Consider the following 72,089-nt stretch of genomic DNA (forward strand, 5'->3'; position numbering starts at 1 on the left):
TTTTGGCAGCACTCAAGCTGTGTCCTTAAGGATTTGGCCTGACCATCTGTTATACCAGCATTTAGCCATGCCTCTCTCACCACCTGCTGGCATTCTTCCTTTGTTTCCCATGCCATCTCATATCTAAAGCACCATCTCCTTTTCATCCTTCCCTGAGTGGTGTTGTGTAGACTAATTGACAAGGGAGAGTGATCAGAACTAATTGCAGGAAGTGCATTACAAACCCCATGACCATAAAGCTCATTCCATTCTTTATTTCCAAAGGCTCTATCAATTTTTTCTTTGGTAAAATCATTCCCACATCTGTTATTCGACCAAGTAAACCTTTGCCCATGAGAGTGTAAATCATTTAGACCACAAGCTTCCACAGCAATTCGAAAGTCCTCAATCTGTTTATAAGGTCTGGTTGCTCCACCAATCTTTTCATTCTGATGAAGGATCTCATTAAAGTCCCCAGCACATAGCCATGCTAAGGAGTTGGTGGGTTTGAGCATCTTCAGCAGATGCCAACTACTGCCTCTCTTTCTTGTATCAGGGTGTCCATAGAACCCCGTGAATTGCCATGTAGGTCCATCCTTTATCTCCTGGATCAGAGTACTAATATGCCATTTAGTATAATTAATGATGTTAACCCTCCACTCATCTTTCCAGAGTAGAGCAATCCCTCCACTAAATCCCATACAGTCCACAATAAAACACCCATCCATTTGCAGCAGCCTCCTAATTGCCTCCATTTTATTTCTTCTGCATTTAGTTTCCACTAGGAAAACCAAATTGGGAAACTTTTCCTTAGTCAGGTTCCTAAGGACCTTAACTGTCCGAGGGTTCCCAAGCCCTCGGCAGTTCCACACTAATATGCTCATTGATCATGGCAGGGCTGAAAGTCAGCCTCTGCCTTAGTCATGGGAGAATCTCTTGTATTGGGGCATCTCCTTGTCTTTTTTGAGCTAGGCTCCTGAAAGGTTAGGACTCTTTTGCACCCCCTCGCATACAGGTTCCTTGCATTGCATGCAGAACCATCAGTTGGGCTTTTATTACAATTGCCTTTTGTGTTGATCTCACTCTCCCGGGCTTTCCTTTTCCATTTCCTCATAGTTCTCATACCCTCAACCTTTGCCATTGGCATGATAGTGTCTTCACCAGGCGCTTGATCCAGCGCCATCTTTTTGTCATCATTTTGATTAAACAGGTATACACCATTAGTGGGAGCATCCATGCTGCCTATATTATTAATTTCCTTTGTACCCCTTTCCTCCCCTACTTCCTTCATATACTCATGGAGGCAATATGTCCCCGACATTAAGTTAACTGCAGAGGCCTCCCCCACGTGAGAAACCTGTGTCTCCTGAGGGCCACCATGTTCTAAGAAATTAGCCTCCTTCTGACCAAAGGTAGCCTTTATTGGGTCAGACAGTTGACTTACACCCTGGTTTCCAGCCAAAATCCCGATGCATGGATCCTCAGCAGTACCTTCTCCTCCTTTTCCTTCTGTAAGTGACTGATTGGTGCCTGTCTGAGGCCCTTCTTCCTTCTTTCTTGCTGACACCTTCTCCTTTTCACCTGCCACCTTTTCCACTATGTTGAAACTTATACGTTCTCGCATTTGGATGTAATTGGTACTAGTATATAATCTTTTGAATTAAGCTTTTGTTGTCATTTTGTCAAGGTCTGAAATGTTATTAGTTGACTCTGATTTCAGGCAAGGATACTCCTGTCCAATTTTCCAAAATGAGAATGATGTTTGCACAAGAAATATTCTTTTTTTCTTTTTCTCAAAGAGTTTTTATAGATGTAGGGGATAGTACGGGGGATGGGGTTTCATGCTCATTTACATCGTGATTCCTTGGTTTTTTGTGGAGTTTTGAGTCTGCTGCTTATCCCTCAGTTTGAGGGTTCAAACATTTTAGTTCAAACAGGACACTATGTTGGAACTTATACGATCTCACATTTGGATGTAATTGGTACTTGCTACAAGTATATAATCTTTTGAATGAAGTTTTTGTTGTCATTTTGTCAAGGTCTGAAATGTTATTAGTTGACTCTGATTTCAGGCAAGGATACTCCTGGAACCTGGATATGTTGCTGCCTACAACGGCCCAGCTCTTTACGAACAAAACCCTGTAAATCCAGAAAATACCTTTCGTCCACCTGAAGGTTTTACAGAAACACACAATTCATGCCAAGAGGCATATGAAATACAAGAGCAGGGAACTATAAGTAAAGAAGAATATTTTAGACAGTTAGATGAGGTCAAGGCTAAAAAGGCCGTAGATGAAACTGATAAGGAAACAAATTTTTATGATGGGAATGCATCTTGTCTTGCAACATGCTCGACGAGCGACATAGAGGATGATCCTTTCGAGAGTTCATATTCCTATGAGGCTGGAGAGGGTGGAGATAATAGACAAGGTTGTCTCACATCCTGTGTTGGAACTCGTTGGTTCAGAGCCCCCGAACTACTCTACGGATCCATAGACTATGGTTTAGAGATTGATCTATGGTCATTGGGTTGCATATTTGCCGAACTTTTTACTCTGGAGCCCCTTTTTCCGGGAACTGCTGATATTGATCAGCTCAGCAGAATTTTTAATGTCTTGGGAAACTTAACTGAGGAAGTATGGCCAGCTTGTTCTAAACTTCCTGACTATAACATGATTTCATTCAATAAGGTCGAGAATCCGATTGGTTTGGGAGCATGCATGCCCAACCTCTCTTCTGACGAAATCTCTCTGGTCAAAAGACTTGTCTGCTATGACCCATCTAGTAGAGCCACAGCAATGGAACTGCTCCGTGACAAGTTTTTCAGTGAAGAGCCTCTTCCGGTTCCCGTATCTGAGTTATGGGTTCCTTCGACCAGAAGTGGGCAAGATGAGGACACTCCTGGAGGATGGTATGAGTACGATGAAATGGGTTCAGATTCTGATTTTGAGGACTTTGGCCCTGTTAATGTTACCAGCACTAGTACTGGTTTTTCCATACAATTCCCTTGAGATCAAAGGGCAGTGAGGATTCTCTTGATTTATTCAATTATTTGGTGGTAATTTGTATAATTACATATTGGAAGATCATAATTTTGTTTTGACTATTGAAAGGTAACTTTGAAGTATATTGGACTGCTGAAAATATTGGGTAACTTTGAAGTATATTGGACTGCTGAAAATATTGCCTGTTTATGCAATACAGATTTTTTCTGCTCTTGCCTGTGAAATGTACATCGAGGATTGCAATGATATTTCTTTGTTCAAAATCTTGTGCAGCAGGTATTGAATGAAGGCACTTCGAATGCTTATATGCTCTGCTAGAATAAACAGGGAGGCACATGTGGCTTTCCCTACTAGAAAAAGGTCAGTTCTCTATCTCTGAATCTCCCAAAAAGGGTAATATACTTCGTACGCTTTTCTTTTTTATTTTATTTTTATAATTCTATTTTTTAAATAGAAGGCGATTATAAAAAATAAAAAAAATAGATTTCAAATAAAAACTTATTACATTAGACCTTTCGGTTGTATTAGCTGATTGTGCCTGTCGCCACTTGTCATCCTTCCTTTTTTCTTCCTGGCAAGCAATTAATATTATCAACATTTAGGTTTCGTTTGGTTAGGTTATACAGATGAGATAAGATGAAAGTTAAATATTGAATAAAATAATATTAAAATATTATTTTTATTTTAAAATTTAAAAAAATTAAATTATTTATTATATTTTATGTGAAAATTTAAAAAAATTATAGTGGTTAGATGTATCAAATCCTCTTATGAAAATTGTAAAAGATAACAAACTCACTTCGAGGGTTAGGTGCTCCAGAAAGAAAACCAGAGAAAAAGAAGGAAAGAACTTTCGTAATATTTCGTATCATTCCTCAAAGAGGTTACGCAGATCTCTTAAATGTCAGAATTTTTCAACGGAATGCTGACACACTAAACAACAAGAAATAAAAGGCAACGTGGAGATAAGATAACAGTTGACAAGATAATTGGGCCTAGCTCAAGAGCTATCACTAAAATTAACTCAACTAAGCACGCATAAGCCCACAAACTTTTCAACCAGCCCACGACAGTAAGTCCATGATGCCTCTAAAGCCTATTAGTATTCTTTTAATCTTTCACTTCACTAAACTTCTAAGTTCACGAACTAAGTTCTAAAGTATACTAAGCTCCCCTTCTATGTATGCCTAGTTTCTTGCACTGGAAATCCCTAGATCCGATTGTGACAATTCCTCTCCCCTTAAAAGACCTTGCCCACAAGATGAGCGTAATAATCTTTCATCTGTGAGTATAATTCCCAAGTTGCTTCGTCCTCCACTTGGCCTTGCCAACGAACAAGCACCTCTACACGGGCCTGGTTCTTCACCTTCTTCAGACGCTTATAAAGGATCTTTTTTGGTTTGGGCTTCAACTGTAAGGTTGTGACCTTGTTCCCAAGTTTCTTTTTGAGCTATGATACATGAAATGTTGCATGAATTTTTTATGTGGATGGCAAATCCAAGCGATATGTCACCGTACCAATACGATACAGAACCTGAAATGGGCCAAACAAACATAGTGAGAGCTTTAGATCCCAACGTTTGGACACTAAGATCTGGCGGTAGAGTTGAAGCCGCATGTATACTCAATCTCCCACCCTAAACTCCTGCTCCTTCCTTCTTAAGTCAGCATACTTTTTCATGTGTTCATGTGCTCTTGTTAAGTTATGTTTGAGTAATTGAAGTATCTGCTCCCTAGATTTGAGATCCTTGTCCACTAATTCTGTGTTAGTTGTCCCTGTTACATAACTGAGAACACGTGGGGGTGGGTACCCATATACGGCTTCAAAAGGGGTAAGTTTGGTGTACACATGGGGTGTAGAATTGTACTACCATTCTGCTAAGGGCACCCAATTAGACCAATCCTTAGGCCTATTCCTTGAGAAACATCCGAGGTAGTTTTTTAGGTCTTATTTACAACTTCAGACTGTCCATCAATCTGAGGGTGGTAGGCTGTAGATAAATGCATTTGTCCCCTCTTAGAGTATAGCCTATTGGTAACTTTTCCCTTTTGCACTGATCTATTAAGCCCTTAAATAATTAATCATTCTCGCAGGCTCCCATCAACTTATCTATCCAGTCAACAGTAGGGAAGGTAATTATGGCTAGTGAACATTCTTCCTTATCTCACTTTCTAGATAATGCATCTACTACTTTGTTAGTGGCCCTTTTTGTATTCCACCATAAAATCGTAACCAAGGAGTTTGATTATCCACCTCTACTGAGCAGGGGTATCCATCTTTTGATCTAACAGATATTTCAAGCTCTATTGATCAGTCTTGACTACAAATTTTTGTACCAGCAATTAGGGCCTCCACTTGAGTACAATTGAGGTAAGAGCATAGAGCTCATTCTCATAGGTAGACATTAAGAGAGCTCTCCCCTTCAGTGCCTAACTGAAAAATGAGATTGGCCTCCTTTTTGGCATGAGCACTGCCCCAACAGCTCCTCTCGAGGCATTACACTCAATAGTGAAAGGTAGTGTGAAGTCTTGTAAAGCTAGGACTGGTGGCTGCGTAATAGTTTGCTTCAGCCTTTCAAAGGCTTTCTTCCCCTCTTCTGTCCACTGAAAATTACTCTATTTCAACATCCCTGTTGGTGGGGCAGTAACACCCCGTACCCTTGAATGAACCTCTTGTAATACCCTGTGAGGCCCAAGAACCCCTCAACTCCTTTATGTTGTGTGGTAGGAGCTAGTTCCTCGTGGCCTATAGCTTGTCTGGGTCAGCCTTAACCCCTTGGTGAGACATCAGGTGGCCCAAGTAGGAGATCTCAGCACACCCAAACTTACATTTGGTGAGCTTGGCATAAAGCTGGTGCTGCTGTAGAGTTATGAGAGTGGTCCTTAAATGCTCCAAATGTTCCTGTTCAGACTTGTACACCAATATATCATAAAACAAAATAAGAACAAATTTTCTTAAATAGGGCTTAAACACCTCATTCATGAGATTTTGAAATGTAGATGGGGCATTGGTTTGCCCAAAGGGCATGAAAAGAAAGTTGTAGTGGCCCTCATGAGTCCTAAAGGTTGTTTTAGGCACATCCTGAGGTTTCACTCGAATTTGGTGATACGTTGACCTTATGTCCAGTTTAGAAAACGCAACTGCCCCATGTAATTCATCTAGGAGCTCCTCAACCACAGGGATGGGAAATCTGTCTTTTACTGTCACATTGTTCTACCCCTGTAGTCCACACAAAGTCTCCATGTTCTGTCAGATTTTCTCACCAATAGGATAGGGGAGGAGAAAGGACGTTGGCTAGGCTGGATTACCCCACTATTTAGCAACTCCTTCACAATTATTTTTATCTCATCTTTTTGGAAATAGGGATATTGATAGGGCCTAAGGGAAATGAGTTTGGTTCCTGAAAATAAGGTTATGTCATGGTCATGGAATCTTAGGGGAGGTAACCGTTTAGGTTCTAAGAATACTTCCTGAAAGTTCCTTAATGGTTGCTGAATTTCCTGGGAGGGCTCACATTCAATTATGTTTTGTTTAGTATTCTCTTCTTCTAACAATTGTAAAACTACCCCCGTGGATTCCATTTTATTAAACATGTTTAGGGACCCTACCTCGATTAATTGTGTTGCAACCAAACCTTTGAGTTGTACTGGTTTACCCAAGCAGTCAAACTCAATACTTAATTCTTCAAAATTCCACAGAATGGGACCTAACTCCCTCAGCCACTGTATGCCTAACACCATATCACAACCTGCTAGTACCAGGACAAACACATCAATATAAAAGCAAGTATCATGGACAGTTACTTTAATGCCCTTGCACTAGCCCTCACTAGGGACTAAATCTCCATTAGTTACTCTGACCCTCACTCCTTCAGTGTTATTAATAGGGATATATGTATTATTACCCACCCTTGGATCCAAAAAATTGTGGGTGGATCCTGAGTCTATAAGGATGGTTATTTATCTTTGCCCACACCTTCCCTTGACTTTCATGGTTTTTGGGTTAAGAGACCATGTAATTGCATGGAGGGATATTTCTAGCTTCTCTAACAAATTACTCCCCTCTACAACTTCCTTCCCTTCCCTACTCTCCACTGGTTCCAGAGAGTTTTCTTTTTCCAGCTCCCTCTCCCCTAAGACTTCCTCAAGTAAGTAAAGCTTAGGACTTTGACATTTATGTCCTGGCCCCTGCTTAGAGTCACAATAGTAACATAACCATTTTTCTCTCGTCTTTCATCTGTTGTTGGTTGATCTTTTGGATGGATAGGGTCGACTTTGGTGGGGTAGGGTTTTTTAAGATTCCTGGTTCTTGAGAAAAAAAAATGGTGCTGTTTTGGGGTATTTTTTGTGCAGGTTCAGGATTTCTTCTTGGATCTTGGATAAATTGTAGGTTGCTACCAGTGTAAGGGGTTAAACATCCTCACATGTAGCCTTATGTCATCCTTCAACCCACTTAGGAAACAACTGAGCTTGTAAGGCTCAGACAATCCCCTTAGCCTATCTGATAGGGTCTCAAATTTGGTTTTGTATTCCTCTACAGTCTCACTTTGTCTAAGTCTAGTTAAAGACTCCATGGGGTCATCATAGGCATTTGGTCCAAACTTAACCCAAAGTGCCCTGACCAGTGAATCCCAACCTGTTAATTGCCTTAATTCCTCCAAATCTTGAAACCAAACAAGAGCCTTACCTTCCATATAAAAGGAGGCTAATCTAACCTTGTGTTGTGGCAGTGTCTTATGAAAGTTAAAGAAATGATGTACCTTATATAGCCATCCCATGGGGTCATCTCCTTGAAAAATAGGAAACTCCAAACTCACTGTCCTTGTCTGGACCTTTCCCCCATGTGTACTGTCCTTCTTCTCTCTATTCTCTCCTCCATATGAGGACTCTTTAAGACTGTAATTTTGATTTCTTCTCTGCATTTCTGTTGTTAAAGCTGCTAATTGTAAAGAAACAACTTCTACTTGCCTTTTCAGGGCCAACATCTATGTCTTCAAGGTTTGATTCTAGGCATCAGAAGTCTTCTTGGGTGCTTCAATTTCCTTTTTTAAGGCCTTCTTGGAGCTGTCAACCTTGTCCCATCTACCATAACAATGCAGCTATCTATTACTCCTTTTCACAAAATCGGTTCTCTAATACCAAAGTTGTAATAGATCCCCTTGTGAAAATTGTAAAAGATAATAAACTCATTTCGAGGGTGAGGTCCTCCAGGAAGAAAACCAAAGAAAAAGAAGGAAATAATTTTTGTAATATTCCAGATCATTCCTCAAAGAGGTTATGCATGTTTCGTAAATGTCAGAATTTCCCAACGGAATGCTGACACGCTAAAGGCCAAAATTCATTACACAACAAGAAATAAAAAGGCAATGCGGAAATAAGATAACAACTGAAAAGATAACTAGGCTTGGCCCAACAAACTATCACTAAAATTAACTCAACTCAGCACGCATAAACCCACAAACTCTTCAACGAGCCCACGATAGCGAGTCCATGATGCCTCTGCAGTCCATAAGTCTTCTTTTAATCTTTCACTACACTAAACTTCTAAGTTCACGAACTAAGTCCTGAAGTACACTGAGCTCCCCTTCTATGCCTGGTTCCTTGCACTGAAAATCCCTAGATCTGATCATGACATTAAATGAGATGAGATGATATAGTTTGTATAACCAAACGAAGCCTTAAGATAAGAGGTAGAGGGGAGGGGTGGAGATCTAACAACTGAGTCAAATTAAGTTCCACAAAGTTGCAAAAAGAAAATAACATTTTGGAAATGGACCAATAGATTCGACCTAAATGAACTTTCGGTACAAAGCCTAAAGAAGAGCCGTCCAGATTAGCGGTTTTTTTGTATTGCTGGGTTGCTTCAGAAAAAGGAGTATAATATAGTTGCTGTTGTAAATGAGAAAGGTTCAGAAAGGGGAGTACAATGACTTTAGTCTTGGAGGAAAGCGATAAGATAAGGAGACAGCGAGGATCAAACCTCTAGGGCATAAGAATCAGTACGGACGCCTGTGTTGCATATGATGATTGGTTAGTAGCTCCAATGGTCGCATCTTGGAGAATAGTAGTCGCTAAGTTAAACGATGCGATGCATATTGTTGTTGAAGAGCTGGAAGCATGGGGCACATGTGATTCATGCACGACAATGGCAGTGCATGAGACTCACACATCGGTCCATTTTCTAACCCGCCTATTCTACCTTAAAGATCAATGGGTTTGAGTTCTGTTGGCAACACGAGTGCAGCCAATAGGTGATCTCGGAGCAACAGGTCAAACTTCCTCTTCGCTAATCTCTGAAAAACAAATTAAAAAAAAGAGCAAGAAAGTAAAATTTGACCAAACAAAGATGTCTAGCAAAGGAAAAAGACTATAGGGGTGTAATCGGTCCCATTTTTTTTTTTAATAACCGAACCGGTATATACTGATTTTAAAATTTTAAGAACTGATATTAGACCCATTTACTACCGAAACCAAAATTTATTTTTCTAGTTTCGATCTAGTTTTTTCGATTTTACGTATTATCTATGTTGTAATAGTATGATGTTGTAATTATACATCCTAATATACTATTGAATTTAACTATAATCTATATAAACTTACTCTTTATATGAGTATATATGATGAAGGGTGGCTATTTATATGTTAGAATTTTATGTTCTATTAATTAGCAATTTAACATACAATATATATATATAATATAATATAAAAAATTATAAATATATATATATATATATATATCAATTCAGTTTAAATCGATTTTCAAAATATTTTTATAAAAACCAGTACCACACCTATCCTTGAGAACGAATATGCACCGAACCGCTTAAAAACCAGACAAACTTGTAGATCCGGTCCAACTGATTTTTCAAATTTTTTTAATTTTTTTTACACCCCTAGAGAAGAGGGGGGGCACCTCTTAGAGATGGTCGTATGGCTGGGTGGATCGGTGAGGGAAAAAAATCCCTCAACACTACTGTAATTGTGTTCCTTCGCTTGTCATCCTTTTTATCCAGTCGTACAATATGGCCCCATCAACACCATCTTTCAGTGTGCAAAGGCCCATTGAGTTTTTTTTTATAAAAAAAATCATTTCTTCAGCAAAGGATCAATGCGCCTAAATTTTAATACAAATATTGGCAATACATGGACGATTTGCAAGGAATTGGCATTCCTAAATTCGCAAATCATTACCAAAATCTGACCTGCAACAGTATACATCGGCCAAACATGCATCTACAGCTCTCTAACTATACACTCCTTCATTACGTATTGCTGCAACTTCGGATGAAACTTGAAGCTGCAACTTCACTTAAATTATAAAAAGATTCGGGTGGTGAACGATTCAGCATAAAAAGTCCCACTTCTAGTCTTGTGGAAGAAGGGCTATCTCAATTTCTTGAAGCGATTTCCCTTTGGTCTCCATCACATTTCTTTTCACAAACATCACAGCCATTAAACAAAAGGTACCAAACATTGAGTACAAGAGCTGTGGCCCAAGTTTCTCCAGCAAACGCAAGAACAGCAACCCCACAAAGAAATTGATCACCTGACGAAACACCAGCATTTGGCCAGAAATTTATTCTAGCAGCACATAATTCACGAAATAATTATGCATACACCAGCATTTTTTGAATCTAGAAACTCCTCCCAGGTGTGGATCCAGAAGCTGGCAAGAGCAGATATAAGCTAATTAGAAACAAAGGAAGGACAAGATAGTTACCCAATGAACTGACATACAGACTGCCATAGCTTTCGCCCTAATTCGGCTGGGGAAAATTTCAGGTAGAAGGAGACCCGGAACTGGACCAGCTCCAAGCGCAAATGTAAAGACAAACCTGCACAAAGAAATTCATTAATATCCCTCCAACATTGCGACTCTAATAAGAACAATCAGGGATGGGTAGTCATTGTTTCCGAAGTCACATTTCCAGCTGGGATCGCTAAGTTGGAAATCCAAATATTACAAAGGTTCCCTAACACGGCTGCTAGGATGTTATTTGGAAAAAAAAATATCAGCAATGCATCATCTGATTATTGACTAGAGAAATTCAACAAAACAAAATGACAATCATTTATCATGATACGGCTGTTTCATGAAGCACATTTTGCATTTGAATACATTTTTATAAAAAGTGCATCCGTAACAAGATCATCTTCAAAATGTATGTACTAAAAGATTACTCACAGCAGCATGCCACCAACAGATAGATACAATTCTCCAGAGCCTGGTACATAAGAACTTGCTGCAACAGCTTGAAGGGCCATAGATATCGCCTGGGCAGGTATGATAAAAAAAAGTTTCATATCAGGATCTTAGATCATTAACTCCGGATATTGTTTTTTTTATTTTTTTGATAAGTAAGAAATTTATTGATTAAATGAAACTAGGCAATGCTCATATACACAGGTAGAATACAAAAGAGACTCCTAATCACATTCTAGAAAGCTGAAAAGAAAATAAGAACTCATGTACGTTGCCACCCTTTAGTACAATAGCAGCCAGCCATTGAACTAAAGAAAACACAAAAAAATTCCATAATTCCCCCACATTTCTCTCCTTCTCGTTGAAGCATCTCTCATTCCGTTCCATCCATAACACAAAGGAACCATCTTCCATGTCGCTGCGAGTTGAGGGCAATGATGATGCCTATTCCAACATGCTAAAAGTTCCGTCACACTCTTAGGCATGACCCAGGACAGCCCGGCTCGACTGAAAATACCTGCCCATATCTCCCTCGCCACCTCACAATGCAGGAAAAGGTGCCGATTGATTCGCCATTACTTTTACACATAAAACACCATTCCATCATGATCATACCACGTTTCCTCAAATTGTCAGCCGTTAAAATCTTTCCCAAAGCAACAGTCCAAGTAAAAAAAGAGACTTTCGGGGGTACGGGAGCTCTCCAAATACCTTTCCAAGGGAATCGAATGGGCTGATGAGCTGCCAACACTTTATAGAAGGACTTAACAGAATTTTTTGCGCCCTGAATGTTTCCCAACATTCTATCCCTCTCATTTCCTCCTAACTTCTTGGAATATAAAAGGCTATATAAACTTGCTATTTCATCCACTTCCCAGTCTTGTGCATTTTTGAATAAGATCAAATTCCACAGAACACTCCCATTGTCACAGCACAATACATCTGAGATAGCGGCCTGCTGATTTTCAGCCAATCTGAAAAGAGTAAATAGAGCACTCTCGCCACACCATACATCAAACCAAAAACTGATTCTAGTCCCCACTCCCACCTCAAAACTAGTGTGTTTTACGAACTCCTCCCACTCCTTTCTGATAAATTTCCAAAGGCTTACACCAAAGGAACCCCTACCCTCCATAGAACACCAACCCCCCCAATCACAACAATAGTAGCGGACAATAACCAATCTCCACAATGAATCCTCCTCTAGTTGAAATCTCCATAACCACTTCCCCAAGAGGGTTTGTTAAAAAATTACAGGCTACTCACCCCCAAACCTCCAAACTCCTTCGGGCAACACACCTTCTGCCAACTCACAAGATGAAATTTATGTTCTTCCCCCATGCCACCCCACAAGAAAGCCCTAAACAATTTTTCCATCTGATTGGCCACTCCCACCAGTAAAGGGAACAAGGATAGAAAATAAGTAGGAAGATTGGAGAGGGTACTTTTGATGAGGGTAAGTCTCCCCCCTTTTGATAAGTAGAGCCGTTTCCAACCTGCCAATCTTTTTTCTACCTTCTCTACAACTCCGTCCCACATGTATTTTGCCTTGAAAGAGGCCCCCAAAGGAAGGCCCAGGTATTTCATCGGAAGAGAGGCCACTTTGCACCCCAACAAACTTGCTAGATGATTAATATTGTCCACCACCCCCACCGGGACCAATTCTGACTTTCTCAAATTCACCTTGAGGCCCGAGACTGCTTCAAAACACAAAACACTTAAAACTTGCAACTGTCCACTATCAGCATCACAGAGGATTTAAGTGTCATCTGCATACAATAAATGGGAAATGGAAAAAGCACCAAAGGTAGAGTTACCCACCCAAAAACCAGCAATAAAACCTCCCCTTACCACCGCCTCCACTATACGACTCAAAGCCTCCATCACTACAACAAGAGAAAAGGAGATAACGGGTCCCCTTGTCTCAAGCCGCTCGAACTCAAGAAGAAACCGCTGAGTTGCCCGTTAACTAAAACAGAAAACCGAGCGGATGATACACAATATTTCACCCAACCGCACCACCTATCTCCAAAACCACACCTCCTCAACATATATATAAAAAAATCCCAGCACACATGGTCATAGGCCTTTTCCATATCCAACTTGCAAATTACTTCTGGAATATCTGCCCTCAACCGGCTATCCAGACACTCATTCGCTATCAAAACTAAGTCTAAAATTTGCCGGCCACGTACAAAGGCATTTTGGGACTTGGCAATGATTTTATCCATCACCACGCTCATACAATTAGCTAACACCTTTGAAATAATTTTATAAATCCCGCCTACTAGACTGATGGGGTGGAAATCTTTCAAGTCAATAGCATCTACTAGCTTCGGAATGAGAGCAATAAAAGTAGCATTAAGGGACTTTTCAAACTTTTGGCAAGAATGAAATTCATGGAAGACCCTCATCACGTCCTCTTTTACTATGTCCCAACTTTCTTGAAAGAAAGCCATAGAGAAACCATCCAGACCCAAAGCTTTATCTTTGTACATCCCTCTTACTACCTGCAGCACTTCTGACTCCTCAAACGGTCTCTCTAACAAACTAACTGCACTACCATCCAACTGTTCAAAATGTAATCCATCCAAATTAGGGCACCATACCTCCATCTCTTTAAGAAGCTCTTCATAGTAATTCTCTATATGTGCCTAAATATCTGCTGAAGATTAATGCACTGTGGTACCAAAATGAATCGCCTCAATCACATTATTACGCCTATGAGAATTTGCCATTTTATGAAAGAACTTAGTACATTTGTTGCCCTCCTTCAACCACGTCATTCTAAATTTTTGTCGCCAAGAGATTTCTTCTAATAACAAAACCCTTTCTATTTCGGACAACACCTCAATTTTTCTCAACAAAGATTCCTTGCTTACCTCCCCCTCTTCTAAAGAGCTCAGCTCACTCCACAGAATACTCTTTTGTTCATTGGTATGTCTAAAAATCTCAATATTCCACTTTTTCAAATCCAACTTGTGGACTTTAAGTTTAGAAGCCACAATAAAGCTGGAAGTGCCATGAAAAGGATATGAGGCCCACCAATTACTCACCTTCTCCCCAAAACCGACCATTTGGAGCCATATATTTTCAAATTTGAAGTACCTCCTCCGTGGAAGCCATCACAATCTAGCATAATGGGGAAATGGTCAGAACATACCCTTGGTAAACGCCTCTAAATTAGATCCGAAAACTAAGACTCCCATGAAGAAGAGACCAGAAATCTGTCCAATCGTGACCCCCCACTAGACGAAGATCAATCAAATTAAGGTCGAAAATCAGCTCCGAGAAGTCTTCCATAGCCCGTGTCAAAGAAGAAATCCTTGCCCTCTCACAAGGAAAGCGTACCACATTAAAATCCCCACACACAACCCAAGGTAATTCCCAAATATGATGCACTCCCTCTAGCTCCTCCTACAACAATCGTCTATCTCTATCCATATTAGGTCCATATACCCCCACAAGAGCCCACCTCCAACCATCCACAACATTCTTAAAAGAGACGGCCATTGAATGGTTCCCAATGCAATCCTCTACTAGTTCCACTACTCTCTTATCCCACATTAACAAAACCCCTCTGGATGCACCCAAAGAGGCTAAGAAACTCCATCCCACAAACGAGCAACCCCATTGATCCCGAATAATATTCCTATCGACATGGCTCAACTTAGTCTCTTGGATACAAACAATATCAGCTTTCCAACTACAAAGAAGAGAACGGATGCGAAGACGCTTATTTGCATCGTTAATCCCCCTGACATTCCACGATATGATTTTAGGCTTCATAAGTAAAACTACTCCCCCTCCCCTTCTGTCTTTCCCTACCCACTCCCCTCCTTATTATCGTAATTGATAGTGCATATTAGTCTTCTCAACTCTCTATCTTGTTTAGCATCCGACTTTTCTATCGTTGAGCATCCAAATTCAATGGCCACCAGAAGAGCCCTGAACTGCTCTTCATATCCCGCACAAGAGATCCCCAGGAATCCCTGAAGCTCCTCCACCTTTTTCATCAACCAATCCGCAGGGATAGGGACTGGATTAGAGTGAACTGTGCAGAGCGGGGTAGGACCACCCAACTCCTTCGGATCACCCACATCTTTGCTAACCACCATCTGTAAACCCCCTGAAAATTCAGCTAGCACCTCTGTTATGGACCCCACCTCCTCTGTTGGCCCACTGACCACAATCAACTCCTTAGGAACAGGCCCCACTTCCCCTATCACCGTAAGCTCAGAAAAAACCCCACCCTGGTGCCCAACCGAAGGCAACTCAGTAGCGCTACACTCACCTGCAACACCAAAACAAAGTTGTATCCCCCTCAGCGGCATCTCCCCCATCATTGGGATAGGTAAACTAGTCTCCCCACCCAAAACCGCCGGGATAGGTAAGCCAGACTCCCCTTCGAAATCCCCCTTTTCTGCCGGAATTTCTCCTCCCTCGGAGTTCTCACACTCCCTCCATGAAACTAACGGCACGGACCCACCAGGGTGATCGCAGGGAGCCCTTTCTATGTTGGAGCTGGGTCCGGCCGATCACCTATAGGCGAGGTGATGAGGGGACAAACCCCCTGTATCGGTATATCGGGCGAAACCCGATATATTTCCTTCCATACCCGTGCTGGGCCTGGGCCCTTATCCAACCCAACTTCAGTAGGCAGATCATTGAGAGGCCCCATAAGTTGGCCCAAGCCCGAGCCGGAGACCACGTCCCCAACAACCTTACCTTTAATGCACAAAACACCCACTTGACGCTCCATCTTAGCCAACGCCTGCAAAAGCACTTCCTCAGTCAGCCCGACTGTTAGCCTGCCATTCTCCTTCACCTTTGAGCCCTCATTAAAGAGAAAGGCCCTCTTGTACCTACCAAGCCTGCCCTCTCTGATGTGTTTGCTGCTTGAGGCACCTCTAACGTCTCTCGATACGACCGTGCGAAAGGCTTAAGCACCGTCACCGACAGTGGGTACGAGCTTCCACTACCTCTATTTTTCACACCCGGAACAGAGATTGGAGCTAACTGCTCCTTCAAGGTCTCTCCAAAGTTCCTTCATCCGTCCCCCGTCCTCCCTGCCAGTACTACTATCAGACTGCGCATCCTCTCACGCCCAAACTAAGACAAGGAAAAGAACCTGCCGTGAGCGTTATCTCTTCTGCATAACTTTTTGATAAGAAGTCTTCTGCATAACTAGGACCTGACTTCCCCTCCTACGAGTTCTAAGAAACTCAGAGGGACCCCCAGACGCAATGCATTCCTTTACTCTGTCAGACAGCCATGCCAAAGCATCTTGGTCGATGGAGATATATTTTACGATACAATAGCTACTCTGTTATTCCCCACCACCTATCATCTTCCTTCTTAAACTCAAAGGTCTTATAATCAATAATAACGTTACGACACAACTCCATCGCAACCAAACCAAACGTTGAAACAAGTAACACTAATCACTAACTAGGAAACCACGATAACTCAGACACCAGCAGCGCAACGCCATTGACAACGAAGCACCATCGTGTTTTTTCGCATGTGTACAGAGAGAAAACCACAATTCTTGTTTGTATATTTTATCTCCTATAAGTAATGCTCCGGATATTGTTAGAAGTAAAAACCAGGAGAAGAGATTTTAGATGTGCCGGTTGAGCTGTGCGTGACATTAGCAGCAACGTTGGTGAGTTATTAGTTCAATACATAATGCAGGAAAATGAATGCGTACTGCCAGCCTGTTATGGAATATTAAAATAGCCGCTTTTCTTTATGCTGGACAATTATGCTAGTCCATTTTCCATATGAAAGCACAAGTCTTCCTTCACTTTAAACTTGAGAACCAATATTTTTTGAGCTCCTTCTTCTTGGTACCAGAAACATTCACATGCATTCTTGAGTACATATATCCTATCTGAGTTAAATGGTATATCCAGTCATATAAATTTATTTCAATTCTCATTTTCTTTTCTAGCTTTCACATACACATGTTGATTTGATAGGAAAAATACTATACATTACATCCTCATCCTGTTAGCATAATGTGATGAGAATAAGATAAGAGTGTAGTATACAACATAACATGATTTAATATTATAATCATAATATTAATTTGTATGTAAAATGGGGAAAGTGATGCAAATACAATTTACCATTCCAAAAAAGCTCCACAGGAGGAGGACCTTTCTTCCTAGTTTATCCATCAAAGCCATTGCAATAATAGATCCTGAATGATATAAAAGTTTACGCTGTCATGACAGAATGCATCATCGTAGATATGTAAGGGGAGGAGTACCATGAACTGAAGCTATACCTGTTAAATTTGCAATTCCTATGAAGCAATTGGCAAGGGTTGATGGAACTCCCGCACTTTTAAAAACAGTTGAAGAGAAATAAAATACAGCATTTATACCAGATAGCTGTTGTAAAGCAAATAGGGTTGACCCAATAAAAACAACTGCAAAAGGAATGCGTGAATAACAAAGAACTTTTGGAAAGGCCAAAAAGAATATGACAGAAGAACAAGCAACGGAGAAAACAGCCATGGATTCTGCAGAGAAATAGACGTTACAAATCTTAGAAGAAATATACCAGAAAAGTATCATATGTCCCTCTAAAATGGCGACCATAGAGCAATTCTGAGATCTTCACAGTATCAGTGTCATCTCCCCTGTCCGATTTAGATAATTCTGCCAATGCTAGTTGGACATGCAATCCTCCTAGGAGTTTCTCAAATGCAGCTTCGGCTTCCTCGGTTCTTCCTCTCTGAATCACAACAATGAGAAACAGAAGGTGTTCATCTTCGGCATAATTACATAACTGTATAAACTTAATTGGAAGTTTATCCCAAGTTATAGTATAGAGAGATGCTAGGCCAAACTTGAAAGTAACTAAAAAACCCCCCCCCCCCCAAAAAAAAAAAAAAAAGGCCCAAACTGAACGATACAAGAAATTAAAAAAGAGAGAGAAAATACTGCAACTTTGGGAGCTGATACAGAAAACTGACTGCATCTTTGTGCACATTGGTTTTGCAATCATGAACGTGTGTGCATGGTTTATTATTTAGTCTAAATAAAGACAAATACTTGAATGTTTGTTTTGGTACTTCTCTTTATAGGTAATCAAAGATTTTTTTAAAAGTTGAAAGGCATGCATAAGACAAATACCTGAATATTTGTTTTGGTACTTCTCTTTATAGGTAATCAAAGATTTTATTAAAAGTCACAAGGCATCGTCCAGATACCTGAATCTGAATCTTTGTGCCCCTGACTATTTCCATTTATGGTATAAAAAGTGCAAAATATCAACAGGAGTTATAAACTAAATAGGATTTTTTTTTTTCCAAAAAAAGATGGATTAGAGCTTTGTTCTTAAAGCATTTCAGCTCATATATGTCTTTGATATATTTAAATATGAATTAGTAAGGAATTTATTCATACTGAGTAACAGACAGCAATTACAGAAAACAAGAGAAAGGAAACCTTATATAGCCAAGGGGGACTCTCTGCACAAAACACCATGGCAACAAATAGTATTGCAGCTGGAATTGTAGATATCCAGAAGCAGATGCGCCACCTGAGCACATGGATTAAGAAGTATATGACATTGTCAACATGAAATACAGATGCCAAGGGATTAGTAAATCTTACCAGCCCGCAATTTCTTTGACAGGAATTCCAATAAACAGAGCTCCAATAAGTCCAAGACATGTTGCAATTTGAATAAAGCTTCCATAAGTACCCCTCACAAAAGCAGGAGAAACCTACTCACACAGATGGGACAAAAGTGGATAAGAAACAAGAACTTCCTTGCGTCAGCCAAGAAAAAGTAAGCCAGAATCAATTAGAAAAAATTGTAACAAACCTCCGTTACATAGAGAGACGCAACAGGGGGTCCCAAGCCCATTCCAGTACCAACAAGTAACCGGCCCAAGAGCATACCCTCAAGATTTTTTGTCATTGCACTGGAAATGCACGTTATTGTTTTTATTATTTTATAACAAAAGAAGTAGAAAAAATATATGGAACGTCAAAGTCTAAAATCATTAATATTTGTATACACTGAACATGTGAAAAAAAAATAGACCTAGAAGGCTACTATTCACCAACAAAAGCATGCTACAACTTTTTATGATAAATAAGAAAAAAATTCTTCATATGAAAGAGGGTGTAACCCATACACATGAAATATACAAGAGATCCACCTATATTGCAAAAGGGAAACGTGATAGAACTTCATGAAAGTACAACTAGAAGACCCTACAATATTGTGGACTACTATCCAATAAGCGTGCAAGAACTGAGGGAACATAGCATTGCAGATGGCACTATCAATTTGATTAGATTTTCTAAACCCATCTGCAAATCCTCCATATAGAAATGGAAAAAAACACAAATTTTAGCTGTAATTGATGACTATCAAACCCAAAAGCCCCTTTTACCTATAGAAATATACATTTAGACATCCAGAAAACTTCAGGAGGTTGAAATAACTAATATCAACTAGACCAAACCAAATGGACTAGAAAATATAATATATGAAGAGATAAAAATCAAGACTGCAACAAATGGACAAGAAAATATAAATATAACATATATTATAATTTATTTTTTTGTCACATCAGCATACCTGATAGAAGCACCAATAATCATAGGCAAAGCACACAACTGGAAAGCTCTACGTCGCCCAACCCCATCAGCAACCCAACCACTGAGCAGAGATCCAACAAAGGCACCACCAAGACACGTACTCACAACCAGACCTTCACTTAAAATAATTGACAAAACCTCTTAAATAAGAGAGCTAGATGCAGAAATCAAAAAACAGATTAGAGCAAGAAAGGCCAAATATCACCTTCTGCCAAGGTATTCCCACTGAAACCAAGATCTACAGAAATGCTTTCAAGTGGCTCATTAACTACTCTGTATAAAACAGTATAAAAATAAATTCAAAAAGGAAACTACCTTGATTGTGTGCTTCATTCTCTAAAAACAAAGAGAAAAGAAAAAGAAGAAAAGACTGAGTTCAAAGACGGAGCACCAACCCTATATGGTAGCCAAATAAGAAAGAAGATATGGTTGCAACTACTACATGAGGTAAAGAAAGCCTCCATGAAGGGCTTGAAGTTTCTGGAGACATACTGTTCTGTAGAGGAACTACAAGGCAAGCAAGAGTAAAGCCCAATTAGCAATATGCTAGGTCATGTTCACACAAATTAGAAGTGTATAACTAAACTAGATCACTACTCAATGACCTCCTTATGGTTTCCCAAGATATGTAACAGGTCTACTCAGACTTCTATGCCACCTTTTTCATCTGCTCTTTCATCTTACGTTACCAATTGCATATTCACAATTACCGACCAAAAAGGAAACTATAAAGGAAAATTAGCCTCAAACCCCACAGAGCATAATTTGCTACAAGTTTAAGATAATTTGATGACACAAGATAGGGGTGTGGGCAAAACCACCACCGGCTCCAGCACTGACTCCAACCAACGTCCGCTCCGACTCAGACTCTGGTTGAGTCGGAAAAATCGGAGTTCGGAGACGGAGTTAGAGATGTTGTGAAAAAAATGGTCAGAGTCAAAGCCGATGGCAGCTCCGACTTCCAAACTCCAACGAATAAAAAAGAAACAACAATATTAGCGAAACAAATAAACAAACGATTTGATAAAGATAGAGAGATAGATAGCCAGCATTCATTCATTCACCATTTTTGCTAAGGGAGATCGGTGTTGATGAAAGGAAGTTGAATACGGAAACCCTAGCACAACTAGAAAATGGGCAATTTATAGTAACAAGCTCATGTTCTTTGGGATTGATAAGTTGGGCCTTTGGGTTTTTTGTAGAATGAAATCTTCTTCTTCTACTCTGAGTCTCTCCGAAATGCCAAACTCCTCTGTGTGTGTGTGTGTGTGTGTGTAAGGATTTTGCACTTCTTTCGAGATATTTCATATGTTGCAGCACCATTTCAACCCAGCTTCCACCATTGCCTATTGCAGCACCTCGCCACTAGTAAGTCTCTCAGCCTCTCTCTCCCTCTCTTTGTCTCTCTCACTCTGTGGCTCCGACTCCGACTTCAACAACTCCGATCGGAGTCGGAATCCGCTCCAATTCTAAGTCGGAGTCGGAGTCGGAGTCTGAGCACAACTTGGCCTCCAACTTTGGTCAGAGTCGGAGGCCGGAGTTGGGTTCCATCGGAGTTGAAGCCCAGCCCTAACACAAAATCCATTCCAGTGGGAAATAAGCAGTTCTTCACAGCACAAGATCAAGCAATAGTCATGTGTTCAGTATATAACCACACCTCAAAATTAAAGCTGACTGTGCAAAGCATAAAACATAAGTAGAACTGAAATGATTATTCACCAAAAAAGTTACCTGAGTTTTCGTCCATGTCAACTGTATTTGCAGAGTCCCTCGACGGCAAGCGCTTGTACATCGAGTAAGCTTCACGTTGACGTACCCACATGCCAAACTTTGACCAGCCTTTTTCCCGGATTCCCTAATTTAAAGAATTTTACACAAACACTATTATGTTTCAGTTGCATCCACTGTGGACCAGATCAAATAAAACACTACATGTTCTCATACAAATGAAAAAAAGGGTTCCGAGAAGAAATAGAAAAACTGATATGATTTTTCGTTCTCTTGTTGCTGCGATCTACGCTTGGGAAAACACAAAATCACTCAACTATGCATATTATCAAGCATATTGTATATTTTCACACGTGTACAGTCTCATGTATTTTTATGTTTACTTGTATTTTTACATTTAATTATTTTGCTTCTAGTATAAATACCCTGTACCTCATTAACAGAGGGACTTTTTTGGAAAATTGCAATATCAGTTTTTTCCACGGGAAACTTCTAGGGTTTCTCTACTTGTTATGGAATCAGATGTTCTTTGTCTTCTATGGCGCCGCCTCAACAGAATCTTCCCAATGATGCTACCAATACTCATAGTGCTCAGTTGTTTTGTGACATTCAGGCTGCTTTACACATCACTGCCAATCCAGTTTTTTACGAACGGACTAAACATATTCAACTGGATTGCCATTTCATACGTGACAAGATTCAAGCTCGAATAATCAAGACTTTTCACCTTGCTTCCCCACATCAACTTGCTGATGTCCTTACCAAAGCTCTTGGATGTCAGCAGTTTCAACACTTAATCACCAAGATGGGAGTTCATTCCATTTACTCTCCATCTTGGGGTATAAATACTCTGTACAAATACTCTGTACCTCATTAACAGAGGGACTTTTTTGGCAAATTGCAATATCAGTTTTTTCCACAGGAAACTTCTAGGGTTTCTCTACTTGTTACATATTAAGGTAATAGGAAATCAGACAAATTACGTACGCCCAAACCAAATTAAGTTTCCAAATCAACGAGAGTTTCGAGCAAATCCATAGAATCGAACCACATGAAACACATTCCCGACTCCAGAGCCACAAACCAAAGAAGATCGGTACAAAAGACAGCGCTGCAAAATTATGGAAAAAGCTCGTAATGAAAGAAAACGAAGATGAAGACGTACCGATCATGAAATAATCAATAAATAAAAAGATCCGGAACTATGAGCGAGTTCGATGAACAGGCGTGTGGGCCAGGGGAGATTCCGTGAGCGTCTCCGAGACCTCCTGGTCTGCGACCAACTCAAGAAAGGAGCAAAAAAATGAAAAATTCTAGGAGGGTAACGGAGAAGAAAGCAACCGTGTGTGCTCGCTCTGTTTGTGGTGCGGTTGTTTCAGAAAGAGCTTCCTTTCTACTTATTACTTACACATGGAGAAAGGAAACAGCGAGGCCAGCTGCGTACGGAGTGGGAAAATTAATTTGTAATTTTCGTTGGAAAGTATTAAATATTTATTCTGCCGTTGGGGGAATGTCAATGAATGGCACTTACTAATCGGGAAAAATCTTTATATCACCTACTGTTGACTGCAGCCGCAACACACATAGCGTGTGGACTGAATTTATTAAATGCATTGGATCGGGATCACTTACACGCACGCTCGCAGGCTCTCAGCCCTCACACGTAGATGAAATCGTCTCTCCTCTCAGCCCTAATTCTTGTTCGAGAGTCTTCTCATCGCACCTCCTCTATCGTCTTCGATCTCAACGCAATCAAGCCAAGTAACAAACCACCGATCAGAGCCCTCCCCACCACGACGCGAGCCACGAGGAGTCCTTGGTAGGACCTCATGTATTGTGGCCTATGGCCAAACCACTAGCCATGTGGAGACAAGGCTAGACAGCCTCAAAACAACCTCATGGGCATGTCAGCCACATGCCAACAGCCATGCTAGCCATGGGCCAGCCTAGCCCACCCATAGCCTCATGCATGTCATGGGTCAACTTGGCCCATGTCAACTATGTTATTTTTCATTATTTATTTTTATTTAATTATTTATTTTTCAAGGGACTTAATGAGAGTTTCTAAGTTGTAATCATTATAAATAGGACCCTTAGGTTTTGCATTTACATCTTTTGACAAATTTCCTAGTGGGTAGACTATTTTGTTCTTGAAATCATCATTCGGTGCTAAGGCACTTGGGTTCTTTCGGATGCAATACGTGAATCCCCTAAGAAATGATCACACCTTGCAATTCGTGAATATGTGTGGTTCAATCTATCTTGTTCTTGCAACTTAGTACAATTCGTGAATCCAAGTTGTAGTTCTCTTTGTTATTTTCAAGTTCATCAATAAAGATGTTTATTTCATCTATGTGCAATTCGTGAATCATAGTTGGATTGGCTATCTTTTATTCATTTTGTCTTGATTATTTATCACTTGTACATTGTGTTCTTCATTTGTTCTTAGTGTTCATCCATTTCATTGCTCATTTGATCCATTCCATACCACATACTTGACCACCATAGTGTTTGTCATCCTTTCTATAAGTTTGTCAACTTTCTATAAATTGTTCCCTCCAGACACCTTGCCCTAGTCGAAATACACATAGCCTCCACTCCCACATACACCATTCGGCCAACCCTAGTGTTACCCTACTTTCCATATTAGTTCACATTCCCATAATTGCCCTTCATCTATCATAATCATAAAACCCTAGCCACATCATCCACTTACCATATTCGGCCATCCTAAAGTCATCTACCATAAACCCTAGCCGCCCACCTCAAGCCCTATAAGGAAACTCATTCATTTTAGGAGTCTTGACTTCCTCTAATTCAAATTCAAATTCAAATTCAAATTCCAATTCAAATCCCTTAATTTAAGGAATTGCAAATCCTTTTCAATTCCTTAAATCACTATTCCTAAAATTTCTCTAGTCAACTATTGACTTACCATTTCAATTCAAATTCGAATTTCCAATTCCCTCTAAGATTCCTACCACTTAGGAATCTTCCCTCAATCATCTCTATCTACCAATCCTAGCCAAATTCGAATTCCCTTCTTTCCTCAAAGATTCCCTCCATCTTTCAAACTTCCATATCCATTTCCAAATCATCCAAAATCTAGCTAACCTGCCAAAGACCAAGTCCCTTCATGTTAGCCATCCAACATCCAAAACCCTAATCCCACCTTACCATTTTGGCAACCCTAGCCAACCAAACCCTAGCATCACTCTTCCACCTCATTCCTAAACCCTAGCATCATCCTAAACTCGAACCTTAAGCCAACTCTTCCAAATCTCGAAATCCACCCTAGCCACCTCACAAAACCCTAGCTACACTTCATCATTCCTACCCTAATCACCATCCAAGTGGCCCAAACATCAAGGGCAACCCTTAAGCCATTCCCATTGCATAAAACACCCATAATCCTAAGCCAATCTTCCAAGACCACACCAACTCCAATTCTACCATAGTCCATGACAACCCTAGTTGCCTCCAACCCAAACCCTAACCTCATCTCATCCATTCAACCCTAGCCTCCATCATCTTGGTACTTCACTCAAGAACAAGTCTAGCCGCTCACATTGATTTGCCTTAGCCTAAACACTTAGCCTACCCAAATACATCATCATCCAATCACTCAAACACCATCCTTTTGTAGAAGGCCAAGCAAGTTGGCAAGAACACTCGGTCACCATCATCACCAAGACGAGCCCGTGGACCTTAGTGTTAGGGACAAGACCGGGGTCCCTAACAGCCTTCCCCACCACGACGCGAGCCCTCACGAGCAGATCAGTCCCCAAGCACCCTCGATCCCTAAGGCATTTGATGTGAAGCCCTCAGTCCCTCAGTCCACTGACGCGAAACCCTCATATCTGTGAGAGGGTAAATAATCTGTGATTCTAGGATTTGGGCATACATGAGATTTTTTTTATCCTTTTTTTTTCTCTGGTTGGGCATAAATAATCTGTGATTCTAGGGTTTGGGCATATGTATTTGGTATAAACTAATGGTGTGGGGTTGTAGATGTTTCTAATGTTGCCTCTGATGGCATACATTTCTCTTTTTTCTCTGTGTCATGCTAGAGCAATTTCTGCTGTGATTTTGACTTCAGTTCTCACCTCCGAAACCCCTAACTCCTCTGCACTGCGAGCATATTTCTAAGTTACACCATTCAAGCACAACACATCACCACATTGTTTAGTTTCATTTAGTTGTTTATATTGCTCTATTGTTGCTAAGAAACAATAGGAAAGGGTAAATATAGTTTTCTTTTTTACAAGAATAATGGTAACGAAAATATAATTAGGATTGTACTCTTGAAATGAGATTCCGAGTTACTTTTTTTTTCTCTTGAATAAGTCTAAGGTATTCTTTGTTTGCCCTTGTATATTTTCTTTTAGTGAAATTCCTTGTGAGCGTATTCTTTGTTTGCCCCTGTATATTTTCTTTCTTTCTTTTTTCTCTTGAATAAGTCTTAGGTATACGTTCGTTATCAACTTTTTTATGGTACCATTAGGGCTATTAGTTTCTAAAACCATCATTTTTTAGTTATGAAACTTTGTTACTTGGCAAAAGATCCTGCTAATCGACCATCATTTGATGTTCGGTTGGTGCAGGTATGTATTTTCATTGAAATAATCTTTAGATTAGCCAGTCCATCGGAGCACACCCTACACTTGACGTGTCAGTCGGGTTCCCTAACAACGAACCGGTTCTAACCTCGGCCCTCCTCTCGAATTCAAAATCCTCTTTGACGAAACCCCCTTCACTATGAATTTTCTTCTTCTTCTTCATGTTGAAACCCTCAATCCCCCTCACGTTGTAACCTTTCTTCTTCTTCACTATGAAGGCCTCAGTCCCCTCACAAAACCCAGCCCTTCTTCTTCCCCTCTATGAGTTTCGTTGGAGCGAAAACCCTTGATTTCTATAGATGTAGTTCTTCTCGATTTTAAGATGTGGTTCTTCTTCTTCTCTTTGATTCACTCAGTCCCCTCACTATCTCTGTGATTTCCCCCTCCCTTCATTTGCTTTCACTGTGATTTCCCCGATATTTCCCCATCTCAATTCCGCAACCCTTCATCTCAGTCACGTGACGGTGTGAGTCCATACACTACGAAACCACGTCTAGAAATCTGTGAAAAGCTCGCAGCGCAGTTGTACCACCAGGTCCAGAAGAAGCAAGCTGAGATCGCTCCCAAGAAGGTACTTTTATTATTTTGTTTCATCTGGGTTTTCCTCGTATTCCCTTCGATATGCTTATTCTAGAAGTGGGTAATCCTTTACTGAATTTCACTGTGGTTTTGTTGTATCTTGTGTATCTGTCATCAAATCTCAGAGTATCAAATAATTGAGATAGCGGAGAATGTTTGTAATCTGAAGAAAGCTTAATCGGATTGGGTTTTACAGATAGATGTTGTGGAATAAGGAAATAAGTTGGAGGTAAGAAGAATTTAGTATTTGGGTTTGTTTTTGGAGTTGTTTGATGAATTACGTAATTGAAATTTTGTATTTTTAGTTAAGTTTTGTCAATTATTATTGTTGATAGAAGTTACGGGGTTGGTGTTTGGTAGGATTGTAAATGAGTTTACATTTTTTTTATGATAAGTCCGGTTTGTATTGATATATTTCTACTTTTCTAGGCAACCTAAAACGTAATTTTGACTTTCAATGCCTTGAATCGGCTGCTCATTTTATTTTCGTCTATTTTCAGCTGGTGGAACAAACTTCGAAGGACAATGCAATTCAGAGTGTAAAACAATTGAGCGGGCTTGCCAAGATGTGAGATTTTTGCACTTGATTTGCATTATTTTATGTCTTGGTCTGCGTTTTATTATGTAACTCTATATTGGCAACGGAATTCTTTTTCTTTAATGTAAGCAGCTATAATATGAACAAAACTAGCTAACTTTTTATTATTATTATTATTTGATTTACCATTTAAATGGGTAGAGTTTGAATAGTATGACAGAGATCCTATGTTACAATCTAATAGAATTCTTGGCACCAAGTTGTCTTGGATCTCTCTCAGGTGGTATAAAGGTGGACTTGAGTTTGATGTTGTATTTGGGTGAGGTCGCAGGTTAAGATACTGCCAAGTAAAGCTAAAAGGGATGTTTAACATCTTCTAAATTGTGGCATTCATGTGCATTTTGTCACCGTCCAGAAAATTCTATTTGGTTTTTGGCTCTTTCTACATTTTTTTGGATGCCACACTTCACGTTATGATCAAATCACTGTTTGTGGATTTTCCAGGTCATCGAATATTGTGATACTGATGTTGTTGAATATCTATATAGCTCCAAGCCACAACTTGATTCGTTGGTCAACTTTTTATGTAAAGACCTTACTAAAAGCATGCAATATCAAGCCACCTCCAGGAGAACCTTTTGTGCCCAAGTCATCCAAAGAGGCAGAAATGGAAAAGATATTAAAATCTATGGAGGTGATCATTTTGTCATTGCTCTATAACATCTGCCTTCTTTATAAGGTGGATTGAAAATTGATTACGATAGTCATTTACAACTACTTTGGCTTTCTCAAAAGTGTCTTCCGCTATAATATAAGATTCATAACCAAGAGTTATGGTGAGTAAATGTAAAGGCAATGTATTTGAGTACTTGGTTGTAAACATTACTCTCTTGATTGTAAATATTATGTACATGAGAATGAATAAGCAGTTTCAGTTTTGCATTTTATCTTCGTGTGGCAGTTTTGCACAGTGTTACTTTTATCTTTCCTAACAGATAAATATGTCCTATTTTGATTTGTATCCATCAAAATGGTAAGCACATGGTGAATTGCCCTTTGTTAAAAAAAGGTCACTCAAAGGAGTAGCTATTTATCATTCATTTATTACTGGAAATTGTAGGAAATGCCAAATTGATTCCATCACAAAAAAACCATTAAACTAAAGATAGTACTGAATCAAAATGCTAAACTCATTCCATCACAAAAAAATATTACAATCAGCATTACACGAAAGCATTACAAGAAAGCATTGTATCTGTTTAACTACAATGCTTACAAACTTAACCAATCAGCTAAGTCTCCAACACAACATTAACAAAACTAATTGTCCTCTCTTTTGGTGTTTTTCCTATTTTTGATGGAGTTCTCCCTCTTTCTCTACTAGAGATCTCTTTTCCTGGCAACTGGACTTTCATTGTATTCTTCATGAAGGTTCTGGGATGTGCTTGTGGTTCTGAGAATTAAGATATGTTACATTTCTGCCATGAAAAAATGGGCAAAATGAGAAAACAAAAGTTAATGATTATCTTAAGCTTTAACTTCTTAAGCTACAATAATAAGAAGGTGACTTACAAGATTTGATTGTTATATATGTCTTGAAATTCACTAATAAGGGAAGGGACTATACTTTGTACATTATTTCTCTCACATAACCAAAGATATTCATTCATTCCACCACTGCAAAAGGACAACAACAGGTACAAGTAATTAAGTTGCAGGGTGTATATAACGGCAAACGATCACAATGAACGACAACTTGACAACACCCTGTTTTTATGGTCATCAATTTTTTGTATTTTTCTAGCAGAGCACTTGAACTGTAACATGAAAGTAACAAGCTTACCACCACCATAGGCAAGTATTTGGGAGTTAGCACTTGAAACAGACAAAAAAAAAAAAAAAAAAGTCTCAAATAGCACCAGAGTTCAAAATATTTTGATCTACAAAGTAGTGAAAGAATTACAAGCTTGTTATGAAATCAAGTCAAAGAAAAATTCTAAACCTCAAGCCCAAAATGGCTAAGGATGCGTCTGAACTCTACATACTGAAAAAAAAAAAAAAAAAAAAAAAAAGAAGAAGAAGAAGAAAAGAAAAGGAACTCACTAGTAAAGGATGAAAACAGAGAACTTCAAATGACATTTTTCTTTATGAGTAGCAAAAAAAATAACATTTTTCTCGAAGAGAGGAGGGCTTGATATTTCTCAACAAAGCATTGTGAGATTTGAAATAAAACATAATTCTCTGGCACAAAATCAAGGCTAAGTAACATAAGCTAACACAACCCTAGTAATGGTGGGTAACATTGAACAAATGTATTTCAAAACAGTTTTTATAAAGAAAAAATAATGCAAAATATACTACTTTTGAATTTTTTATGATGACATAGTTCATCAGTTTTTGCAAATTTCTTTTAAAAATATAAAGATGATATAATGAGATTTCTCTTCCTTCCTCACCCTTTGAACCCCTTAAACTCCCATCCTATCGGCCATGGGAAAAGGTATATCCTTGAACATTCCTCTTGGTTTGTTTGAGTATTTGAATTTAAGGAGGATATGTTCATTGATAGTGACAAGTGAAGATTGGCCCAAGGCATGTATCTCCAACGGGGTTTGGAATGTGGGCATGGGGCAACCAAAAGCCAGACATAACTACAACCTTTGTCATTCAAAGTAAAAGTGTTCTATAAAATCAATTGAAAGCCTCCCCAAGGAAAATTCTCAGGTTTCTAACAAATTAAAGCTAACAATAACCAATGCAATTTTTGCTTTTTTCAAAGCAAGGGAAGTGCTCTAGATCAGTTTAAGAGTCTTTAACATTTTCTACTTTGAGAAGGTCATTACACCATACAAATTCACCTAACCTAATAACCATCAGAATTTTTTTTAAAAAAAAAAATGAGAAGAAAACAGAGTCTCAAATCCTCGATACCACTTTCCAACACCAAAATGGCAAAATCTGTATAAAACCGCCTGAAACCAGGCCATGAAATGCAAGCTCCAACACCCTGTTTTCAACAACCAAACCACAAATCCCTAATCATAGCCTTCAACCCAAAAGTACTAAAAATTCCACCACCAATTCCACAAATTCTACATGCAGCAACCACAAAATCCAACACTTGATAATCCCAACATTTCTTAGAAAGCTAAAAATGAGACAGAGGTAGCTATGAGATAAAGGTAGGAGTTACCTCTTGTTGCTAAGCAAATGGGCGGTGAAACAGAGGTTGGAGTTGTGGGTACTGGGCAGTGACGAGCATAGGGAGGCCGACGAGTCGTGAGTGCTGGGCGACGAGAGGGACGACGATGAGTCAAGGGTGCGTCACACGGTGGCACTGGTGGAGGGAGGGCGACGTTGGTGTTGGGCGACGAGTGGTTCTTGTGAAATGAGGGTACTAGTGACGAAAGGTACGGGAGGGGGGCGCGGGAGTGGGATGGGTGGAGATGGCTAAAGGCAGGCTGGTAAGTCATCAGTGCTGGGCGACAATAGAGACGACGGGGTGCTCGGTAACGGAAGGGAGGCAAGGGGTCGCGGGAGTGGGATGGGTTCAAAACCTGAAATGGGGATGTTGTTTTCAAATCCATTCCAGCGAGAAAGGAAAAAAAAAGTACAAACAGTGCAGCCACGTAGGGTGTGCAAAGTGTGCACCCCTACAGCGTCTAACCCGTAGTACTACTTTATTAATCGTATGATTAAAAGTTGATAGGATAAAGGTTGGTACTTATTTATCTGTTGATCGTATAGATAATAAGAAAATATGATCGACATATAAGATAAAAGGAGATAAGAATTGAACATTAAATAAAATATTATTAGAATATAATTATTATTATTATTTTTGTTTTAAAATTTGAAAAAATTGAATTATTTATTATATTTTATGTAAAAATTTAAAAAAAAAAATTGTAATAATTAGATAAGATGAGATGAAATGAAATGATTAACTTGAACTGCTCGTGATTCATGCTTTTATTTTTTCTAAGCACGCACTTCGTTAAATCTAAAGGATGAAAATACATGAGAGGGTGGTGGAATTCCTCTACAAACATCTTGTTCACAAACAAGAGAAAATAAAATAAAAAAACTTGTTGCAAGCGTCTGGTGCAAGCAGCGTGCAAATGGGGCTGCATGGCAAAAACAAAACGAATCGTTTTGTTTTGAAAATCATTTCTTCTCTCAACGAAGCTCTTCTCTCGTTTTATTTTCGTCTCCTCAGTTTCCCTCAATTCCCTCCCTCTATGTTTTCCTTCTGCACGAAACTCCCTTCCTCGACTCTTCGAGGTGAAGCGGCCGCCTCGACTCGGCGTCCCTCCCCCTCTAGGCCCTCCCTCAGCACGTCTATCCTCGGTTCGTCTCCCGCAGAACTGATTCCACCACGACCTCTCGTCTACCACAGAAGCCATCTCTCCCTTTGGTCAGTCTCCCTCAGCTTTTTCTTCTTCTTCCCACGAAGCCTCCTTTTTGGTCAGTTTCCCTATCTCGAACCTAACCTGCTCCAATCCCATTCATCTCGAAACCCTAACCCCCCAATCTCGTTCGTCCCGAAACCCTTACCCTAGCCCGCCCCAATCCTGGTCATCCCAAAGACCGTAACCCTAGCTTTCCCCAATCCCCTTCATCCCGAAACCCTAATCCTAGCCCTCCCCAATCCCGTTCATCCAAAAACCCTAACCCTAGCCCACACCTTCCTGTTCATCTTGAAACCTAACCCTTCTTGTAATATTGTTAGGTCAGAGGTAATATTGAAATTGAATTTATTTATTGTTATCGAATTTGTCATGGGGTAGATTCTGGATTTACTCTGTGAAGTTTTTCTCTAGTTTATTGTATTTGAACAAGTATGAGATTCTGATATTCCTATGGTAATTGTTAGGTTAGAGGTAATATTGAGACTGAATTTATTTACTGTTGTCGAATTTTTCATGGGGCAGATTCTGGATTTACCAAATGAATATGTTCTCTAGTTTATTGTTTTTGAATAAGTATGAGATTCATTTGTTCCTATGGTAATTGCTAGGTCAGTGGTAATATTGAAATTGCATTTATTTATTGTTGTCGAATTTGTCTTGGGGCAGATTCTGGATTTATCATGTGAAGTTGTTCTCTAGTTTATTGTAATTGAATAAGTATAAGACTATTGTAATGAAGTTGTTTTTTGTTTAAAGTGACTATTGTATTTCATGGGGCAGACTATTGTTTTTTGTTCATTAGACTAAGGTAACAACTATGTAGTTACCTTTTTGTTCTCTAGTTTATTCTGTGAAATTGTTCTTTAATTTTTTTTCATTATATTATCTAGATTTTTGTCCTCACCCCAGCTTCTGTTTGTTTGTTTGTTTGTTTGTTTGTTTATTGTCTGTCTATTGTAATGTTGACAGTTATTCTGGATTTTCAACTCTCTCCTTCTGTTATTTTACTTATTCTAATGAACAAAAATTCTAGTAGCTTAGATTACAGAAGCTGGGTTTTTTTTCTTTTTCTTCTAATGCTATGGTAGTCTAGGTATAAGCACAACAGGCAAGTTGGGACTGTGCAAATTGTGCAATGCAGTTTGGTTTCCCATTTTTGTACAATTTACTCAGAACTATGGTAATCAGTGACTCCATTAGTTTCAGTGACCCTTAGGTTATGATGTTCAGTGACCATTTGTGTAAAGTTTAATTCAGAACTGAACTTTCCCATGCAGTGAAGTGACATTGGTGGTGGCTCAATAGTCCTTAGGTTATAATGTTTTCAGAAATATGTGTCTTTTGATATGTGTGCCTTTCCACTATGCTTATGATTCATGTTAGAATGTTGTCATCAACTCTATCTTCTTCATACTTTGGTAAATGTACTTGTCAACCATTGTGCTTCTGCCATCTTCAAGCTACATTCAAATATTCAAATACTCCCAGAAATCCAAGACGACCATTTTTTGGGTGTCTAAATTACAACACAAAGGTAACTACATCACTTGTAATATAACATATTTAATAAATTGATTAATATTAAAAACATCTAACATTTTTTTATATTATATATGTTTGCAAATATCAGGGATTACCATACTGCAAGTATTTCAAGTGGGCAGATGGTGATCAATACATAGAGCTGGAATTACAAGAAAGAAAAAATGAACTATTAAGGAAGGAGAAAGAGGTCGATGAGAGACTTCGCAATATTGAGAAGAGGGAGATTGAGTTGCGTAAGAGGTGGATGAGATTGAAAAGAGAGAAATGGTGCAAGATGGTCGAGATGAGGAGTTTTTGAATAAGGAGTTTATGCTTCTTGAGAAAGAAGCTAAAATAACACGTTCATGCACGCTTTTCCAGTTATCTTGGACTTTTGTAGATGTTGTTTGTTGTTGCTTAGTGACTTGGTAGTGGTTGTTTGTTGTTGCTTAGTTTAAATGTGTAATTAAGTGTTATAAGTCAATTTTGGTTGTTTAGTCCAAGTGCGATATAATAGCTATGTACATTTCTTTTGTGGCATTTTGCCTCTTATGCTTGGGGCTGACGAACAAATACTTGTTGTAAAATAGCAGTTCGGGTCGAATCAATGGAGGCAGTAGTTTGTTATTGTTATTTTTTATCATTATGAAAGAAAGCTTTGGAACTCTTTTGAGAGGGTCAATTAGGTTTATTATTGTTATTTTTTTTATCATTATGAAAGAGTTAGACACAGAAAAGGAGCCCTTCCTTAGTTGGTTTTTAATTAATTAAAGAAAGCTTTGCACGTTGCTTCATTGCATTCCAAGAAATGCCTTTGCACATTATGGTGAATGAATGACAATTGGTTTCTACAAGTCCTGGCTAAAAAGGACACTATGTTTTCATTTGGTTTCACCAGGATGCTATGTTTACAATTTTAGTTCCAACAGTACACTATGTTGGAACTTACACCTTCTCGCATTTGGATACTCCTGGAACATTCACTAATTCTACATTTACACCAGCTCTTTACACATACTGTAATAACATTCACTAATTCTATATTTACACAAAAATGCCCATTCGCTCATATCAATTAATCCAGTTGTGATCTATCCAAACCATGCTTCTCAGGTTGTGATCCATCGAAACCATGTTGCACCGGTTGTGATCCATCCAACCCAAACTGCATATGTAAATATTTGTACGCGGAATGTTGAAAGTGAAACTGTCAGAAGTGAAAAGTGCAAAACTAAAATTATTAAGTGAAAAATTTGAAATTATTACACTTTCTTGAGTTCTAATCACTATTTCTCGGGGCTGGGTTCCACTATTGTAAAAAATCGAGCTGTCTCGAACAGGCTGTTGATGATTAACAAAATGGTGTATATTAATATTTTTACGGTTACTTCTTCCATAGGCAACCAACAATTGAAATATAACAAAATATTTCACAATTAATATACCTGCAGTTGTCCAGGACTAGTGATATCTACTTCTAATGGGCCAAATAAATTTCTGCACGTGTCTGAGAGTGGTGTATCTCCTTCATCTTGCTAATATATACCACAACAACACACAATATCATTTCATAAAATTACATTATAAATCTAATATACATAACCATGTATATATCTAATACCATTCATGTTAAAACATGCACCTGTTTATGTTTCCCTCTGGCTGGTGCTTTCTTCTGCTTGGCTTTAACCTTCAGCATGTCTTTTTCCATCCTGGATGCTCTCCTCAGAGATGAGGGTCTTCTTTTCCCTCGCACAATATTTGGACTTAGTACGAGTTTTGAACTACCAACAACATTTGTGTCTAGTGTCATAAAACCAGCATTCAAACCTGTCAGGGGGCGTAGAACTGTTAAATAGGACATGCTATCAAGAACTACTTAAAATAAATCAACTTTAAAATTCATCTCATACGAACCTGTTTGGGTCATAGACGGGGGTGTTGGTTCTCACGGTACAAGTCAATCATTGAATATAACCTTTTTTTTACATCTTCAAACTGCTCATTGGAACCTGCTGTATAAGTTATCATCTAATAACATATATTCAGTAAACTTGAATATCTATTACCATCTGGCCTCTGATCCCCTGTATCATAGCTATTGTGGATTAACGTGTATCTCATTTTGATGTCCATCTTCCATTGATCTAAACTGTACCGGTCTTGCAATGACTTTATACCGTTAGCTTTGAAAATGGCTAAAATATGCCTACACAGTATCCCCTCATCTCTAATAACCCACATGAACACTTTGCATCGCAGTCTTCCACATTGAAGTTCACTGAATATGTAACAAGATTAGTGAACTCTTCAACACGAACTTCATCTTCCACCTGATATGTTTTCATTACACCATCCTCACTGAGTAGAGATGGATCCATATCGAGTACACCCATTACTTGCTACTGGACTTCCCTAAATTTAGCGTTCGTATACAACTCTTGAAATCTCTTCTCAATTGAAGATTTAGATATACAGGGAATGGTGACGCTAAATGTGTGGAAGTCTGTATTGTTTTCATTCTCAATTTTCTTCCTTAGCGTACTGTCAAACTGGTCGACAAACTCCTTCAAGTCTGTTCTCGCATGAACATAACCATAAAAAAAAGCATTCATAGTTTCACTACGCTGGGTTGTACTCATTTCAGCCCAGAAGTGCTCTTTTAAGAATACCGTTAGCCAATGCTCACGCTCATCATATAAACTTTTCAACCAGACATTCTCATGTAAGTCATATGTGTTAAGTAACCCATCCCAACATTTCTCAAACTCCTCAATTGTTTGAGTGTCGTACACATATTTCATTAGTTGATTTTTTAGTCCACTTTTGTAGGCAGCATATGACACAAGCTTCTCGAAAACTTTCTTCAACATATGCCACAAACAGAATCTATGCCAACTTTCTGGAAAGACATTAGCAATTGCATTTTTCATTGCTCTGTCTTGATCAGTAATAATAGCTTTTGGAGGTTTACCATCCATACACTACAATCAGGTATGAAATAACCATGTAAAGGTCTATGTATCCTCACTTGAAATCAACCCCACTTCCAAAAGAATGGACTGTCCATGGCGGTTTACACCAACAAATGGTGCAAACGGCATCCCATATCTATTTGTGAGGTATGTGGTGTCGAATGTGACGACGTCACCAAAATACTGGTAGGCTGCCCTACTGCGTGGATCTGCCCAAGAAACATTATTTAGCCTCCCATCATCATCTAATCGATCAATGTAAAAAAACCATTATTCTGGTACTGCATCCTCAAAAAATAATCTCGAAGTGCTCCAGCACCACCTGCACCAAGTCGTAAATGATGTGCCTTGTCGATATAATTGCGACAATCCTTTTCAAAAAATGGGAGGTTCTCGAAGCCACCTGCACCAACGACAAGAGATCTGAAACTCTTATTCATCCGGATCCCAGCCAAGTCATTTGTATCTAGGACTATTTTTAGAGTTTCACTCACTTCTCTGTTACATCGAAAGAAGCGGGATTTCTTTGGACTGAGGCCGTGATTATGTGTATTATGGATTGTTGTCAACCACATTTTCCCCTCAACCTTTAAAGCATTAATCATTACCTTACAATCCGTCTTTCTTGTCGAGCGTGGCTTGGCGACGTTCAAACTCTTAATCCAAGCCTTCCCACTACGGGCACAACCAAGGATGACATATCTAATACTTTGATCATATTCCCTCTCACTCCTTTATGTCATCACCCCAAACCAGCATTTCTTAGCATAATTCTTATAATAGCTATGTAAATCTTTAAAAGAATTAAATTACATTCCCGACTTTAGCTCCTCAATTATATCATCACCATCCGTTTGCACTAACTGTGGTGACCCGGTAGTGCAATCGTCAGTTTCCGTGAATCGGGTCTATCCTCTTTACTTTATTCATAAACAATTGAGTTTATACATGGCACTTTAGTTTTCCTACAATCAGGTATATCCTCTGAACAACCCCTTGTGCTCCTTGTGAAGGGGTCAGTGATGTGAGGAGTTAGAGGTCCCATCCCATATTGAAATGGGTAACCAGCAGAATTGCTTAAAAAAAAAAAAAAACAAGAGCATTTAAACTCTCAAAACCCCCCAACTTGCATAACAAATAAGAATGACATTAAAAACCACCTGAATGTTACTGTGATATTGGCTGCCATCTGGATATGGCAGAAAAGCTGGCAACCATGTAGGCACTGGTCTATAGTAACCGTGCATGTAATTTGAAAAGTTTGCTAGACTCGTTTAAGGGATGTACTAACATAAAAATAATAATGATAATTAGGATGAGAAACAATGAGCAGACCCTTTCCAATAAGTTCTTGAAATATGAAATAACATACTGAGGTTGGGCTGTTTGAGCTAGATGTTGTTAGCGGAGATGAGTGTTCTTCCCTTTTTCCAATATCCTGTACACGTTGTTCAATATCCAATGTCAGTCTTTGGAAAGAATACTAAGTGAACAAACAAGTGGAATGGTCTTCAACATGCATTTATCTAATTGTATCAATTGGCAATGAAAATTGCAATAGAATTTTGGCTAACTCATTTTTAATGGAGAAAATAAAGTTAAAAAAAATTTCATATTTATTTTACTCTGGAAAACAAGCTCAAGCACAATATTGATAAATTATTCTTTAGACATAGTAGCTACAATCGTTCCTCTTTTTTTTTGGTGACCCAAATCCAGTGAGCTTGGCACAGAAAGGGGAGGAGAAGATTGAAATATGTAGATGTGTGGAATTGAATTAAGTATGATCCACAACCAAGACCACATACTACGAAAAAAAAGCACAACATAGTTAGGAATTGAATTAAGAACAGTAGAAAAAAAAAGTACACTGCAATATTGCATCAAGAATAGGTAGAATAAGACCAAAAAGATATTACACAATATACCTTTTTGTCGATACATATCTATCTGCATAATCAGTAGGAAAATGGAGATCCTCTGCGTCACCCTCGATTATTTTGCATTCCTTTAAGGGCTCTTCGATTTTTTTAATTAATCATACCAGACAGTAATAATAGCTTTGCAAAGAGGTATCAAAACTACAACTTTTGACATGCTATGGTCCAAGCAAATGTTTCTTGTATATAGAAAACAAACATGTTGCTCAAACTAGCTATGCCATATTGCTAAAAAACCTAACAAGCAACATCAACATCTCTTTGGCTCTAACAAGATGTAGAAATACGGTCAAGCTAGACCAATATTTACAAATTAACCAGGACTATAGTCCTCAAAGACCAAGTTTCAAGCCCCAATTCCACAGCATTGTAAATTTATATTTAGAGAGACAGTCAAGATTTTGTAAAAATAGGATACCATTAGAACCTCCTTTAAACAAAGATTGAAAATCCCATATCTTAAAAACATAACGCAACAATCCTCAAAGAGTCCCTAAAATACTAATATAAAAATAACTAAAACAGATACAAGCTTCAATTGAGGAACTTTATTGAAGTTTGTATCCATACATGCCCAAAACAAACAGAACCAGGAACGGCATAGGCAGTCTTCCAGTAAAAGAAATCCATTGCAAGTTCATTTATCATAAAAGTTTCAACATTTTTTCTTCTACAACACTATAGTTTTTTATACAGCTCTTTAAATTTCCACAAAAGTTATTCAGTACCATGCAAATTCACCAACATCATCTGATCAAAGCACAACTCCAAAATGAAAATTGTGAGAATGGTAACAGGAACGAAAAATCATAGACTTCAAATGATTGCATCCATAACTTAGAGGTAGCAATTAATTAAAATTGTAATGAGAGCTCAGAAGATAAGTGATTCATGGGAAACAAAAGTGAATGACCATTAATGACAACGGACTTGATCAAGTTCAAAGCACTACAAGTTCGAATATTATGTGTATTTTATTTTATTTTTTTACAAAGAAACATGAATTTCATTCACATGAATCTGCATTTCTATGGCATAAACACATGACAAGGAGCTGGGTTTCCAAACACACACAACACATATGCATTTCTAAGCAATAAACTTAACCAATGTGCAATTTTGTCAACATACTCCCAAGAAATCATGAAAATTGAACGTGTAAAAAAAGGTGTTTTACCATTGTACGCATTCCAGTTGCTATCCACCATGCTAGACCAGTTCACCTCACAGCTCCACTTGAAGAACACGAAACCCCAGAGCTTTCGAGAGAGAGTCGAAGATGCCATGTTGGCATCTTGCTGATTTGAAGCTGAAGACTATTAGAGCTCCGTAACTCCTGCAATCAAACAACACAAAACTGTAAGAGTAAACCCAGGAAGATGAAGACGACGTGCGACAAAGACACCCACGCTGAAGATCACCCACGCCGAAGCTCACCCACACCGAAGACCACGCAAGCTTACGATCTGAAGGAAAAACACTAGCCGAAGATGAAATCGAGGTCGAGCACCAAAGCAAGAATCCAAAAACACCAACCGAAGACGAGATAGGTCGAGCACCAAAGCGGGAATCCAAAACCAAACCAGAGTTTTGTTCTATTTTCCAGTTTTTTTTTTTTTTTAAAATATCAACTGACGTGGCATTATCCCACGTCAGCCGTTTACTCACTGTTTGCATTCAACAACTGTACCTAGAAGAAGTGAAATAAAATATCAATAAATTGTTCCCACCCATTCTCTTTTGAACAATCCATCAAGTAGACTTTGATACCACTGCCAGAGACGGTGACCAATTGGTCAATGACATATTTTGTTGCTTTGAGATATATGATAAAGAGACCTACTTCTCCCACCTCAAGATCTTGGGTTAGGAAAAGTGGAAACATAATTAGATATGTAGCATTAGGAGGTTTGTGCTAGTGGTGGCCAAAATAGTTGATGCACGGCTGTGTCAGCACATGAGATACATGCGCCGCAAGTATCGAGGCAGAGTGGTTCAAATCTGGTATTTTTTTAGGGTGTTGAAACTCCTATCATGACACATGTCATTGAAATATGCTTGGAACAGCAGTGCGTCGACTTCACGCATGGTTCAGACTGCTCGTGTAACTCATGCGCTAGTCTTTTTACTGCATTCTACCAAGTACTTGGAGATTAGCGATTGGGGATAACATGGTGGAGCACGTGTGGCTCTATGGTCATTGAAGAGCAATTTCTTTTTTTTTTTATCATAAAACATACTTATTTACTAATAAAAACAACACATTATAGTTTTCATAGAAGCAATTTAATTTATACAAGAGGGTGGTGGATCTTTGCCACTATGAAAATCTAACAGACATTGTGGAACTTCAATAAGGGGTATGCTTCCAAATGCATTATTGGAGGCTGCCCATTGCGCAATTCCAAGTGCGCATCGATTCTGGGTTCGATGTATTTTGATGCCTCCTAAGATTCAAAGTTGTTCAACATGAGTCTTGTGTCTCGGTTGATTCCTTCTGCTAGGCAGTCTTGGCTTTTTGTTGATTCATTCAATGCTTTTATTTTTCTTTGGGAGTCACCTTCTCCTTGGTTCAGATTGCAGCTAGTTAAGTGAGCTGCTACAATGAAAGATACTTCTTGGTTGTGATACCTGCCTATCGCCATTGATGTACTGCCACTTGATCTAACTGCTACATCAAAAGTTATGGAAGTTTGCTCTAGTTGGGGAGGGGTCCAATTAATATTTTGTTGCCAATCTTTCCATTCCCAAGCACTACAGTGGTCTCTAAAGGACTAGCTAACATTCATTATAAACTGATTTATGGTCATTTTTTTGGAGTTATGGACCACTTGATTTTGGTAGAACTAGAGATTGTCCATTGCCACCATAACAAAAAGTTGGAATTTCTAGGTGTCATTTTTATCCATTTGGAGATGCGCTTCAAGATTTAGGATGCACATGATTTAGGTGCTGATGTCATGGTTGCCAATGGAGGAGAGATCAAGAGTCCAGGGGGATTATCTCCACAAAAATCTAGAATAGGGCAGTCAAGAAAAAGATGAGAGGTAGATTCTTCAGCCAAGTTACATATGGGGCAAACTGATTGGTCTTCTTGGAGTGATTGGTAGTTTTTTAGGAGATCATGGGTAGGAAGAATGTTATTGTAAATTTTCCACAGCAAGAGCTTTAGCTTATCTTGGATTTTTAGTTTCCAGATTTTCTTTTAGACTTGTGGATCGTTTATGCTTAGTTGGTTTACAAGAGCAGTGTAAGCTGATTTGACAGAGAAGTTTCCCAGCAAGTGATGCTTCCATATGGGCCTGCCACTAATTGTGTGGAAGTGAAGTTGGGCTAGGGTGATTTTCTCAATTTCATTGGTTGTGTTCTAAGAGAATAAGGCATTTAAGAGAACAAAGTTCCATCTCCTTGGTTCCTCAAGAGTTAGTTCAACTACTCTCAGTTGAGGGTCTTGGACAATGTTTGGAGATGAAGGAGTTGGGAGTGGTGGAGAAAGGGTAGGGATCTAGAGATCAGTCCAGGCCTTTGTATGGACCCTATTGTTGATTTGAAAACACAGGTTGGATACTAAAAAGTCTCTTTGTTTGAGCAAAGGCTTATAGAAAGTAGAGTCCGAGGATTTCCCCTGAATAGACAGCCAAGAGTTTTGTTTCACATACTTATCCTTGATCAAGGTTTTCCAAAGAGCGGTGTCATTGTTCAAAAGGTTTCGGCCCAGTTTACAAAATAAGGCTTTATTAAAGTCTGAGGAAATTCTAATTCCTAAACCTCCATAGATTTTGGTTTACAGATGAACTTCCAAGAATTTTGGTGTGAAATTATGGGTTTTTTCTGGATTGAACCCCCACCAAAATTTCATTAGAGCTTGATCAATTCTTTTTGTGATTGACCTCGGGATAAGGATGCTTGCCATCCAGTAGGTTGGAATGGAACTGGCCACTGACTTGATTAGGGTTGTTCTACCTGCTTGGGAAAAAAGTTTTAATTTCCAACCCAAGAGTTTTGCCTAGATTTTCTCCAACATCTCCTTATAATGGTCCCTGCCCATCCTTTCAAAGCCTAAGGGGAGGCCCAAGTATTTTATTTTGGAAGAGGAGTTTTTCATATCAAGGATTTCTTTTATGGATCTGGAGTATGAGGCTAGAGAGTTTATGCTAAAATGGATTGAAGATTTATTTTTGTTGATCTTTTGACCCGACCAAGATTGGTACATGTTCAGACATCTAAGGAAAGCATTGGCATTGTGGATGGTAGCTTTGCTAAAAAGAATTAGATCATTCGCAAAAAGCAGATGGGTTATAGAGGGCCCACCTTTACTAACTCTGATGCCCTGCAGGTTGCCCTCATTCTCTTCTTTGATGATAAGCCTAGAGAGAACTTCGCACCCAATTACGAAAAGGAATGGAGAAAGGGGGTCCCCCTGCCTTAGTCCTCTAGAGAGGTTGAAGTGACCTACAGGCTCCCCATTCACTACTACCGAGAAGGAGATCGTGGTTATGCATTCTTCAATCCACTTTATCCAATTAGGGTGAAATCCAAGGGACGTTAAAATGCTTAAAAAAAATCTCCATTCCATAAGATCAAAGGCTTTCTCCATATCAATCTTTACAGCCATAATCCTCTTTTGTCGTCTTTTTTTATGTGGTGGAAGATCTCTTGGGCTACGATAGTATTTTCTTGGATGATTTTCCCTGGAATGAAGGCTGATTGTTGTGGGGAAATGACCTTGTGGAGCACTTTTTTAAGCCTGTTTGGGAGAATTTTTGCAATCACTTTAATGCCTTGCCCAATGATGAAGAAATTCTTAATGAGTTTAAAATAGTCTTCTTTTACAATTTTTCAGTAGAATTTGTAGAAGAAGCATCTAAAGTCATCAGGACCAGGGGCCATGGAGGAAGGAGTTTGTTTTATAGTGGAAGTAATTTCCTCATCGTTAGGGATTTGACAGGAAATTATTATCCTGTATTGAAATCTTGTGAGGGAACAGGTCATCCAACTCGTTTGTCAGATTGGGGTCGAAAGTGTTGTAGATGTTTTGGAAATGATCAATGAACATTTTGTGAATGCTGTGAGTATCATGGACCCAGTGGTTTGATTGGTCCTTAAGGCTGTGTATGAGATTTCTCCTTCTTCTCATGGTGGAGGACATATGGAAGAATTTGGTGTTCAGGTCTGTGGCGGTGAGCCATTAAAGTCGGGGTTTTTGTTTCCAAAGAATTTCCTCCATTTTGAGTTGTTCATTGAGACAGGTAACCAGGCTATCCTCAAGAAGCATGGAATCTTCAGAGGGATTAAGCTTTTGGACAGGTATGAGCTGTTGGTTGAGCTCTCTAATACGGGTTTGGATATAGCCAAAGTGCTGTCCATTCCAGATTTTTAATGCAGATTTGACTACATTAAGCTTCTAAACTAGAACAAATTCGGTGGGCCCTCAATGGCTCCATTCCAAGAATTTTTCACTACTGTCAGACTACTAGGGTCACTTGCCCAAAAATCTTGTAATTTAAAAAATCTATTAGGATTTTTTTACCACTAGTGTCCAACAGCAAGGGGGCATGGTTCGATGATTGGATTGGAAAATGAAAAATCCTAGCATCTAGGAAGAGGTTAGTCCAATGTGAATTTGTAACTCCTCTGTCAAGTCTTTCTCTAATGTGATTTTTGCCATATCTTTTGTTAGACCAAGTGCACTTTGGGCCCGAGAAACCTAAGTCAACCATACCATTTTGATTCATAAAGTGACTTAATCCATTAGGCTAAGAAGAAGAGGCAAAAACTTCCCACCAAATTTTTCAAATTGATTGAGGATAGCATTAAAGTCTCCTAGAGGGAAACTCAAGGCAATTCTATTAAGAAGATCCCAGAAGACAATTTTTTCCCTAGGCTGAGCTAGACAATATACAAAGAGCAACAACCAAGGTACATAAACAGGATCAGAGTACACCATAAAAGCCATTACATTATTGGAAATATATACAAGTTCCATGTCCAAGCCAGGACGCCACATATACAAAAGGCCTCTATATTTTTTTAGGGGTGGTACATGCAGAAATAAAGAAAAATTTAATTTATTCACAACACCAATTGTTTTTTCATCATTCAAAATTGTTTCCTTAAGGAGATGCATAAACCACTACCAATGCTCCCAAGATGGTGGGACTGATTTGTGCCCTCAAACAACACACTGTAGAGGGTCGAGCAATCCCTCTGCAGTTCCAACATAGCAGCTTCATGACTGATTTGTAATGGACCTCTTCAGTGACTTATTCGAGATGTCAATCTCCAAGAATGAGAAGAGAAGAGAAAGAGAATAGAAAGAAGAAGAATCAGATAGGAGGAATGATCAATAAACCTTTCATACCTTTCTCTTTATTCATACGGTATTTATATTCATCATTGTGTTACATGACACCGTTTCACTACCACTTAAGGCCTCTACTTACAACTTAAATGACACCAATTTATTACATTGTTCTCAACGACAGACGTTTAGTTGATTAGTAATTCAACTAATTTAACTGTATTACAAAATGTCGTTTAACACTACAGATCTTCATAACAGCAGCACGGACTCCTCATAACAGCAGCTCCTTAAACACTCCTCCCCTTCAAAGCACCTTGCTCACAAGGTGGGGAAATTTCTCCCTAAGCTTCTAGTATGACTCCCATGTGGCATCCTCTGGTGCAGCCCCTTGCCATTGAACTAGAACTTCCACCAAAGCTCTATTGTTCACCTTCCTACTTCTCCTCTGCAGAACCAGCTGTGGCTCAGGCTGTATTTCTCCCTCTTCATCAACTGGTGGCAAGGTTGACAATGGGGAAATATGTTGGCCTAACTTCTTCTTTAAAGAAGAAACATGAAAAACAGGATGTAAACGAGATTGAGATGGCAGATCCAATTTATAAGCAACCTTTCCAATCCTGTTTAATATCTGAAATGGGCCATAAAACTTAGGTGACAGCTTCATATTTCTTCTAACCGCAAGGGAACTTTGTCTATAAGGTTGAGGCTTTAAGAATACCCAATCTCCCACTGAAAACTCCCTCTCAGTGTGCCTTTTATCAAAAAATAGTTTCATTCTCTCCTGAGCCAGTATCAAGTTATTCTTCAAAACTGCCAAAATTTCTTCTCTGGTTCTGAGTAACTCTTCCACAGCCTGATTTTGAGATATACCAGGAATATACTGCTGTAATTTCACGGGAGGAACACCATACACTGCCTCATATCGTGTCATTTTTGTTGAAGCATGACAGGTGGTATTATACCACCATTCTGCAAGTGGTAGCCACTCAAACCAGCCCTTAGGCTTATCACCTGAGAAGCACCTTAAAAAGTGTTCCAAACACTTGTTTACTGCCTCAGTTTGACCATCAGTTTGTGGATGGTAAGCTAAAGAGTAAGACAAGTTAACTCCCTGCAATTTAAAGAACTCCTTCCAGAATGAACTTGTGAAAGTTGCCCCTCGATCAGAAACAATGCTGCTGGGCATCCCATGCAGCTTGAAAATATTATTTAGAAACAATGCAGCAATCGTTGCTGCTGTAAAAGGATGTTTTAAGGCTAAAATATGTGCATACTTTGATAGCCTATCCACCACCACCATCACTACAGAAAATCCTTTTGATATTGGCAGTCCTTCAACAAAATCCATAGACACATCAGTCCATATTTGTTGAGGAATGGGCAAGGGCTGTAACAAACCAGCGGGCAAAATATTCTCACTCTTGTTTCTTTGACAAACTTCACATTCACGATTAAACTTCTTTACTTCTATCTTCAAACCAGGCCAATAAAAGTTTATTCTTGCCCTATGCAAGGATTTGTGAAATCCTGAATGTTCAGCCAATGGGCTTGCATGAATGTAGTGTAAAACTTTCAGCTTCAATTCTGAACAATTGGGAATGTAAATCCTCTCTTTCTTAAAGAGAATGCCTTGTTTAAGAGTCAAGTTTGAAGGAGATTGACCTTGTTGAAATTCATTCAGCAGCTGCTTAATAACTGGATCTTTGTCATAAGCCTTTCGAATTTCTTCAAGCCATGTTGGATTAGGAACAGAAATTGCATTCAATGACATAAGGTCTTCACACTCATTCTTTCTGGACAAGGCATCTGCTACTTTATTATCCACCCCTTTCTTGTATTCAATGGTAAACTCATAGCCCAAAAGTTTTGCAAGCCATCTTTGTTGAGCCGCTGTGCCCACTTTCTGCTCAAGCAGATACTTCAAACTATGGTGGTCTGTTCTCACCACAAAGGTACCACCAAGAAGGTAAGGTCTCCATTTTTTTACTGCAAGCACCAATGCCAAAAACTCCTTTTCATATGTTGACAACAATAAGTTCTTCCCTTTCAAAGCTTGGCTCAAGAAGGCTAAAGGCCTTTGGTCTTGCATCAACACAGCCCCCACTCCATTTGCACAAGCATCACATTCAATAATAAAACCCTTTGTAAAGTCTGGCAATGCTAAAACTGGTGGGCTAGTAACAGCAGCCTTTAATTCCTCAAATGCTTTTGTAGCTTCTGAGTTCCACACAAAAGCATCTTTCTTCAATAAAGCTGTTAATGGTGCAGCTATAAGCCCATAGCATTTAATGAACTTTCTGTAGTAACCTGTCAAACCAAGAAAGCCCCTCAGACCTTTCACGTTCTTTGGCAGAGGCCAACTGATCATGGCTTCTAACTTCTTTGGATCTGCTTTAACTCCTCCCTTTGAAATCAAATGGCCAAGATACTCAATCTCCTCACTAGCAAAATGACACTTTGACCTCTTGGCATACAACTTCTGCAGCTCCAAGATTTCCAACATAGCAGATAAATGTTGACAATGAAACTCTATATCCTTACTATACACAAGGATATCATCAAAAAAAATAATTACAAATTTCCTTAAAAATGGCCTAAATACATCATTTATGAGGCCTTGGAATGTTGAAGGTGCATTTGTGAGACCAAAGGGCATTACAAGAAATTCATAATGCCCTTCATGTGTTCTAAATGCTGTTTTAGGAATATCATCATCCCTCATTCGTATTTGATGATAGCCTGATCTCAGATCAAGCTTAGAAAAAATTGCTGCTCCAAACAATTCATCAATTAATTCACTACAACAGGTATGGAATACTTATCTTTTATTGTAGCCTCGTTGAGAACCCTGTAATTGATGCACATCCTCCAAGAGCCATCTGCTTTCTTCACTAACAGAACAGGAGATGAAAAAGGAGACTGGCTTGGCCTTATAACACCAGTTAGCAGCAATTCTTTGACTATCTTCTCAAGTTCAGCCTTCTGGTAATAAGGATATCTGTATGGCCTTACACTTACAGGCACAGATCCTTGCTTCAGATTAATTTGGTGATCATGTGATCTTTGAGGAGGCAAGCCACTTGGTTCCTCAAAAACCTTGCTGAACCTACTCAGCAACTGTGTTATCATCTCAGGTTCTTGAACAGAATCTTCTTGAGAATTTATTGAAATCATATGCAAGAACATACTTCGATGTTCCAGTCCAGTTATACTAGAAATGTCAGCATCGTTAATAACAAGGTTACAAGGAAAAGATAAGCCTTGCCAAGATATAGCTCTTCCTTCAACTTAGAATTGCATTCGCAACTTCTGAAAATCCCAAAGAATAGGCCCTAGAGACAATAACCATTGCACCCCTAAAACAACATCACAACTCCCTAACTCCAATGTACAAAAATCTGATACAATTGTTGCGCCTTGAATCTGAATTTCCATTGCACTACACACTCATTCACTACTAACCACATCTTCATTGGCAATTTTAACTTGCACAGGGTTGGCTTTGTGTAAACATAATCCTGAGTTAACAGCCACCATAGTATCCACAAAGTTGTGGGTACTACCACTGTCAATAAGTATTAATACTTCTCTCTTCTTTAACTATCCAATAACCTTCATGGTTTTAGGACTTGGTGTTCCCATCATTGCTTGAATCGAAATGGAAGCAATCTGAGCAGGTCCAGGCAATTGATCCTGCTCCTCTTCAATACTCTGATCAGGTTCCAATTCTGCCAAACCATCCTCCCCTTCTACAAAATCCATACCCTCCATCACATACAACTTAGGTCTAGCACATTTGTGGCCTGGATGCCACTTGTCCTCACAGAAATAACACAGGCCCTTCTTCCTTCGATCTTGCATCTGAGCTTCAAAAATTCTCTGATATGGCATTCTTGAAATGGGTTGGCCTTTAGGAGCACCCAAGATTGAGTTGGAAGGACCAGGCTTATTGGTATTTCCATTCCATAACTGTTGGTGGCCTTCAAAAGAATTACTTTTCCAAGACTTTTTAGTGCTCCACACATACTGTTCTTGGATTTTAGCTAGGCCAAATGCATCATTCAAGTTAGACGGCTTCAACATTCTGACTGGCAACCTTATTTCATCTCTCAACCCACTAAGAAAACATCTTAGTTTGTTTTTCTCAGAGATGTCTTTTATTCTGTTGGAAAGCAATTCAAATTCAGTTTTATAAGTGGTAACATAACTCACTTGCTTCAATCTTGTCAAGGATTCCATAGGATCATCATATGGAGATGACCCAAACCTTACTTGCAAGGCTTGAACAAACTCGTCCCACGAATGGAAAACACCTGCTTCACTCGCATCCTGGAACCAAATTAAAGCTTCATCATCTAAATGAAAAGAAGCTATAAAGATTCTTTGACCTGGGGGAATTTGATGGAAGAGGAAATACTGATTCACTCTATACACCCAAGCCGACGGATTATGCCCAGAAAATCTTGGAATCTCCAACCTAACACCTTTGGGTCACCCTCTATCACCCAACTCCTTATAATGAGTCTCACCAACACCTTCAAGAGTCGTATCATGTCCATTTATATTCCCAACCAAATCACCATTACCTCTTGCATTGTTCACTGACAGTCTTGTAAGCTGCTGCAAGATTTCAGCCATTCTTTGATCTTGAGCTTCCGGATCATTTCTTGCGGTTTCTTGTTGTTGCACTAGAATTGAAATAGTATCTTCAAGTTGTTCCTGTTGTCTATCATGTTGTTGCCTTAATTGAACCAATGCTTCATTTAACTAAGAAAAAGATCGAGTCCCTTCTGCCATGGCTCTGGATACCAACTGTAATGGGCCTCTTCAGTGACTTATTCGAGATGTCAATCTCCAAGAATGAGAAGAGAAGAGAAAGAGAATAGAAAGAAGAAGAATCAGATAGAAGGAATGATCAATAAACCTTTCATACATTTCTCTTTATTTATACGGTATTTATATTCATCATTGTGTTACGTGACACCGTTTCACTACCACTTAAGGCTTCTACTTACAACTTAAACGACACCACTTTATTACATTGTTCTCAACTACAGACGTTTAGTTGATTAATAATTCAACTAATTTAACTGTATTACAAAATGTCGTTTAACACTACAGATCTTCATAACAGCAGCACGGACTTCTCATAACAGCAGCCTTCCTAACAGCAGCTCCTTACATGATTTGGTGGCAGATTTGGCTCTGCCGCCGTAGCCTTATCATTAAACACAGAGGAGATGTGGGTCTTAGGGTTACCGTCAGGAGCCGACTTAGGAGTAACCTTAGTGGCGTCGATTTGATGAAGCTCCTTTCCATGGAGGAATTTTCTTCTGCTGAGCGCTTTCCTACTGGATCTATTTGCCTTGATTAACGATGCTAATGAATCGTTCCCATCCTCGAATCCTTTAGCTTGCAGGTACGCTGATCTCTTCTTTGGTGGGATCTCGACCTCCAGATGGGTTCACTCACACTTCTTTGAATTTGGTAGGGTCTCTGGTGGGCTGCGGGGAGGGGATTTTAGGGTTTCAGGGATGGTAAGGATTGGGAATTCGGTGCTGAGGTTGAGTGGTTGAGTCGGGGGGAAGGGGCAGACGAGTGGGATGGGGGCCTGGGTTCATGGGTTATGTTCTTTCGCAACAAAAGAACATTGATGTGCTCTGTGTGGATTTTGAAAATTTTCCTATAGAGATTCTTGAGATGAACATGACTTGAATGGAGAAGGGAGTGGCGGCTTTAATCTACTCTTTGATAGGTGTGAATGGAGGGGATTTGCATTGAAAGCATTGAATGGGGTTACCAATCGCATAATGGGCCACTGTTCATCTTCTTAAATAGGATGTGTTGCTAGAAGTTCTGCACTGAGCCTCTGGTTTTCCGCACGAGCAATTGCAACAGGCCAATGACCCGTGCACTGAGTGCCTGCAAAAATGTGGATTGCAGTGCTTTGGTTTTCGGCTATGGTGAAGCAGGGACTAATCTCTGTAAACATTTTTTCTTTCCCTTTGTTTGTTGGATTTTTAAGCATGGGATTCTGATGGTGTTGTTGATCTGCTTCAGTCTCCCTGATGCGGACTGGGGACAGAGTGGGTACCAGTGGGATGCATCCCTAGTTTTCACATTGATTGCCTCCATGCGGATCGTTTCTTCTGAAGACCATATTCTCGGCTCTCATCCATGTTCCAAATTGCAAGACTTCGGGAAGAACTACAAATGTGGGGCATGACTGAGCTAGATGGCCTAAGCAGCTACATGCATAGTAGAAGTCAGAGAGCCTTTCATACTTTATCAGAATTTTTCTCAGTTGTCTGTTCGGTATTGCCAGATCGAAACCTTCGGGTATGGGCTTCTCTATGTTGATTTCCACATTGATCCTGAGGTACCTCTGCAGTGTACACCAAAGATGGACGCTTTATCCATCTCTGAGGTTACCTAAAATCTTTCCAGTGGACTGAATAGTATAGAGCCACCTCGTTGATGCTAAGCCCCGGTGGCCATTGCCTAAGAACCATATGATAACCCTTAAAGTTCCAAGGCCTATTTGCTCTTTGTCTTGTTGGTTTGGAAATGTAAAGAGAAAAGTATTGACATCAATATCTTCAATTATAAGGCCCACGATGAAGCTCCAAACGGCTTTTATTGTGGCATGAAAGGTATTCTTGTTTAATGGTTTGGAGGAGATCAGTTTACCTACTAGTGTGAGATTGGAGAAATGGTTGACAGGGGCTGCTTCGGGTTCCAATTGCATATCACTCCATGTCATCACTTGAGCTTGTCTTATGAGTGCTTCAATCTCAAGTTGCTGGGATGCCATTGCTAGTGAGCAGGGGAATTTTTATGTTGTGTAAGGGGGTGAAAGTGGGCTGGGATTTGGCTTAACGATGTTGTTTGTCAATAGTGTTGTATGGGGGGATGTTGGTGAGGGAGTGTTGAAGAGGGTATGGTTCGGAGTTGGGGGATTTTGGCAGGTGGTTTGTCCTTAAGGTGGGGAGATACTACATAGAGGGGAAAACCCAAACTAGAGGTAGAGAGAAACTCATCTTAGAGAGAGAGTTGGGCAAGCATTGAAGAGCAATTGATTGGTCCTCAACCGAGATAAGAAGAAAGAAAAATAAAACATGGAAATTTAATAGGAAAAGTAGTTAGGAAGGGAGAGAGTCAAAAGAGGGAGATTAGGCAGTTTGGTTGGTTCTCTTTGTTGATGGAAAAAAAAATTGATGGTTGCGTATGTCGTTGCATTCTTTTTCAGTTTCCTATTTACTGCCTGTGAATAAAAACTTGCATTGCCTTCCCCCCGTCTTCTCATTTCTAATGGGCAAAATCAACCCACTAGAACTTGGGTTCCTTCCACCAGCTAAGTGTATGATGAGACCAAAGATCACAACTTTTAGGCCCTGTTTGGATGTTGAGCTAGGTTGAGATGAGTTGAATTTTTTATGAATAGTAGTGAGTTGAGATAATAAAGTGAGTTTTGTGAAACCCACCTAAGATGAGTTTGGAAGGAAGGGAGAGAGTAAAAGAGGGAGATTAAGCAGTTTGGTTGGTTCTCTTCATTGATGGTTGCATATGTTGTTGCATTCTTTTTCAATTTCCTATTTACTGCCTGTGAATAAAAACTTGCATTGCCTTCCCATCTTCTCATTTCTAATGGGCAAAATCAGCCCACTAGAACTTGGGTTCCTTCCACTAGCTCAAGTGTACGATGAGACCAAAGATCATGACTTTTAATTTTATATATTCTATTATGCTCATGTTTTTTATGAACGAGGACAATGAGGTAAGGGAAGTGGAAACTTCTACTAAAAACACCAAAACAATTGATTGCAACATCTCTTTATTGGGTGTGGTCTTCGATCATAATATTTTGGTCCCTACTCGTTAGACGTAGGCTTGCAATCTATTTGGGTTGGGTTTTTTTCTTCCCTCTCTGTTCTAGTAAGATGTTTTATCACAAAAGTCTCCCCTGTCAATTTAATTTCAACGGGTAGAAGGGTTTTGCACCCCTTTTCTATATTGAATATCGATTTAAGTTAGAACCTAATCAAAGCTTTAACATTTGAGTTTATCTACAATTTCCAGTATAATGATCTTTATAGGAATACAAATCTTAAAATTATTTAAGCATAAAAACATGCACTGCACCATTAGATGTCCTTTTGAATTGATGTTAAACATACAAATACACAACATAACAGAGGTTGCAACTTAAACTTGTGCAAATGTAATTTCTATATACATAATTTCTACAAATAAAATGCAATGACATGATTTCTATATATAAGCACCTTGTGTAGATACCAAACCGCCAGGCAAAGTTGGTGACTCAAACATTTTGCTTTCATTACAAAATGGAAATCGAAATATAGACAAAGTAAAAGTCACAATGTCTCCTAATATAACCTTCAATCGACCAGCAAATCATGTTTCCTTCCATGTGAGGAAGTAAAATCCAAATTTCTACAAAACATAAAGCCTCTTAAAATCAGTGATAAGGAAAAGCAAAAAGGAAAGTGCTCTTTCTATCATAAGAAATCAAAATTCTGCGAAACATGAGGCCTCTTAAAATTAGTTATAAGGAAAAGCAAAAGGGAAAGTGCTCTTTTGATCAGAAGAAATCTAGAGTGGACTACAACATCATTATGTAAGATCAAAACAACAAGTCCTTGATATCTTAAGAGAAATGGCAACTAGAACAATCACCTAAATGCCAATAGCTTAAAGCCTTGAGTCATTCCTCATCAACATAACTAAAACTTGATTTTGGATCAAATTCTAAAAAAAGAAAACACATGATGATTATTAAATGATAAAAATAATAAACATTATTAAAAATTTAGTAACTATGCAAATAAGAAATAAGTTGATTACCAAATTCCACCTTAAAGCTTTCAACATTATCCAAGAACACATAAAGATTAATGACAATTAGATCTTTCAACCAATTTTGTGTACAAATGAGTACCTCAACTGTTTTTGGAGATGATGAACTACGAAATGGGTCAAGCACACAATCTCTTGCACTGAAGTCTAACTCAAAAGAAATAGTGGAAATGGAAATGACCATCACATCCCGTGCAACTCTCAACAAAATAGGATACTTTACTTCATTGATTTTCCACTAATCTAAAATATTAGAATCTGGAGCTCATGCCTCACAACTATGTGACAGTATTGATCAAGCTTTGATTTACTCATCAAATTAGATTTAGTAATTTCTTACTCATACTCTATCCAAAAACTCTGCTGAGAATCAGAATCAATCATAGTAGGATCAACTGAAAAAAGAGGCTATTAACATGGAACAACTCTACTTGAACTTCCATATATAACACCATACTCCTCGCACATGTCAACCATCAACTGTTTCACTTTTGCAATCATTTATTCTACTAAATTTGAACCATATATTTTTTTAATTAAAAATGGAAAAGTTTAAATTTGTGTCTTGGATTAAGAACAACAGCAATGAATATTACCAAATTAATCTTTTAAGACGATCCCTTTTATCATACTCTCTCTTCATATTCACTGCCATACTTTTCAATTATGGATCATCATTTTGACTCCTTTTTTATAATTGTGTTGGATGCTACAAAACTTATGGGAATAAGTATTTGATGTGATATACAAAAAGTTCCCCAGTAGCATCATAAGAAATCTTCAAAAACTTTACAAATACTCTAATTCTAATTCTCTCCCAATAACTAGACTCTAGAGGGGTCAAGTTAACATTCTGACAATAACAAAGAAAATAATCATAATACTTTTCCAATTCCAAAAAATGACTTTTGAAATGTTTCTGCTATTTCTAACATGAGATAAGTCGACTTCCATCTCGTGGAAACATCAAGGCATACTAATCTTGAACAACCGATTTTTCTCATTCTCTATACATTTTTTTAATTTTTCCATTCTTGCTAGAGAGGATCTAATATACCTGAACGTATTACGCACCCTTGTGATTCCATCATTCACAATGAGGTTCATAATACGATCGTAAAAATGATGTGAATATGCTTCCCACCCAACAAATAATCTCCCCCACAAACCTTTTTAAATAATTGATGGTAACATCGTTTGAGGAAGAGTTGTGAACTGTAATAGTAAAGATCTTGTCAATATCTTGTAGACATGAATCTACATGCTTTCCAATAGTATATTCTTCATAATTAAGAATCATACAAAAACTTATAATTCTTTGTGTGATTTCTATTCACAGTTGATCAAGTGTGCAGTAAGACACAAATAGTTTAAGTTCTGAATGGATGTTCAAGTGTCAGTTGTTAAACTAACCCATCCAACTACCTAAAATATTTTCCTCAACTTCTTTCTCTATTTTAAATAGTTTAAGATAGTTTTTTTTTTAAGTGGTTCGAGATAGCATTTGGAATGTTGGTTCAAGTAATTTACATACCTTATTAAATCCTTGGGCTTCCATTAATCTAAAACATAACCTCATTACAAATTATCATCATTGTAATCGTCATTCGTACATTTTCTAAATCAAACTTATGTGTAGTTGCCATGCTACTCATATCGTTATCTCCCTCATGGCTCATAGCTTGTTGATCTGTGGTCTGATTCTATTACGGTGTTGATTACAAATACTAACATGTTGTAACATACTTGATGGATCATGTTTTTTGGGGTGACAAGAATAAGTGTTATGGAAGCAATTACACCCACTTTTAGGTCACTTAACGAACATTCATCCATTTTTGTAAAATATTCTCACACAGTTGAGGGGGTCCTTACTTGCCCTTATTTAGGGAAGAGGGAGACATATGTTACTATCACTAGACAAGTTAATGTTTAAAACCATACGTGATCGGCTTTCCAAATGAATAGTAGCCTAATCATCTCTTAAATTTGTTGGAGTATTACTTTTAAAACAATCCATATATGAACTTACATGTAATAGATGAGAATATAAATTACAATCCTATTTTAAGCAAAATAAAAAATATATGCTGATCATATATTTTTGCTTCGAAGTGCACTACTATGCATCATATTTATAAATCCAAACACAAATACGTCATTTCTTTAGTAAAGTTTTAAGTTATCTAGAAGTATAACTGATCTAAATGAGAGGAAGTGTATATTGGTGTGAAGAGCATGCAAGGAACATTTAGATGCACCTTAGATTTGAATAATGGCATTAGTAATAGTAATAAAGTGAAAGAGCGAACTACAACCAATGATAGTATTTATACTTTCTGGATTGAACTTGTATATTCTTTGATAGTTAACATTGCAATGAGTATGAGAGGCACGACAATAATATTGGAAATTATTTATTGAATTACATAAAACACACCTCTAAAAATTTCTTGTCTCCTCTCTGGCGTGTGAACCAAAGGTGGCTAAATAGTTTGGTTCCCAGGGTTTCTGTCACTCTAAGTGATAAGGGAACTAGATGGAGAGTCTTGAAGATTAGTAGAAGAATCTTAGGTTGACATAGGAAGAGGAGGTGGTTCTAGAAGTAGACAACAGACACGATGAAGAGATTTTACGTAAGGGGGAAAGAAGTCTCATTGGCAAGGTATGCACAGATAGAGCTGTAGGAAAGGAATTGATAAGCAACACGATGGCAAAAATATGGAGGGTTGGAAAACGGGCTATCTTTCAAGAAGTAAACAAAAATATTTTTACCATTACTTTTGAGACCCATGCGGACATGCACAGAATACTGGAAGGAAAACCATGGACTTTTGATAATGCTCTGTTCCAGTTATGGCCGTATAAGGGGGTATGCGTCCAGGGAAGCTAAATTTTGAAAAGAAAGTGTTCTGGATGCAAATATATGATTTACCACTAGGGTGCATGATAATGGAATGGAGGACCAAGATAGGAGGCTCAATGGGACGAGTTCTAGAAGTTGATGTGGAGGATGACGACATTGGATGGGGGAGATGCTTACCTATGAGGGTGGAGATCCTGTTGTACAAAACAGTCGCAAGAGGGCGATTCATAAGTTATCAGGGCTTAAGGCACTGGATTCATTTTCGCTACGAAAATCTCCCTAAGATATACTTCCAATGCAGTTTGATTATCCATGATGAGAAGGGGTGCAGGGCAGTATAAGAGAATAAAGGTGAAGCTAAAAGTTCATGCACACAATTTGGGTTGTGGCTCCGTGCTGAGAAAGTAATGAGGCAGCGGGTGTTTTTGCCCATCAATGGTAGATGTGGCAGGGGCCTGGGCCAGGGAGTGGATCGTGAGGGCTGGTAGTGGAACATAAGGGCCTGGAAGCTCTGGCCCATACTACCCATTTGGATTACATCCCAAAAACGGTTGAACAGGAACAACTTCATCTGGCTTTAAGTGTTAGAAGAGAATGGGAAGGCCAAAAAAGGAGGAGATGTGCTCGTGACCAAGGAAGCTACCCAGTTGTTCTATCACCACATCCTTCACCTAGAAAGAAATGGCGTGCAGATGTAGGTAAGGTCAGTCTAGTTCCTCCTAAAAAAAGTAGGAAAACTCGGGCAAATGATAAATTGGTGGACGATGGTAGTCCCTTGGAATCGGCGGCTGCTGCACGGCAGCCCCGCCAGCATCAATGAAACTGATAAGTTGGAACTGTCGGGGGCTTGGGAACCCCCGAACAGTTCACGGCAAACCCTTTGCTTGATAGTGAAGGATAAGATGCTCGATTTGGTTTTCTTGATGGAGACCAAATTATTATATACCAATGGCCTTAGGGCTGCAAAGAGGCTAAAATTTGATGGGTGTATTGTAGTAGAGGCAAGAGGAAGAAGTGGGGGTCTTATGCTTTTGTGGAAACAGGAAGACTTAATCGAGTTGATAAATTACTCTCACCATCATATTAATGTAAGGGTCAATGATGAAAGATGCAAGTTTAATTGGCTACTATCCTGCTTTTATGGCCATCCGAATGCTAGTTTAAGAAACTAAACGTGGGAGTTACTATCCTCTTTCAAGCCTCTTGATGGGGGCTAGGGTGTCATAGGTGATTTTAACGAGGATTTGTTCAAGGAAGAGAAGGTGGGAGGGAGGCCTCGAAGTGAAAATCTTATGTGTATGTTTAGGAAGGTTATGGAAAAGGGTAATCTGTTGATTTGGGATGGAAAGGAAATAAGGTTATGGAAGAGGGTAATCGGTCAAAGAAAGACTTGACCGAGCCATTGCAAACAGTTCTTGGAGAGCAAAATATACTGAGTTCTCTATGGAAACTCTACCTGCTGTGTGTTCTGACCATAGTCCAATTCTACTACATTGTAGTAGTAGAGGGTCCGTAAGCCGTAGGCTCCATAATCCTTTTAAGTATGTGGCAGGCTGGAACAAGGAAGAAGGCTGCAATGAGGTTGTCTCGAAAGCTTGGAAATGAAGCAGGGGGTGTTAACCACCTGGATAGCATGTTGAGAAAATTGGAAGCAATAAAGAGGGGACTGAATCAGTGGAGTAAAAATCTAGCAAGGGACAAGACTAAGGCTATAAGGGATAAGACTGCTTTGTTAGGCAGGTTGCAGAATGAGGGAGGAGCAGGTAGCATGAATCAACAAAAAGGGTTACAAAAAGATCTAGATTTCCTCTTAGACCAAGAAGATACTTGGTGGAGACAAAGGGCAAAGAAACATTGGTTGGTGGGTGAGGACAGGAATACAAGATTTTATCATGCATGTGTAAACCAGAGAAAGAAAAAGAATCTGATCAAAAGAGTCACAGATATGCAGGGGACAGTTTTAACAAGGGATTCTGAGATTGCAAATGGTTTTACCAGTTTTTTCTCTTCAATTTTCCAGTCATCACAGCCAGATTCAGTCCGTGTGGCTCAATGCATAGACAGAGTGAATACAAGGGTGTCAATTGAGATGAAACTTCATTTGGAGAAGGCTTTTACAGAAAAAGAGGTGGAAGAGGCTCTCATGCAAATGTCCCCCTTCAAATCTCCTGGGCCCGATGGCTTCAGTGCAGGCTTCTACTAAGAACACTGGAAGATGGTGGGAGTTGAGGTGACCCAGGCAGTGCTAGAATTTCTAAAAATTGGGAAGATGTCAAAGGACCTGAATCACACCTTGCTAGTGTTAATTCCCAAGGTAAATTGCCCCAACTCTATGAATGATTACAGGCCTATTTCCCTTTGTAATGTAGCCTATAAATTGATCTCGAAAGTTCTGGCAAATAGAATGAAAGGAGTCTTGGATGAGGTAATTTCATGGAACCAAAGTGCTTTCATCCCAAATAGGCTAATTACAGTCAATATTATGGTGGCTTACGAACTTCTCCATACCATGCATGCTAGACAGAAGCGCAGAGAGGGCTCCATGGCTATTAAGTTAGATATGTCAAAAGCCTATGATCGAGTAGAGTGGCTCTTTCTTGAGGCAATGATGCTCAAACTTGGATTTGGAAAGAAATGGACTGGTCAAAGCTGTCATGATCAATGGGGAACCAGGTGAAACTATATTCCCAACTAGGGGCCTTCGACAAGGGGACCCCTTATCACCTTACTTGTTCTTATTTTGTGTTGAAGGCCTCAGCTCGTTACTGTATAAGGCAGAATCTGAAGGCCTCATTAAGGGGGTTGCAGTTGTAAGGGGTGGTTTGAGGATTAACCACCTTCTTTTTGTCGACGATTGTGTAATTTTTTGTAGAGCAAGGCTGGTTGAATGGTACTACATCTGTGATCTACTGGTTTTATATGAGGAAGCTTCAGGCCAAACTCTAAACAAAGAAAAAACGAGTGTATTCTTCAGCTCAAATACCAGGGTGGAAGCCAAGGACTTCATTCTGCAGCAGGTAAATGGCTCGAGATGCAATGACTACAATCGATACCTAGGTCTCCCAACTGTGGTGGGGAGATCTAAACACAATACTTTCAGAGGCTTGAAGGAAAAGATTTGGAAAATGATCAATAGCTGGAAAACAAAGTTCTTATCTTTAGCTGGGAAAGAGATCCTCATAAAAAGTGTTTTGCAGGCTATTCCAGCCTACTCCATGAGCGTTTTTAAATTGTCGGGTAAGCTACTCAAAGAAATAGAAGGCATTTGGGCTAGATTCTAGTGGTGTAATAAAAGTGAAGGAAAATGCATCTACTGGAAATCATGGAGGTCATTGGGAGAGGTCAAAAGTCAAGGGGGCCTGGGATTTCGAGACCTTAGCAGCTTTAACAAAGCTCTTATAGCCAAGCAATTATGGAGAATGATAAAAGAACCTACCTCAATGGTCTCTCTAGTTTTTAAACAGAAATATTTTCAGAAGTGTGACCTCTTGGAGGCTAAATTGCATGGTGCTCCTTTTATGTGGAGAAGCCTGTGGTCTAGCTTGGAACTGATTAAAAAGTATAAAAATTTGGAGGGATAAATGGATACCTACCCTTGTGACTTTTCAAATTCATACCCCCTTGAACACATTGGATCCCGAGGCCAGTGTGGATGTTTTGATCGATGAAAGCAGCCGTACATGGAAATCTGACTTGGTGGAAGCAGTATTCAATGATGAGGAAGTAAAAGTTATTTGTTCCATTCCATTGAGCAGCAGAAGGAACAACGATAAACTGATATGGGTGGGATAAAAAAAAGGCACATTCTCTGTCAAAAGTGCCTCTTTTTTGGAATCTATGATTTTGAAAAGAAATGAAGGCGAAGGCTCTACCAGAGGAGAGAATCAAGAGATGCGGAGCCAGGTGTGGAAACTAGAGGTACCAAGTAAGGTCAAACTATTTTTATGGAAGTGTCTTAATAATATTCTTCCTATAAAAGATAACCTTTTCAGGAAGAACATTATTGAGAACAACTTATGTCCAATTTGTACCTATGAAGTGGAAATACTGGTGCATGTGATGTGAGATTGCCCTGCTACAACAGACATTTGGGGAGATGGATCCAGTTCTTTCTGCAAATGGAAGAGATATTATGCTGACTTTAAGTTGTTGTGGACTGAGATGAGGAACAAGCTGAGTAAAGAGAGGTTGGAGATGGCCTCAACCACATGGTATCAGCTATGGAATAGGAGAAATGCTATCATTTTTAAAAACCCGTTTATGCATCCTGGTATTCTGGCGAGGCAAGTTCAGGCCGAACTATCTCTATTTAAGGAAACCAATAAGATCAGTTCAAAGAGTGCAGCAGATTCTATTGAGAGAGGTTCTGACCTGAAGTGGAAGCTGCCTGCTTGGCCTTATGTCAAAGTGAACTTTGATGCAGCCTTTCAAAAAGAAGAGGAAAGGATGGGTTTGGGTGTTATCATCAGAGATTCAATCGGCAGGGTACAAGCAGTGGTGACAGGCCCAAAGGATCATATCTCCTCAGCTGCCCAAGCTTAAAGTGTTGCTTTTCTTAGAGCTATGGATCTTTGCACAGAGCTTGGCTTCAACCAAGTTTGTTTTTAAGGGGATGCTAAGGCAATAGTGGATGTAGTAAACTCCAAAGGTGAAGACAACTCGTGGATTGGCCAAATGATAGAGGATATGCAACTGTTAATGAGAAGGAATCAAGTTTGGAGTCTGAGGTTTGTTCAAAGGACAGTAAACAGAGTTGCTCATATGGCAGCCAAATTAGCAATTAGGGATAGCTATGAAAAGGCTTGGCTCAAGGATGGCCCTCCCGAGGTCTTGAATGTAGCACTGGGAGAGGCAGCCTTGTGTGATGTATTGTTACATGTTTAATGAATTAGTTTCTCCTTTCAAAAAAAAAAAAAAAAAACACACACACCTCTAAAATTTAATATATGCAATTGGAATGTGAAAAAATAACAGAGTAGATCAACCACCCTACAAGGCATATCCGAAGCTATCCCAAGCAATCCAAAGATAGCATTCCATAAAACACTAGTCACCTCACAACGCAATAAAAGACAATCAATTCACTAGAAGAGAAATATCTGCTAAGCCAGTGCATAAGGAGGATGGGGGCATTTCCTGCAAACATCCGACCATTGGGGTTCCTATAATGGTTAGATCTTTGACTTCACCAAGGATTTGAGGCCATTATGATTCATAGCCACCAAACAAGATTTAGGAAACAACACATCAATGTCATTACTAACTATGAAGCTACCAATTTTAGTATAATCATATAAGAGAGGGGCAAGCAGGGGATTATACCCAATATAAATATTGATTTATAATAGATTAAAATAGCAACAAAAACGCTGGAAAAATACTTTTGTTTTCATAAACAAAGAAAATATAAGGTCGAGACAAAGATGCAAACTCCCTCTGGCCAGATTGTAAAACTATGGACCTTGTTCTCCAAGAGAATAGCCTAGAATTGAACCTCAAACCAATAGAGTGAACTAAAACCATAAAAACCGAATAAAATAAAATGAAAAAAGGATATATAGTACCAAACCCGAATAAATATCGGAATCGATTTTGTCAAACATGTTGTGTTATGTAGAAGCCCGAGTTTTATGCAAAAGCCATGGAAGACAAACATAAGGCAGATTGGGTTGTCTCTGTGTGTTGTTAGAACTTGAAAAAAAAATACACTAATAATAATGGTTCTGATATTTTAACAAATGTTGTAATAAGGGAGAAACTTGAGACTCGTCACTCAATTGTTGGGACAGTGAGTCCTTCCATATAGTCGGGAGGGGGAGATTTGTTGTGTTGAGTTTTCCCTCCTATATGGAGGATGGCCCATGTGGGACCATTAAGCCCACATGGAGAGAGGGTTTAGGCCATATTAATTAGGTTTTAAACCTAATTGATGTGGTCATCAAAAGTAGAGCTAAAAACATGAGAGAGAAGAGAAAAAGACAAATTCCAAAATAGAGGTGCTCGTCCAGCTTCAGTCATACACTTTGATTGGAGTCTTCTATGGTCCAATTGGATTGAATTTTGGTAGGCACGTCCACTCAGCAAGACTCTACAATCAAAACGGTGGAGATCGAATTTGGAGCAATATTTCTGGTGTCGAGGGATGTGAACAATAATTCATTTTGGTGAGATCTCTCTTAATCATACTGTTTGGTTGCCAAGAAAATATTTCTTGATATTATTGTTGATTGTATGCCTCTAGTTCTATCTAGAGAGAACAATTGTATACCCATTATTTGTTGATAGTGGACATTTGGGTGGACTACGATCCCGTGGTTCTTCCTCCAATATCAGGGAGGTTTTTCACTTAAAAATTATTTGTCTCTGTGTGTGTGATTTTTGCTTATATTGTACTCTATTGAATTGCTTCTTAACAGGTTCACACAAATTAGGAGAAAATTATTTCCGCTATTTAGTAATTGATTTGGTTATTTCAAATCAGTAACTAATTTCTCCCAACAAAGTAGTATTAGAGCGGGGTCATAACTGTTGAATATTTTGTGTTAAATAACCCACAGGTCCTAGGATCGAAAACCTGGCTGTGATACTAGTGTTGGGTGGTCATGAGCCTTCTAAACCCTAAAAGCTAGCTTTAGGGGTGAGGCTTTCCCACATATTTATAAACTAACTACAACCCATTCCACGATTAATGTGGGACAACCCCAACAATCTATCCTTCACATATTGGGTCATGGATCGGAACAACGACAATCTGTTTCTCCCACGAACTGTTAGGCCGAGATTGTTGGTAAACCTTGACTCTAATATTAGTGTTGGGTGCTCATGGGCTTGTCTCAACCCCAAAATCTAGTTTAAGGGGGGTAAGGCTTTCTCTCACACTTATAAACTGACCACCAGCCCTTTGCACAACCTGTGTGGGATAACCCCAACAAAACAAATCAAATGGGTGAATGACTAACCAAAACAATCCTAACCCATATTGATCCATCATGGAAGTGCCTCAATATAGCTATGCCATCCATTGAGATTGTAGAACCTGCATATGCAATGTATAACCTTTATATTTAATTAAATAAAGTTCACCTACGCGTGGAAAGATATGATAACTCAAAAAGGCCCCCTCTCTATAGTTCTATTATACACATTAAATACACACCAAATATTCCCTTTCCTCATGTTATCCGCGACACCACAATATTCTTGGTGCCTCTTGATAGATTTTTTTTTGTCGCCTAACTTTAGTATTTTTTGCTATTCAAACCAAAGTTTTGAATATCGTACTGGAGGTCATACCGGTCAAGGCACTGGAATGAAATATTTACGTACCGGTACTGTTTCGTGTACCGTTTCGGAATAATATTTTGGTACAGATACCGTTCTGGTACCGGTACTGTTTCATGTACCATTTCGGAATAGTTTATACCTGGATAAATTATATATAATCAAACATTAACTATATTCCAAAATAACAACAAAATAAGTCATAAACTCAATACTTCTCAATACAAGTCTTAAGTTTTAAATTACAACTAACATAAGTTTTTAAGTTTTAAGTTACAACAAACATCATATCAAAAAAATCACTCATCCTCATCAAAAAGACAATAAGGATCAGGATTCGACATGTTAATCAAAATATTTTCATCAACGTCACTACCGTCATCAACATCAACACCAACATTATCATCGTCTTCCTCATTTAGTGAGGTTGATGGCTTATCAATATTTGCCCAATCCAAATCTTCTCCATCAAGAAGCTCAGATTCTTCACCTACCCATTCTTCCATCAAGTCAATATTTTCAAGATTGATTGGATCTAAAGCATCTCTTCTTTTTTTTCATGCACATGTCAAAATAAAATCAAACATAAGTGAAAATGTTATATATTTTTCAACAGTGAAAAAATTAGTGTTAAAAACATTTACCTATCTCGCAGCTTCAAGTTATAATGAACAAATACTAAGTCATTCAAATGTTTATGTACTAATCTATTTCTCTTCTTCGAATGAATAAAATCAAATGTGCTCCAATTTCTCTCACATCCAGTTGCACTACAACATTGACTTAGTACTCGAATAGCAAACATTTGAAGCATTGAAACCTCGCAACCAAATTGGATCCACTATGCAACTATAACAATAATGTAATTATAAATTATAAATTATTAATTAAATGCAAGTAAAAATAAAATCAGATAAAATTAAAGTACAAAGTCACACTATTTAACAAATGATATTGATAAACGATAATACCTGGATTAATCTTATCACGCTGGCAGATTGCTAAAGAATGTCCAAACTCACCTACTGTATTCTTATACAAGTCAAGTTCTGTAATGATCTTGTCTTGATTATCGAGATCAAGTTTCATCTTCATAACACAGTTGTTGAAGCCTCTTAAAACATAATTTTTATTTTTAAAGCTGGGGCTATAGTAAATTTTAGAGTTAAGAAAATAACCCGCCGCATGTAATGGACTATGAAGTTGTTTATCCCATCTAGAATCAATGATTCTGGTGAATGGACTAAATACACTAATTTTGTTATTGCATCTTGCTTTTATGCTCTCTTTGGCTTTTTCCATTGCATCATACAAGTATCCTATTGCAGGCTTATCATCCCCGTCAACAAGTTGTAGAACACGAATCAAAGGCTCACTAATAACAATAAATTGACATTGAACCCAAAACTCTTTATCTTCTAAAATAATCACAGCTATCTCATTCCCTATGTTACTCTTAAAATGATTTGATGCAATCCATTTATCACAAGTAAACATTTGTCTAAGTTCTTTCTTAAACAAGAATAAGCATTGGATACTTAAAAAATTTGTCGCAAACCTTGCAATTGCAGGACGACACAAATCATGACATTTGGTGAAGTCTTTTCTCATCAATGACAAAACCCAATCATGGTTATAGATGAACTTTGTTATCATTTTTACCTTTTTTTATAGTATCATCAATAAGGAGAAAATGTCTTAGATCAGAAAAATTCTCCAACATCAAGTCTATGCAATGAGCTATAAAAGGGGACCAGTTGAAAGAGCCATACTTATGCAGTAACTTTTTTCCTACAGCTTTGTAACTTGTATTATTGTCCGTTATGAATTACACAAGATTCTTAGCTCCAATTTCTTAATCAACCTCATCAAAGATATTAAACAATGTTTCAGCATCTTTTCTAAGACCATATGTATCTACATACTTCAAGAATATTGTACCTTTCGGACAATAAACTAGAAAATTGATTATTGATTGTTGTTTCTGGTTTGTCCAACCATCAGCCATTAGTGAACAACCGGTCTCATTCCAAACATTATTAATTTGTTGTAAATAATCTTGAATCTCATTCACAACTATCTTTAACAAATTTCCTCTCAACTCATATAAAGAATGCCCTTTAAATCCTAGCTCGATGGCAGTCATGCCATTGATAGCTAGTTGATAAAATTTGGATTGAGCCGCATTGAAAGGCAGATTAGCATCATACCACCAGCGTGCTACAATCATTTTTGCTCTTACAATCATCTCATTCGAACACATAGAACTCTTAATAGGTTGGGCCCCATGAGTTGTTCTTGGAGTAAAAAATCTACTCAATCCCTCCACAAACTTTCTAATTCCAGATTCTTTCGACTTTCCCTTTCCTTTTGAAAGCTGAGACTCTCCCTCCATACTATTACTATCATCAATATCATCAGATGTTAAATCTATATCGCCTCCAATCTTTGAGCTTATTTTTCTTTTCTTCTCTTTACTTTTTTTCATTTCATCAAGCAACTCATTCATTTGTCATTTTACATCCTCAGAAGTCTTTTTACATGCTTCTACATTGCCTAGAATCTCAGTTAGATGATGCTTCAACCGAGTGATCCCGTCATCTCTAATTACTTTATTATAATATAAACATTCAGTATTATTTCTTACCCCTGGTACTGCACGTGCATGGGCTCATACTGGATCTTCTGATCTTACAGGAGCAAGTGTTGAAGTTGAAGTCATACTCATACCACCAATTGATTGACAACTAGACATTTTTAACTATTAAAGTATACAAAATTAACACTTATAAGTAAGCAAAAGCTATAGATACAATGTAGAATTTATAAACAAACAAACACTATAAAAATATAATCTAAAAGATATTTATGATTAACAAAAAAAATCAAATTAATAGCTAAAGGGAAAGCAAAAGAAAATAAATTTTGTCTTTCTGTCTTTTAGGCATCAAAAGCGAAAGAGAAAAAAGGAAATCTTAAGTGGGAAGATATCCAGTCTCAATATTCCCCACATCCTCCTTATTCCAACAAAGTTCAGGCATTGACGACGTACACAACCTATTTTCTTGTATCTCTGTAACTTTATTTTTTTTAAAGTCCGGTTCAACAGAGGCTGCCCTTTTCTTTCTCCATTCAAACATTTGACAGAAAATGGGAAGAGGTGTAAACACGTGTGGTTAAAGATGCAGCTAAAATAGACATCCTTACATAGATACTTTGGAGTTTGGAGATGCGAGTCGCGAATGCGAGACAAGCTAACGGAAACGACGATAATGTGCGACAAGACGAATAGCGCGAGCTGATGGAGAGGTGAAATTTCGAAGGTCTGGGTGTTGTGGTTGCAGTGAAATCGAATTGGAGATTTGGAAAAAAAAAAAAGTAAAAACAAAACCCTAAGTTATAACATGTTAGTGTGAAGTGTGAAAGTCTGAAATAGCGCCTAGATGTTTACTTAAATTGCGAAAATACCATCCAAACAGGCTGTAGAATTTGTACCGAGCAAAATACTTGTTTCGGTCGAGAAAGCAAATACTGGCCGATACACCCGATATTAGGGCGGTACGAAACGAAGGTTTTACCCGTACTGGACTAGTGGCTGGTACGGCATATACCAGCCATACCTGCAGGTACGGTATGGTATCAAAAACACTGATTCAAACAGAACTCCCACAATTGTTCCATAGATTTTTTTTTTTTTTTTTTTTTTTTTTACAATTGACAACTGACAACTGACAAGTTGCATTCTCACATCATAAAAGTTCACACTTCGATCTATTTTCCATAGAGAGCAGTGCAAGAACACTGAATTATTTTTTGCCTTCCATATTTTGGTTCAATTGGAAATCGTTGCCTTCAACCTGATATCAAGTAGTTCTAAGATTATATTTTGCATATGGGTGTAGGCATCTACCTAAACCAAATATGGTATTGATCATAGTTAGCTAAGATTATAGTAGTGAATATTTTGTTGCATTTGAGTAGTGACGTATTCTGAGGTATTTGTGAATAATATTAAAAAAGTAATAAAAAATTAATGATAGAATATTGAGTAGTAGTTAAAAGTAATAGTAGTGAAGTATATTCAGAATACTGAGAATACCTCAGTACCCAAACTAGGCCTCAGTAACCGGTCCAGTTTTGGACAAAATCTAGAACCGAACCAGTATGTATCGGTTTTACATTTTTCAAAACCGATTACGCACCGGTTACCCTCATAAACCAGTACTTCCGATTTTCGGTCCGGTTCGATTTTTCTATTTTTTTAAAATGAAAGTTTGATAGTTTATCATTAAAAATCTGTTTTAAAAAAAAAAATTGGTTTAATATTTTAGCCTTCACAATATAGGGATTTCCCACCCTATTAAACTAAAATAGGGTGGGAAATCCTAGAAACTCTTTAAAAAGATATACACAACTGAACTGTCAAGTTGCCCACGATCTGACTCGAGGGGGTGGGAGCTTCGGCTCCTCCCCCTCTTTCTCTTTCTCCCCACCCTCCGTACCCTCTGTGTAGTGCTCCACTTTGTTTTGTTTTGTTGTGTTTTGCAGGCTAAATAAGGGAGAAATGCGGATCTAGATCCTCCGGCAAACATGGATCAGCACGCGCCTCTTCATGGCGTTGCCCAGATGCCGATCTTCAAGACTACTGAAGGCGGCGCCAAACGGAGCGGCGAGTTGCTCGCACGCGCGGCCAGAAGTTATCGGAGACGTTTGGCGAGTGGCTCTCTCACGCCGCCGGGAGGCCTTCTGCTATCATCATGCGCGGCGCCACTGGGTTCTGTGAGTCTGGATCCTCCAAGATCGGTTGACGTTTTTCTCCCAGGGTGGCGCGTGTTCTGCACACACCACCGCAGCCGCTTGGAGCAGTTTCTGTGTCCGTGGTTACAATAGTTTTTTCATTGTATTTTATTTCATATCTTGTTCTTCTTTTATTGAAAATAAAAATCCAAAAAAAAAAAATTGTCCCGTCGGACCTTGGTCCGATCGGTGTGTTCTTCCCTCTCCGTTTAGGTGGTGTATGGGGTTTGGTGCACCCTACTCTGCATGGTCGGGTATGGGTTTTGTCACCTGGTTACTGTTACTTTGTCGGGGACAGAGATGTGCACGACGGATCCCTTAGACTTAGGTCTTTAGAGATCTGTCATCTGAACTAGATCATGTCAGCCACGAAAGTGTACTGGGAGCTATTAACGTTTGTAACTGACTTTTTAAGTCATATTTGTATGTTCACTTTTATGAATGAAATGTGATCCTTATTCTCAAAAAAAAAATATTATTATTTCACTTATTTTGCCTGATTATTTTGTCTGCTCATGCATTTAATTTTTTTTTATATTTATTAATTAAGAAAATGACTTTAATGCATTGATTCTTTGTTTTTTTTATTGTTTTTTAAAAATGTTTAAAAATATTAAAATAGGAAAAAAGAAAATTTTGGCTGTGGCACGCCGAGCGGTCGCTGGGCCGCAGGCAGCACTCAATCCTAAATAGGGTTACATCTGCCTTGTCATCGAAATCTCGGCAGTCAGACACGCCCTCGACGCCCTCGACGCCCTCGTCACCACCATCTGCACACACACAGACACAGAGAATGTCCTCGAGAGACAAGGACCAAACGACAACGCACCACCAGCCTTTCATCAGCAGCCTCGTCGTCCGGCCCTCCGTGAGCGAAGGCGCCGGAGACGGTGGCCCCGAAGGTGGCGCCGGAGGTCGTGTCAGCGATTACGAGCCAGGAGAGGTTCGTCGTGAGCTTCCTCCGTACTCTCGCTTCGATCGATATTCCGATGAGCCTGGTTCGTCTCTCGCTCCCTCTCCATCTTCTCGTTTGTGTGGGTGTGATTTTCTAATGTTCAGATTGAGTTTGGAATGTTTAGGATTATGCTCTTCTCTTTTAAGAATCAAGATTCAGGTTTCAACTAGAGGAATTGACGTGTTTCCAAACCCTAGATTGTGTGGTAGGATTGCTTCTGGTTTTTGTTAAATCAAATGTATTGTTCTTTTGTTTCTGATTTCAGCCGGTTTCCGAATAATTATGACTGATTTAGTTTTTTTTTTTTTTTTTTTTGCTTATTTTTCGTTTTTTTAATCATTGGTTTTAAATTTAATTTTGAGTTTAATTGGTTTTTATTCGCGTCTTAAATGTGATTGGGAATGTGTTTATCTCAATGAAGAAGCAGCTTTAGTTATGCGTACTGTCGAGCATGAATTTAGAGAATTGATTGATGCAAAAGGAAGTTAGTCCCATTGATTTTGCTCGAGGAAATTCGTGATTTTAAAAGGAATAGTATTTTTATATTCTTGATTAAATGATATGGGGAGAAAGGTTTTTATCATGTATTTAAATTTTGTGGTGATATTTAATCTTTGTTAACCATGTGGAAATCTAGCTTGTGTTACAGGCTGAGTAGCTTTATTGCAGGCGTTAGCATCTCTAAGTATTATCTTGGACTTTGAATTAGTCTGGTGTGGTTTCTTTTAATGAGAAAATCATAACCGTGAATAGGGATACTGAAATGAACATTTACTCTAGTCACAAAAGAAGGTGAAAGTTTGAGATTGTTGCTTATTGTGGCTTTGTTTTATTTTCACTGATGCCATTCTTTTGACGATGCCATTCTGAATGATGAATTTGTGTTGTTAAACGCAATGGAGCAATTAGTTCTTTGGAATGTCCTTATAGGCCTGTGTAAATGAAGGCATAGTTTGGAGGACGAATCCCGCCAAAAGGACTCAGTTATAAATTTAGTTTCCTCTGAAATTGTATGAAAGCCTATGCAAATTCAGGGTCACATTGAGGAACAATTGATCTCCATATTCATTTTGGTATTTTTGATTCTCTCTCATGTTTGCATCTAATCAAATTTTAGTGATTGTTAGAGTTACAAATGTTTTATGTTTTATTATGTATTTTTCTTTGGCAATATAAGATATATTATCTTTACCAGTAGGCTCTGCTGTTGAAATTATATTGCTGGATGATTCTATCTAGTAATACTCAATGGTGTTTTTAAAGCCTGTTGACTATTCCTTACGTTGCATGCTGACCATGTGGATCGAGTATCACTTATGGAGTATCAAACTGTGAATAAATTTTGCTATTATGTTTACAGCTCTGAATGTTGCCTTCAAGCACCTGGGCCTTAAGGGAGCCATGTTGGTGTGAGTGTGGTCTTGGATCATGGTATGGGGAAAATGTGTTTTGTATTAGAACTAAATATGTTTATGGTACTTGCCATCTGTGGATACTGTTCATCGTGTTTGAATTTATGGAGTGCAGAACCACTGAGAATAAGGGCCTGGGTCTCATTTGTTGCAAGTCATGGTCATGGGTATTTGATTGGGTATTTCTGGGAATGAAGTGGATGGGTTGGGTTCAAATAAATAATATCCAACTGGGACTACCAGTCATTTTTATTATTAATTTGAAAAGATCCAAGGGGGTCATATGCCTTGATAAAGCATCTGAAAACCACACTCTCATTAGCGTTACTGTGATGATATTTTCAATTCATTATCAATCACAAGAACAAGAAAGAGAAGTTCATGTATACTCCCTGTGTACTTGGGTTTTGCCTATTTCTATGAATAAAACTTCTTGATTACCGATCTAAACAAGTATACAAGACAGAGAAGTAGAAAGACTTTCAACTGCAAGAAGTTCAATATGGTAAAATGGTACCGAATCTACCTTTCTGGAAGCTGGCATTGTTTTTGGAAGAAGATGTTTACTCGAGCATTATAATTTTTGGTTTGCATGGGTTTCCTTAATACATGGAAATGTATGGTTCTGTACGCCCTCTTTACTGATAGATTCTAGCAGCTCCTTTGTGGATATATGGACTTGGAATTAACTTTCTGAGGAATGATGGTTTACATGGGGGTTTCATTTTTATTTCTTTCCCTTGGTTGGTGAAAATAGGCTAGTCAGACTGTTTTAATAGTAACCAATATGAGATTGTACTTTTCAGAGTTGTTACGGTGGATGATATATGCATGGAGGTTTGGGAACTTCTCTATGTTACTTTATATCTTCTACTGAGCTTCTAGTAGGTCTTGGTCATAATCATATTTCTGACGAGTGGTGAGTTGATACAGAAAATGGCTCCAGGTCTTTAAAAACTTGGGTTATTGTTTTCTTAAATGTCTTATTCCTTTCTATTGTTTTGAACTTATAGGAAGCATAGTAAAGACATAACATGAATTTACTCTTCTGGAATATGACATGCCTTTACTGTGTCACCACACTTTCTCATTCTGATGAACTGTTTCTTTGGTTGGTGGAAAACTTTGACATTGATGTTTCTGTTAAGTCAAATATGGGGGTGTTTAACAAGATGCTGGATTGGTTATTGAAAAGAAGCAGACCAAGTTGGTGGTCGGTGAAGTATTGAGTTATTTGGATGCTTGCTATTTGGTGGGTATTTGTTGTTGCTTTCCTCTGTGGGTTCACTCTATTGGTCTTGCTGCTCCTTTTAGCTGCTGTGTTTCAACTGTGAGGTTTTGGATCAAGGGTTTATTGGAGGTGTTTATGTATTTGCTGGATTAGTATTAGGCACATATCCATCTTCTCTATCTGCTGGCTGCAGAGCTGGATGAAGTTCACTTTCTTATCACTACTATGGCT

At 38.7% G+C, this 72,089-nt stretch overlaps 3 protein-coding genes and 1 pseudogene across 4 annotated transcripts in view; 3 read left to right on the forward strand and 1 right to left on the reverse strand.

Moving 5' to 3' along the window:
- Window positions 1-3,178, forward strand: part of LOC108986820 (cyclin-dependent kinase F-1) — a 7,909-nt gene extending 4,731 nt beyond the window's left edge. The window contains exon 2 of the mRNA XM_018959584.2: window positions 2,052-3,178. Within this exon, the coding sequence (XP_018815129.1) occupies window positions 2,052-2,990 (939 nt within the window). The 3' untranslated portion in view covers window positions 2,991-3,178. The remainder of the gene's footprint in view (window positions 1-2,051) is intronic.
- Window positions 3,179-10,026: 6,848 nt separating this feature from the next.
- On the reverse strand, window positions 10,027-22,994 carry LOC108986810 (probable plastidic glucose transporter 2). 2 transcript variants are annotated; one of them, XM_018959576.2, is made up of 14 exons: window positions 22,711-22,993; window positions 21,549-21,672; window positions 20,213-20,324; window positions 20,023-20,090; window positions 19,798-19,930; window positions 19,033-19,132; window positions 18,819-18,931; window positions 18,651-18,744; window positions 17,781-17,934; window positions 17,483-17,626; window positions 17,322-17,395; window positions 11,170-11,258; window positions 10,705-10,819; window positions 10,027-10,530 (listed from the first exon to the last, which is right to left on the reverse strand). In XM_018959576.2, exons 2-14 carry the CDS (start codon window positions 21,637-21,639, stop codon window positions 10,348-10,350), a joined length of 1,470 nt encoding a protein of 489 aa, XP_018815121.1. In that variant the 5' UTR covers window positions 21,640-21,672; window positions 22,711-22,993; the 3' UTR covers window positions 10,027-10,347. The 2 variants fall into 2 exon arrangements, with proteins under 2 accessions (XP_018815121.1, XP_035539807.1); XM_035683914.1 differs by lacking the exons at window positions 20,023-20,090; window positions 20,213-20,324 and having other exon boundaries at window positions 22,711-22,994.
- Window positions 22,995-26,083: 3,089 nt separating this feature from the next.
- LOC108986494 lies at window positions 26,084-28,072 on the forward strand (annotated as a pseudogene).
- Window positions 28,073-68,895: 40,823 nt separating this feature from the next.
- LOC108986828 (transcription initiation factor TFIID subunit 15-like) overlaps window positions 68,896-72,089 on the forward strand; it is a 5,657-nt gene continuing 2,463 nt past the window's right edge. Inside the window, exon 1 of the mRNA XM_018959595.2 lies at window positions 68,896-69,258. Within this exon, the coding sequence (XP_018815140.1) occupies window positions 69,054-69,258 (205 nt within the window). The 5' untranslated portion in view covers window positions 68,896-69,053. The remainder of the gene's footprint in view (window positions 69,259-72,089) is intronic.

Source organism: Juglans regia, chromosome 1 (assembly GCF_001411555.2).
Source record: "Juglans regia cultivar Chandler chromosome 1, Walnut 2.0, whole genome shotgun sequence".
NCBI lineage: Eukaryota > Viridiplantae > Streptophyta > Magnoliopsida > Fagales > Juglandaceae > Juglans > Juglans regia.

Coding starts and splice junctions, on each gene's coding strand:
- LOC108986810 (XM_018959576.2), bottom strand. CDS start 21,639: ATGTGGGTACGTCAACGTGAAGCTTACTCGATGTACAAGCGCTTGCCG. Junction 18,745..18,818: donor GTCAAAGAAATTGCGGGCTG/GTAAGATTTACT, acceptor CCATGTGCTCAG/GTGGCGCATCTGCTTCTGGA. Junction 11,259..17,321: donor TGTGGAGCTTTTTTGGAATG/GTAAATTGTATT, acceptor ATACCTGCCCAG/GCGATATCTATGGCCCTTCA.